At 42.7% G+C, this 72,089-nt stretch overlaps 1 protein-coding gene and 1 long non-coding RNA gene across 5 annotated transcripts in view; both read right to left on the reverse strand.

The window, feature by feature from the left end:
* LOC123329292 overlaps positions 1-10,175 on the reverse strand; it is a 15,769-nt gene extending 5,594 nt beyond the window's left edge. Inside the window, exon 1 of the long non-coding RNA XR_006544708.2 lies at positions 7,954-10,175. This is a non-coding gene — a long non-coding RNA (uncharacterized LOC123329292). The remainder of the gene's footprint in view (positions 1-7,953) is intronic.
* A 9,181-nt stretch (positions 10,176-19,356) lies between these two features.
* Positions 19,357-52,622, reverse strand: BTBD3 (BTB domain containing 3). 4 transcript variants are annotated; one of them, XM_044928295.2, is made up of 5 exons: positions 52,477-52,622; positions 27,539-28,471; positions 26,986-27,076; positions 26,319-26,437; positions 19,357-23,280 (listed from the first exon to the last, which is right to left on the reverse strand). In XM_044928295.2, the coding sequence occupies exons 2-5, from the start codon at positions 27,874-27,876 to the stop codon at positions 22,248-22,250; spliced, it is 1,581 nt and encodes a 526-aa protein (XP_044784230.1). In that variant the 5' UTR covers positions 27,877-28,471; positions 52,477-52,622; the 3' UTR covers positions 19,357-22,247. The 4 variants fall into 4 exon arrangements, with proteins under 4 accessions (XP_044784230.1, XP_044784231.1, XP_044784233.1 ...); XM_044928296.2 differs by having other exon boundaries at positions 27,539-27,951; positions 52,477-52,618; XM_044928298.2 differs by having other exon boundaries at positions 27,539-27,818; positions 52,477-52,616.
* Between the last annotated feature and the right edge of the window lie 19,467 nt (positions 52,623-72,089).

Below are 72,089 nucleotides of genomic sequence, written 5' to 3' on the forward strand. Positions count from 1 at the left end.
TGGAAAAAGATAAAAATTATGCTTAATATTTTTTAAAAAGGAAAAGAAAGCATATGCAATATAAGCATGCTAACCCAACAGGTATAAATGTTGCAAAAGAATCACCCAGGACAAAATCAGCAATGGCAGTTGAACTTCAAAGGGCCAAGAGCTACCATTAAGGAAGGAGGATGGTATTTCTTTCCAGTTGGGGAAAGAGATAATCATGGGGTTTCTGTGAGTCCACATCCCATGCACTGCATTTTCTCTCTTGAATCTCCCTTCTGCTTCTGGAAGAAAAAGACCTATTGCATGCATGTACTGGGAGAAGTGAGCGGCAGTCCTAAGAAAATGATTTAAAGGCATTTTAAAAATTGTATTTGTAAGCAGTCAGGCTTTTATTACTAGACAGCATATCAAAGCTTAGGGAAGGCCTCTGGCAACTGATGAAAGAAGGAATTTTGGTGTGAAAACTGGCCAAATGGACTGGAGTGGATTTAATGTTAAAAACCCTGTGGATATTTAAGGACTCACTCATTAAAACTTATGGAAAATTGGATTAGATTAAACAGCTATGGAAAACAGGGACATGTGAATAAAAGGCCTTTCATCTTTAAAATGTTCCTATAACTTGACATATTTAAAGCGACCTCAGTAGATTATTGTGGTGCATTAACCATACTGATAGCCTCGATTCATCACAATTGCCTGTATCCATGTCCTTCAGTATCAGCCTCCCTAAACCCTGCGCTTGGACATGTGATGCTCTTTGGCTATCGAAACCAGTAAACCTGACACATACAGACGCTTCAGAAGTGCTCGTGTGTTCTCTCTTTGTCTCTTCGATTCCTATCATTCTTGTGTTTACAAGCCCAGCCTTGCCTGCTGGAGTCAGTCCATGAAGCCCACAAAGTCACCTCAGTTTCATGGGGCTTGAACCCATGAAAACACTGCATCCAGAAAATCTGGGAGAAGATACAGTCATTAAATCTTTAAAGAATCTTTTGTCTGACCTCGCCTCTGCTGCCAAAACCTGTATTATTTATCACTTGAGACATAACAAATTGCCTTGAAATGTAGGTAATTAAAAAACAATAAATATTTATTATCCCATGGAGTTATTGTGGGTCAGAAATCTGGGTCCAGCTTAATGGGACTGGTCTGGCTTGGGGTTTCTAATGGAGTTGAAGCTAAGATGGGTGCAGGCAGCTGAAGACTTGACTGGGCCTGGAGCACCTGCTTTTGAGATGACTAACTTGCAAGACTGTTGTCAGGACACCTCAGTTCTGAGCCAGGTGGATCTCTCCCCAGCATGGCTTGAGGCTCCTCACAACATGGCTGCTGGCCTCCCCAGAGTGAACGGCCCGAAACGGCAGCTCAGAATTGATGGTGTCTTCCATGGCCTGGTTGTCAGAATCCCACACCATTGTTTGTGCGATATTCTACTGGTTTCTCAGATTAGTTCCATTCCATGTGTGTGGAACCTCACTGATTTGAATATGAGGACATCTCAGAGGCTGACTTCTGCATATGATTTTATAGATTTGATCTGCAAGCCAGTGCTCAAAGAACCGTATGTGTCCTTCCAGATTAGTCTCTTGTATTACCCAATGTTTGCTCACCTTACCAGCTTGCAGGATCCAGGAAATGCTACTTCAGTGGTTTACCCTGAAATCTGTAGACTCACTGGCTACCAGATGGCGAGATCTCAGTCTGTCCCTTTCCTGTGTCTCTCCAGCAGCCAGCAGTGTTGGCAGATGATAGTTGTATTTGTCTCATGTTTAATTCTTTCTAACCCCTGCTTCTGTCAACTGCAGTTGCTTCTCTTACACGACTGGTCCATATGGCCGTTTCTGCGTGGAGCTGTCCTCGGAGCCTGTTCTCTCTGATGCTACTGCTGTTGCTGCCTGAACTCCCATTCCCAGATGCCTCCAGATGCTCTGATGTTGAAGAAGATTCCAGTGGGTCACCAGCCACTTTCTGAGCTCTGGTGTTCACCTCTCTGGCTGAATGGAAGGAACCTTCTTTTTCATCATGTGTGCATGTGTATGTATGTGCTTGTGTGCAGATGTGCATGGAGGCTTTCCTGGCTGTCTAACAGTAAAGAATCCTCCTGCCAATGCAGGAGGTTCGATCCTTGGATTGGGAAGATCCCATATGCTGCAGAGCAAATAAGCCCACATGCCACGACTACTGAGCCTGCACTCTACAACAAGAAAAGCCACCATCGTCAGAAGCCCGCGTACTGCAACTCGAAAGTAACCCTTACTTGAGCAACTAGAGAAAGCCCAGGTGCAGCACCGAAGACCCAGCACAACCACAAATAAATAAATAAGTAATTTAACAAAAGAGGTGTGTGAAACACATTTCCCTACTTTAATCGGTCTACATTTCCCTCTTACTATGATGCAGAGGAAGGTGGAAGAGGAAATTTTGAGATGTCTGCTTAAAGATTCAAATGAAGTTGTAAGAAGGTAGCTATACATATGACCTGGAACTCAGGTCTCGGCTGGAGATATGAATTTAGAACTCAGTATATACATCCTGCCCCCAAATAGTGGAGCTAGCTCTTAAGCTTTGCCATGTGCCTGCCGTTTACACATTTTATCCTGTTCATAGACTCTGTGGGCCAGTACTGGAGGAGGCACAGTGAGCACAGGTCCTCTCTGCCCCTGATATCTGGGACCTCAGCTGGAAGTGATGAAATGGCTGGGGCCAGAACAGCAGGGCTACAGCACCTACTTCCAAGCTGGCTTCCCTCTCGCATCTCATGCCTGGGTGGAAGGGCAGACTCAGCTGGCAATGTCGACCAGAACGCCAACATGTAGACTCTCCAGCATGGTGGTCTCAGGATATTTCCAATGTGACCATGCAAGGCTCTAGGAGTAAGCATTTCCATTGAACGAGGTCATGTCCTTTGTTGACATAGCCTTTGAAGTCACACAGCATCACTTCTGCTGGACTCTAAGGACCACTGGAGTTCAAGCAAGTAGCCATTGACCCTATCTCACACTGAATGGAGTAACAGAGAATTTAAGGTTATGCTTAAAACTGCCACATCTTACTCATCATCTATCTCCTGGGTGGAAAGAAAGCTCTGTGATCCAGGGATTTTTGTCTCCTTTTTTAAACTACTGTATCCCCAGTACCTAGAAATAGGAATATTTGTTGAATGAATGAATAGGGATATAAAACCATGGAAACAGATGAGATCACTTAGGAAGAAAGTACCAGAAAGCACTAGAGGGTTACAGAGCTCAACACTGAGCCCCTGGGGACATGCTAACATCTGGGGTCTGACAGAGGAAGAGGAAGAGACAGAGCTCTTTCCTATGGATCCCCTTAAGCCCTGAAAATCAGTCAAGGGGACATGTTTTTCTAGAACATTTGCTTCAGTCTTTGGATCACGTAGTCTCTGGTTTTCTGGAATTCTCTGCCTCGTGGCCTCTAGCTCACCTCTTCATGAGGACAGGACAGGCAAGGACTTGTCCACCTCTAGGCCCCAGGGTTGGCCATGGGGTAACTGGGGTTGGACTGGGATGGACGGAGTTGAATGTATGGGCTAAGAAGACCATGCATGAGCAAGGAGGCCCCTGTTTTGTGCTGCGAGATAAAGACAGGGTTCCTCGAGAAAGGATGTGGGCTATGGCCAGGAGCCTAGGAGCCAGGGACCACCTTGCCTCAATCACCACGTTCCCTGGGGCAGGCCTCTCAGGGACCAAGCATTCAAAATTTGAGCCTGGCCTTACAGGCTGCTACAAAGTCATACTTGTCAAGGTAGAATACTAGAATATATTTTATTTAGCGATTTGTTAGCTGGACTTACAACTTTTAATATTTAAACACATAATATTCAGGTAGCCACTTGTACAACTGTCCTGGGCTGTATAACTCTTCAGGTTGGGCTTGGTTCAATGGAGGGTCTGGAGTAGAAGGGTTGGTGGTACTACTTCCAGAAGACAGAATATCTCAGACTCAACTCCAGTTCAGACAAACACTCACAGCACTTGCAATTAAAATTTGCTAAAATTAGATTAGGTTGCCACCCAGGGAACTGTAAGAATGCCCTAATGAAATCATGATCTAAATGTCCAGGCTTCTCCCAGATATGATTAACAAAGATCAAGAATGTAGAATGCTTTTCCCATTTAATTAAGAATTTTATGAAGTAGGAGTCTTCATTTAAGCAACTAAGCATACATGTCAATCCCTGCATTTGAGTGCATGTACATTTTGTTTTAAAATTCCAAAATCCAGCATTTATGAAAACCTTAGGCTGCATTATGTGATACGAGAAGTGGGCTGATCAGGGACCCCTTTGCCCACGTGTGTCTGAAAAAGCCAGGTTTACTTTCAAACATGCTTTCAGCTGTGACTGACTGAATGGGTCCTGTCAGCCTAGCTAATTAAATTTAGGGGGCAAATGGTCTCTGCCTAGGAACTACTGTGCCATGCATGACCTCTTTGACCCAATTCCTACCACAATTTAATATTTTATTATGGAAATTTTCAAGTATACACAAACACAGATTGTACAGTGAAACTCATGTGTGTATCTCTCACCCAGTTCAACAATTATCAACATTCTTTTCAATTTTTAGTTTGGTAGTAATTCTACACTTTCATAATTCTCAAACTGAATCCTCTCCTTGATTGAAGGCAATAAGTTTTTTCTCATTTTGGAATTGCTTTTACATTCAGTTCAGTTCAGTCGCTCAGTTGTGTCTTGACTCTTTGTGACCCCATGGACTGCAGCACGTCAAGCCTCCCTGTCCATCACCAACTCCTGGAGTTTATTCAAACTCAAGTCCATTGAGTCAGTGATGCCATCCAACCATCTCATCCTCTGTCATCCTCTTCTCCTCCCGCCTTCAATCTTTCCCAGCATCAGGGTCTTTTCCAATGAGTCAGTTCTTCACATCAGGTGGCCAAAGTATTGGAATTTCAGCTTTAGCACCAGTCCTCCAAATGAATATTCAGAACTGATTTCCTTTAGGATGGACTGGTTGGATCCCCTTGCTGCCCAAGGATTTTCTCAAGAATCTTCTCCAATACCACAGTTCAAAAGCATCAATTCTTCAGTGCTCAGCTTTCGTTTTAGTCCAACTCTCACATCCATACATGACTACTGGAAAAACCACACCTTTGACTAGATGGACCTTTGTTAGCAAAGTAATATCTCTGCTTTTTAATATGCTGTCTAGGTTGGTCATAACTTTTCTTCCAAGGAGCAAGAGTATTTTAATTTCATGGCTGCAGTCACAATCTGCAGTGATTTAGGAGCCCCCAAAATAAAGTCTGTCACTGTTTCCACTGTTTCCCCATTTATTTGCCATGAAGTGATGGGACCAGATGCCATGATTGATTTTCGTTTTCTGAATGTTGAGCTTTAAGCCAAAGTTTTCATTCTCCTCTTTCACTTTCACCAAGAGGCTCTTAAGTTCTTCTTCACTTTCTGCCAGAAGGGTGGTGTCATCTGCATATCTGCTGCTGCTGCTAAATCGCTTCAGTCATGTCCGACTCTGTGCGACCCCATAGATGGCAGCCCACCAGGCTCTGCCATCCCTGGGATTCTCCAGGCAAGAACACTGGAGTGGGTTGCCATTTCCTTCTCCAATGCATGAAAGCAAAAAGTGAAAGTGAAGTCGCTCAGTCATGTCCAACTCTTCGAGACCCCATGGACTGCAGCCTACCAGACTCCGCAATCCCTGGGATTTTCCAGGCAAGAGTACTGGAGTGGGTTGCCATTGCCTTCTCCGCTGCATATCTGAGGTTATTGATATTTCTCCCAGCATTCATGATTCCAGCTTGTGCTTCATCCAGCCCAGCGTTTCTCATGATATACTCTGCATATAAGTTAAATGAGCAGGGTGACAATATACAGCCTTGACATACTCCTTTTCCTATTTGGAACCAGTCTGTTGTTCCATGTCCAGTTGTAACTGTTGCTTCCTGACCTGCATACAGGTTTCTCAAGAGGCAGGTCAGATGGTCTGGTATTCCCATCTCTTTCAGAATTTTCTACAGTTTGTTGTGATCCACACAGTCAAAGGCTTTGGCATAGTCAATAAAGCAGATGTTTTTACTTTACTTCTTTATTTTTCTTTATCTTATCACCTGTATGATTCATCCTTCTTTGTAGCCCCAGAATGATGGGGCCTGGGACCAGGGCAGAAATGAATGCCTTCATTCCAGTTAGGGGTTTTCACAGAATTCCTGTTTGGCTACTAGTCTCTTCTGATTATTGTGCAAATGTTACCACTGTTAACCAGAAAGGAAAAATGCTTCCAGGAAGAAACTGGAATGATGACATCAATTTAACACTGCCTTTGGGGGTTAGCACAAAATGACAGGACAGCAGGAAGCAGTAGAAAGAGCTCCCCCTGACAAGAGAATCTACATGATTCTGAGAGTGGCTCCCAATCAGGCGTGGCACTGACAAGGCCCTGATAATGACCTGTGAAAGACCGCTTTCTGGTTGCACTTGGTAATTTGTTTCTCTAACCAGGGCGTCTTAGCGGGAGTTTAAGAAGACAGCACAGCTCCTTGTAAATGGCAGGCACATGGCAAAGCCTGAGAACTAGCTCCTTTTATTTTTTTAGGCTGCAAGAAGCCACATGTGCTGCCTCTCCTTGTCCACTGGCTGGTTGGAGATCAGGGGTCTGGCCGCAGTCGCCCAGGTTCCCACTTGCCCTCGTCATGGGACAGGGGGCCTGTGGCCTCTTCAGGGGGGTCTCTGCCCCTCCCTCTTCCCCAACTGTTGTGAAGTGCTCTTGTGTTGTGAGAGGCTAGGGTGGTTCTCACCCCACCACCTTTCCTGATGAATGTGGGCATGGGGTGGGGCAGGAATGGGATGGATTGCCTGAGCTCAAGGGTGAAAGCTGGAAGGCAGGGAGCAAGGGGGTGCTGCCATTGAGGAAAGACACAGAAAAGAGAGGGACATGCGCAAGCCAGAAGGGTCTCAGACTTCCCAGATGAGGCTGACTTCAGGAAACTCGACACCATCAGAGGCTCCAGGTATTCTGAGGCTACCCCGAGCCAGACTGGGTTCTTTCTTTCTTTTTAAATTTATTCTTATTGGAGTGTAGCTGCTTGACAGTGTTGTCTCCGTGTCCTCTGCACAACAAAGTGAATCCGCTCTACGTCTACGTATGTCTCCTCTTTTCTGGATCTCCTTTCCATTTAGGTCACTACAGAGCACCGAGCAGAGTTCCCTGTGCCTTACAGTAGGTTCTCATTAGCTATCTATTTTATGCATACTTTGTACAGACTCGGTTCTTTCTGGTGCAGGACACATCCTTTCAGCGCCTCCAGGGCCCGAGGGCAATGCTTGACAAAGATGAGTCAAGACAGGCCAGTTTCTTGTCTCCTCTCTCATCCTCAAATGGCTGCTGGGTCCGCCCTGCACTCTGGGCTCTGTTTGGAGGCCCCGAAGCTGAAGAGCCTCTGAGCAAAAGCCCTGGGGAGGCCATTCACGGAACTCTAATGGATGGCTTGGCAAGCCTCAAAGGCTCCTTGGGGAGCATGGGAGGCGGGCCAGGGAAGGTCCCAGAGCTTCCTGGCTTGTCATGATTCAGTAGCACTGCTTCCTTTCCTCCTCCTTCCAAAGACTTGGCCTCTAGAGGAAGCTCTACATCAGTCTCTCCCTCCCTCCCATTCCTTTCCTGACTAATCTTGCTGCACCTTCCTGTTTCTAGTCACTTTCCTGCTCATTTCTGAAGCCGTCAGGAGTTGGAGGCCAAGGTGACGTGTAGATGGAAGATCTGGTTTTCTCCATCTGATAACTGTCTGCCTGGAAAGGAGGGAGTTTCTCTGCCATTACAGGGAAGAGCTCCATTCATTTCCTTCCTGACTTCGGAACTTGGTCTGAATAAACACTGAAGAATGGCAATAAAACCCACCACAGACACCCGAAATCCACCCCAAGTTAAGAGTTCTCTGCACATTTGGTCAGTCTGGACACGGGAATCTTACCAGAAATGGCTGCAGTCCATTCATTGCTTTCTCGGGAGCTGTCTGTAGAGGGAAGCACATTGCTCCTGAGTGTGAGGAGGGGAGGAAAGGGGGATGGGAACCTTCCACCTTGCGTTGCTGGGCAGAAATTTGCCCAGGAGTGGCTCATGTTCAGCCAAGGCTTCTGATTGGTGGATGGCAGCCAATCTCTGGGAAGCCCCCAGGGCCTGAGGCACCCATTCACATTGGATGCTCCCTCCAAACCAAACTGGACTTACAGTCATGGGGCTTTTCCTAAGAGGAAGACTGATTTTTCTAGGGCATGAATTGCTTCTTTCTGAATTTTTGATAAACTCATGTGGCAAATAAATCTGACATTCGGGGAAGGCATGCAATTCTCCCCCAGATTTATAGCAACTCTTTTAGCAACTGAGGCTCTGGCTGGTAACTAACAGTAATCAAGCATAATTCCTCAGTGGGGAACACAGGATCTAGGATACTCCACCAGTGAAAACTTTCTGTACTGCAGGAGAGGAACAGAGAGAAAGCAGGAATGCTGGTGAGGGACGGCTTCCTCAGAGAGGAAAGGAATGGAAGCAGAATCAAGGGCATTGCCTTATTTCCCAAAAGACCAGAGAGGAAAGAGCAGACTGACAAATACACGTGTGAGGTGACAAAGCAGTGTTACAAAGGCCACACAGAACACTTGTTCACTAAGGCCACAAAAGACAGAGCAGATTAAGCAGGTTCTCGCCAAACAGACCTTAGGAAAGCAGGTGATACAGCCAGCCCATCAGCTGTTGAGCTCTTCCTAAACTTTTCCACCTGCTGAGATTCTCCTGGGTGGTCCCAGCTCAGGAAGTCTCTAGGAGACGTGGAAGTGAGCAGCTCCCAGGAGAGAAGTTACATGACGTTTCCTGCTCACCTGAGACCCCATCCTTCCTCTCTGCTCTTGCCACCCCCCTATTTATATCCCCCCAGGACTGGCTGAGCTGTGATATCCCAGTCCAACTCCCTCTTTCCTTCCTGAGCCTCTGAGGGCCAACACTGCCCATCTTCGTTCCTGGGCAAAGCTCTTGGACCAGCACAGGTTTCCTGGGGTGTTGCTGTTAATGATGATGAAGACATTCGAAAGGGGACTTCCTTGGCGGTCCAGTGGTTAACTTCACCTTCCACTGCAGCGGGTGCAAGATCGAGCTAAGATCCCACATTCCTCGTGGCCAAAAAACCAAAACATAAAACAGAAGTAATATTGTAACCTTCAATAAAGATCTTTTTTATTTTATTTTATTTTTAAACAAAGATCTTAAACATGGTCCACCCACATCCATATTTTTAAAAAAACCTTAAAAAAAAAAAAACAAAAAACAACCACACAGAAGGGAAAGGATCCTTACCACCCACCTCCACAGCCCTTTCTTGTTTTCCCAAGGCCTGGCTTTTGAGTACAACTGCACAGCAATGCCAAGGGCAGGTATACAAGAGCAGAACGGATGCTGTAAGTGACAAGACAAATCTGACACTGAGGTGTCTACTAGCTCCAGGTGAAGATTCCAGGGTGAGGAGCTGGAGCTAGCAGGTAAGCAGTGGTCTGGGGAGAAGACACAGTTGTGCCTGGGGGACTGGGCACCTCTTGGTAGAACAACCAACTAGTTACCTGGGGAGGAGACCTGCTAAGGGAATGTTTTGGCAGTTTAAGGACACGAAAGGGATTCCTTCTCCTCTCCCCTATGAAATAATCATGTTCACTGGTGCCTTTTGCTCAAGTGGAGTCTCTGTGGACAACTTCAGCAGGAACTGAGTCTGGGGCCAAGTTAGAAGGAGCACTGTGTTTACGTGTGGGCCCCTCCCACATTCCAGGGAAATGTGCTCACTGCCTGATGGCATAAATGGTCCCATTAAATGAAATTGGGTCATTTGTAGAGACACGGATGGACACAGAGTGTCCTGTCCTACAGAGTGAAGAAAGTTAGAAAAACAAACATCCTACACTAATCCATATATGTGGGATCTAGAAAAATGATATAGAAGACCTTACTGACAAAGCAGAAATACAGACACGGATGATAAACGTATGGACACCGAGCGGGGAAGGCAGGGGGTGCAATTTGGGTTGATACACACATACACTATCGATGCTATGCCGTGCTGTGCCCAACTGTGACTCTTTGCAACCCCACGGACTGTAGCCCACCAGGCTCCCCGGTCCACGGGATTTCCCAGGTGAGAATACTGGAGTGGGTTGCCATTTCTTCCTCCAGGGAATCTTCCCCACAGGCATCAAACTCTCGTCTCCTGCACTGGCAGGCGGATTCTTTACTGCCGCACCACCTGGGAATCCAAAGCAACTACACTCCAGTAAAACTTAATTTTAAAAATTTACTAAAAAATTTTTTAAAAGGAAATGTGAACATAAATAAATGGTCTGATTAGCCACCCCTACTTACTCACAGCCTCTGCCACGCACCTTTGCTGCACTTCTCAGTAAAGAGATGGAGCCTAAATCCCCCTACCCCCTGTATCGGGGGGTCTTCTGACCTATTCTGGCTGATAGGACACAAGTGATGATATGCAAATTCTGAACCCAAGCCTCAAGAGGGCCCCGTTTCCTCCTGATGCAGGTGACTTTCCTGGCCTCAGTCATCACCACGGGACCAAACCCGGGCTAGCTTGCTGGAGGACAGACAGAGCAAAGCCACCCAGCCGAAGGCAGCCAGCCCTCACACGTGAGGCCGTCAGTGTGCAGAGCTGCCCAGACTGTCCGCATAGCTCCAAAACTTGGGAGCACAGATGGATTTCTGTGGTATTTTAAGTATGCCATTCTCGGGGGTTGGGTCAGAGGCACGAAGAAATGAACAGAGAGCAACAGCTACAGGACAGGCCGGACAGGAGTTTCCACTAGGACCAGGGAGTGGATCTCCCAATCCACTGCGGCTGGAGTGGAGATCAGCCTGAGCCTGAAGGCTGGGAGAGGATATGTCAGCCCGAGTGGCCAGCACACTCCTGAAGGAGGTGGAATGTTCCAGAGAAAGGGCTGAGAACTGGAGTCCCAAACGAGGGCAGGCACTGACACCAGTTAATGGTGATCTGAACTTAAACAAGTGGCATGGTCCGTGAGCCAGACATTGATGAAAGAGCTGGGTCTCTAAAGTTTGGGGCACAGGTTAGAGGGCTGGGGTACAGGGAGATTGACACGAGTGAGCCCAACAGGCAGAGGTCAGGGTCAAGAGGTCACGGAATCAGAGACTGGGCCTTCTGAAAGCCCGCATTTATTTCATCCACTAACGCCGCCGACAGTGGTTTGGTTGCATTTGGGGTTCATTGCAGCACCCACGGTTTCAGAACATAAGCATCAGACCGATTTCAGGGCGTGTGTGATGCTGGAATCCCCAGCAGGGAACAGAGTGCAGAAGCTAGATGTGCACGCATGTAAAACTCTTAGCACAACTTGTCTACACCAGGGGTTCTCAACCTTTCATGGGCGTCAGTCACTCATTCATGCTGTCAGCTTTGCAAAGAAGTGACTGGCCCCTAAAAGAGAATCTCTGGGGGTGAGGCTCCTGAAGTAATATTTTGTAAAACAGAGAATACAGAAGAAAGGGATCAGAAATGAACTTCCGGGAAACCAGGGCCCAGCACTGATCCTGCAGATGGGTGCATCGTGGTGGGGGGGCGGTGGAGTGCCACCCTCGGGGGGACACGACTCAGCTGCCAGGACTCCTGACACACCTGTGTTTACCCGAGTAAAAACAATCAGCCATTGAAACAGTCCATGTAATAGTCACATCACTCATAATAAAGGTCAAACCTGCTCTCAACACACAGCAAATAATGTCAAAGCTAAAACCCATTTTAATTCCCAAATATTTGGAGAAGGGGTTATATCCAAAATTGTCTAAGACTCTTAGCCAAGAAAAGACCTTACTTTGACTCTAGCAGAACTAGGAAAGGGGCTATTCTTTTACCTGCAAAACAGACTCCTCCTGGAAAATGTCTTCAAAAGGTCTTTCAAAAACTCACCAAGTACTCTCACACCCAGCTTTTCCAGGGTACTTTTCTGAAGAATCCTAGATAATTTCCTAGCACAGAAGCCATTGATACACTAGAATGCATCTATCTCATTTGCCTCTCATAACCATCACAGAATTTAAATAATTATTAAAAATTCAGTTAAAATATGAGAATTTCACAACAACACAGCTCCTTGTAACTTTATATACTCCCTATTCACTGGATATTTTAAAGGATAGCAACAAAATGACTTTAATTTTCAGCATTGACGACTTCTTAAAAGTGTGTGCAAACTGGTTTTCATACAAGTGTACGTAAGAGGAAAATGCATGGGTTTCATTTGTGGCCTTTTATATTTGGTTTCACATAATACTATAATGATGCTTCCTGTTTGCCAGGTACTGTCACAAGCTCTTTAGAAATATTAATTTATTTAATCATCAACATAACTTTGTGAGGAAGCAGTTATTACTGCCTTAAGAGAACTGAGGCTCAGAGAGGTTAAGTAACTTGCCTGAAGCCACATGCAATTAGAGCTTCAAATCCAGGTAGTCTTCCTGCGGCCTGTTATGGACCAGCACTCTAAGTGGACTCTCTTGTTGTTCTTCTTCCTAAAAAGTCCTGAGTGTTCACTGGAAGGACTGATGTTGAAGCTGAAACTCCAATACTTTGGCCACCTGATGTGAAGAGCTGACTCATTGGAAAAGACCCTGATGCTGGGAAAGACTGAAGGCAGGAGAAGGGGACGACAGAGGATGAGACGGTTGGATGGCATCACCAACTCGATGGAAATGAGTGGGAATAAATTCCAGGAGTTGGTGATGGACAGGGAGGCCTGGCGTGCTGCAGTCCATGGGGTTGCAAAGAGTTGGACACGACTGAGCGACTGAACTGAACTGAAAAGAATCTTAGAATCAAGGATGGGTACTTATAAACCATCTATAGAGGATGATAGAATAAAAGCTGTTTTCTTTCCCTCTCCATAAAGGTAAATATAAGACAAGAGGCTTCACTCCAGTCTCACAAGCCCGCTTCTGCCTGGATGTTGCAGCCACTGGACCCTGACTGTCTCTCCTCTGTTCCTCTGGAATCCTCATCCTCCTCTCCATTCCCCAGCCTTCTTTGATCTTTGCGTGCATTACTCACAGGTCCACCCTCTCCTCCTGCCTCTAATCTGATCCAGGCTGGCCTTCCTTAAGTTCAAAAAAATGGTTTTAAAACAAGAAACTGCTGCCTTATCTATCCCAAATATCTTCAGTGTCACTGCTTTATTCTGCAGATAAAAGCCAGTAGTTCAGCCAAATGTATAAGAGGTCCCCGTGCCTGCCCAGTTCATTATCCTGTACCACAGCTGGCACACAGGAGGCACTCTTGTTCTCCCATAGGTACCCTTTACGTAAGCTGTATTAAGCTGTTTCCAATACTATCCCTCTGCTCTCTCTTCTGGAATTCCCTTCATCCCTATCTGTGTGTGTGTGCTAAGTCACTTCAGTTGTGTCCCACTCTGTGACCCTATGGATGGTAGCCCACCAGACTCTTCTGTCCATGGAATTCTCCAGGCAAGAATATTGGGTTGCCATTTCCTCCTCCAGGGGAATCTTCCCAACCCAGGATCAAACTCGCGTCTCTTATGTCTCTTGCATTAACAGGGTTCTTTACCATCAGTGCCACGTGGAAAGCCCCAATCCTTATTCCTTCCCTTCTAATTTGTGTAATGAGTCTTCACTAGATGATTCTAACACATCCTTCAAAGTCCAGCTCAGCATCGCTTTTTCTTCTACCAGAGGTAGGTGGGAGCTACTCAAAGTGTGATCTGCAGACAAGGCTGTCAGTCAGCATCGTGTGCATGCTCCCAGGAGAGGCGGTTTCTGAGGCTCCACTCCATAGCCACCGTATCAGCACTTCTGCGGGTGGAGGCCAGCCATGCACAAGGCTTGGCGCTAACAGGAGGGCAGCACTGCACTGGACCAGAAGCCACTGAAAGCACTTGTTTCCTAGCACCTTACTGCCTGGGATGAAGCCAAGGATCCATGAATGGTCAATGAATGAATGAACGTTGAGTTAACCCCCTGAATGATTCATTAAACCTATCTTTCCTGGGAAGCTGCTGCTGCTGCTGCTAAGTCACTTCAGTCGTGTCCGACCCTTTGCGACCCCATAGATGGCAGCCCACCAGGCTCCCCCGTCCCTGGGATTCTCCAGGCAAGAACACTGGAGTGGGTTGCCATTTCCTTCTCCAGTGCATGAAAGTGAAAAGTGAAAAGTGAAAGTGAAGTCACTCAGTCGAGTCCGACTCTTCACGAGACCGTGAACTGCAGCCTACCAGGTCCCTCTGTCCATGGAATTTTCCAGGCAAGAGTACTGGAATGGGGTGCCATCGCCTTCTCTGTCCTGGGAAGCTACAATACTAAAATTCCTTAGTCCACTAATGCCTCCAAATATTCTCAGAATTGAAATTTTTCTTGAGTTTTGAACTGGATAAGGCTCAGGTGTCCTGAGTGTTTCTGCACTATTGGACAAGGTGCAGAAAAAAATTTAAGTTTGGAGCTGGTTAAGGAAAGCACAAAAGTGAAAATTCTCTAAGATGTAAAGAATCTCAGAAGTGTAATTTTATGGATTCTACTATATAGCAGAAGGTGGTACTCTCCATTTCAAGCTTTGAAAGATTATTTGAAGCTTCCTTAAATAGTTATTATCTTCCTTTTGATTACTTTTTGAACATAATAGCTTAGGAAGGAAAATGCAAATTGTACAGACACAGTGAAGACTGCTACATATCAAAATATTATTTTGTACTTTTCTAGTTTCTCACAAAACAGTCTTTATGCTACATACTGGTCATGAAGATTTATTGCAGCACTTCTTGTTAAAATGAACAAGGCCTTCAATGAGGTAACGCCTCAAATCAGTCAGAATGGCCAATATGCTGGAGAGGGTGTGAAGAAAAGGGAACCCTGCTACACTGCTGAGGGCAACGTAAATTGGTACAGCCACTATGGAAAACAGTGTGGAATTTTCCATAAAAAACTAAAAATAGGGTTGCCATATGATTTAGCAATCTCACCCCTGAGTAAGTATCTGGACAAAACTGTAATACTAAAATATAAAAATAAGATAATTCAAAAATATACTATATTCATAGCAGCAGTATTTACAATAGCAAAGACAAGGAAGCAACCTAACTGTCCATCAACAGATGAGTGGATAGAGATGTGGTGTATACACAGTGAAATACTACTCAGTCATAAAAAAGAATGAAATAATGCCACTTGAAGCAACACAGATGGACCTAGAGATTATCATACTAAATCAAGTCTGAAAGAGAATACCATGTGATAAACCTTACATGTGGAATCTAAAATATAACATAAATGAACTTATCTCTGAAACAGAAATAGACTCACAGATAGAGCACAGACTTGTGGTTGCCAAGAGGAAGGGGGTGGGGGTAAGATGGATTGGGAACTTGAGATGATCAGATGCAAACTGCTATAGAGAACGAATAAATAACAAGGGCCTGCTGTATAGCACAGGGAATTGTATTCCCCAACACTCTATAATAAGCCATAATGAAAAAAGAATGTATATGTATGTGTTCAGCTCAGTCGCTCAGTTGTGTCCAACTCTTTGTGACCCCATGGACTGCAGCACGCCAGGCCTCCCCGTCCATCACCAACTCCCAGAGTTTAATCAAACTCATGTCCATTGAGTTGGTGATGCCATCCAACCATCTCATCCTCTGTCATCCCCTTCTCCTCCTGCCCTCAACCTTTCCCAACATCAGGGAACAGTAGCATCTGCTGGTACAACTGCTGTCCAATGGACATTTAAGCAAACAGGCAAATAGAAAACTACCATTATAAGGACATTTAAGATCTGCATAAAATATCAGGGTCTTTTCATATGAGTCAGCTCGTCACATCAGGTGGCCAAAGTATTGGAGTTTCAGCTTCAGCATCAGTCGTTCCAATGAATATTCAGGACTGATTTCCTTTAGGATGGACTGGTTGGATCTCCTTTCTGTCCAAGGGACTCTCAAGTCTTCTCCAACACCACAGTTCAAAAGCATCAATTCTTCAGTGCTCAGCTAGCTTTACAGTCCAACTGTCACATCCATACATGACTACTGGAAAAACCATCACTTTGACTAGACAGACCTTTATTGGCAAAGTAATGTCTTTGCTTTTTAATATGCTGTCTAGGTTGGTTCTAACTTTTCTTCCAAGGAGCATCTTTTAATTTCATGGCTGCAGTCACCATCTGCAGTGATTTTGGAGCCCCCCAAAATAAAGTCTGCCACTGTTTCCATTGTTTCCCCAACTATTTGCCATGAAGTGATGGGGCCAGATACCATGATCTTAAGTCTTCTGAATGTTGAGCTTTAAGCCAAATTTTCACTCTCTTCTTTCACTTTCATCAAGAGGCTTTTTAGTTTCTCTTCACTTTCTGCCATAAGGGTGGTGTCATCTGCATATCTGAGGTGATTGATATTTCTCCTGGCAATCTTGATTCCAGCTTGTGCTTCATCCAGTCCAGCATTTCTCATGATATACTCTGCATGTAAGTTAAATAAGCAGGGTGACAATATACAGCCTTGATGTACCCCTTTCCCGATTTGGAACCAGTCTATTGTTCCATGTCCAGTTCTAAATGTTGCTTCCTGACTTGCATACAGATTTCTCAGGAGGCAGGTCAGGTGGTCTGGTATTCCCATCTCTTTAAGTACTTTCCACTTTGTTGTGAACCACACAGTCAAAGGCTATGGCATAGTCAATAAAGGAGTAGATGTTTTTCTGGAATTCTGTTGCTTTATTGATGATTCAATGGATGTTGGCAATTTGATCTCTGGTTCCTCTGCCTTTTCTAAATCCAGCTTGAACATCTGGAAATTCATGGTTCACATACTGTTGAAGCCTGGCTTGGAGAATTTTGAGCAATACTTTGCTAGCATGTGAAATGAGTGCAATCATGCAGTAGTTTGAGCATTCTTTGGCATTTGTATATTTACATATATAGGCGATGGCACCCCACTCCAGTACTCTTGCCTGGAAAATCCCATGGACAGAGGAGCCTGGTGGGCTGCAGTCAGTGGGGTCGCTAAGAGTTGGACATGACTGAGCGACTTCACTTTTACTTTTCACTTTCATGCATTGGAGAAGGAAATGGCAACCCACTCCAGTGTTCTTGCCTGGAGAATCCCAGGGACAGGGAGCCCGGTGGGCTGCCGTCTATGGGGTTGCACAGAGTCGGACACGACTGAAGCGACTTAGCAGCAGCAGCAGCATATGTATATATATACACACACACATATGTGTGTGTGACTGTAGCTGTACAGCAAAAACTAATAACACTGTAGATCAACTATACTTCAATAAGATAAAAAGTACAAAATTAAATTAACAAGCCCACTAGTATGACTTTAAAAAATTTTCCAGGTATAGTTTCATTCTTCTAAAAATAAACTGATGTAAAAAAGATGGTCTATTGAATATAAACTGTTCATCAAAGTCATAAAAACAAAAAAAATACACCTCCATTTTGAAACAATTTCTGTACTGCTGCTGCATGAAGTGAAAAAATCATCCCTGCCATCTAAAGCACAGCCCCTCGTCTTACCACTCAGCTTGGTTACTACTGGAGTTAGTGGGAACAAACCAACGATTCAGGGGTAGCAGTTTAACAGGAAACGTTAACTATGTCCTATACAGAAAGTATGGATTTGACAAAGTAAATGGTGGGTTTTCTGTTTAACTATCTCTCTTGATATTTGGCTTTTCAGATGGCCAAGTATAAAACAGTAGCATCTGCTGGTACAACTGCTGTCCAATGGACATTTAAGTAAACAGGCAAATAGAAAACTACCATTATAAGGACATTTAAGATCTGCATAAATAGGAATGGTACCTTCCCCACCGCTCCTACTCAAAAAGGCTGAGACGAAACAACAGAGGGGGTGCCCACGTTAGGCAAACACACCCAGACTCTTCAATGACTCACCTACAGATGCTACCATCATATACTGCGTGGTGTGTGTGTGTGACCAAGGCAACCATTGTCTTCCTCACAAGTAATTTCTTTACACTTACCGAACTGTATCTTGGTTGAGAAACTTTTCTCATCAGTCCTTAGGGTAGTTATAGAAATAAACAAAGTGATTCTATTGTGGAAATTTCCCCCTGGTTTTAGTTTTGTCAGATGATCTTTTCTTAAAAAAAATGGAGGATAACGTGAAGTTTTGAGCAAAGAAAGTAGCTAACCAATAAATGTAAATGGCTTAGAAAATATGCTGAAACGTATTGATTAGAAATCAAAAAATACAGTCATCTTCTACTGCAGCACCTCAAAGGCACACAAAGCCCTCTCTAATCAAGATACTGCAGGCTGTCAGAGTCACTTGCTTGTTTTGGCCTCTAAGTTTCATGCTACTTACTTCCTCAGGAGTAATTTTTCTCCTTCCTGTTCTGTTTTTTTGTTTTTTCCTCCTCAACGTTAAGTCTACGGCTTTTGTAGGGAAGTCAGAGTCATTGGGAAGAAAGTGTAATTTCAGTGAAGTGTTGATCCTGAGTGCCAAAAATAAAGGAAGATCATTTCGAATTGTCTTGGGATATTGAAAACAAACCCATGTGGGTTAAGCTTAAAGAGCGCCAGAGAGGACATAAAGGCTAAGACTCTGCTGGATTAAAGACCTTTGCAATTCACGTTGTCATTAAGCTGATGAGAATGGGTATTTCCAGTTCTCTTATTCTATGGAATAATTCCAAAATTCCTTTGAGCAGGTATATTATAGAAACTGAACTAAGGGTAGATGAAGTAGTTAAGCAAATACACAGGGCTTTACAATAAACTCTAGTATATAAGTAACAAAGTTATACTGAAAAAAAATGCATGTATATAGTTATGTGTGTATATAAATGTACTTGATATAGGGAAATATAATGGAAACCCAGTTGAAGACATAAAATTATATTCATCACTGTCATGTCACACTGATCTTTATTCCTAGATGTAAGCTATTACAACAGCAGGATACACAGCAGTGGCCACGCTAACGCTAGATGTGATCTGCCATCAACAGCAGTGAGCTCAGGGAGCTCTACAGGCATGTGAGCAACTAAGCCATCAGAATACCAGCCAACTACAAAATTCCACAACTGGAACATAAACGCATCCACTCACTCTCTCGCATCGACTTAACACTCAGGTTTTCAACAATGCAACTGATTAACATATTCATTATTCTATTATTCTTTACCAGATTTTTACTTCTTTAGGGATCAATGATATGTGAGTAACTTAGCAAACAAATGTTCCTGAAAAAACCATCTCTGTAAACGGTTAAGTGGCACCAAAATGCCAGAATGCGTTTTTTTTACTACTTTAAGGAACCTACAAAAATGTTAAGGAAGACAAATATATGAACCGGTTTTATTTTATTTGCATTTAACATGATTATACACATTCATGTGTCTAACAAGATCTGCACTGTTACATTAAAAATACAGTACAATAACATTCAACATGAGGTACTTCATATTTATATATTTTTCCTTCATAAATAATGCGGTAAGCTCCTGAATTCAAGCACTCTGATGCACAACTGGCTAGTGTCTTGAATTAGCAAGCTTATTTAGACACCTTAAAAAAAAAAGACAGTTCAGTGCAATATTATGTAGAAATTAGACCATTTACTTAAATACTATATTAAGATATGCTTAAAGAATGTTACATTAGAACTGCTAGCCTAGTTCCCCTTATCCCCAGGATATAAACGACAACAAAGACTGCCAGATACGTGGGGAAAAGCATCTACAGGGCAGTGTTTAATAAAATCATGTTTATGCATTACAGTTGCCTGCCTTGTCAGAACAATGGTTTCTAGTTTTGAAAGCTACAAAATTTGAGATTACCAAAGAAAATAAAGCAAGCATATTAGCCTTAACTCCATGTCATTGAAAATGCAGAAGGGAGAATAGGATTTAAAAGATAACATTTTCTTATTTTAAATACAATCTTCAAATTTATACCACAGCTCTTGGCGCCAGCCAATCAGATGACGGATTTTTTTTTTTCTTCAAGTGACAGCAATTATAAAATTAAGTTCTTCCATAAGGTCTTCCGTATATAGGATCTCATGGGGCTCTCACCCAACAGGTTCCCAGCCTCTGGAGGGTAGCTACTAATAGGAGCACTGATCATGGGTGTTACTGAATGAACAAGGTTATCACACTCCCCTCCGAAACAATCTAGTATGATGAAATTAGTGCTAAAAAGTTTCTTCTCCTCTGGCTTATAAATAAGTGCCTTCCAATCAGGTAAATCTATAGTCTACCAATTGCAAGGTAGCTATGAGTTAGTTACCAAAATGTTTAACCATAATTTATAAACAAAACCCTTTGTAGAAATATTTTTAATTGAAAACCTACCTCCGTTTCATAGACGGTTTGCCACAACTACTACCTGTCATCTTGCTAATAAGAAATAACTGTTAGATAATTTTGGAAGCTTGTCCTGGGAGCACTCATCTGTTAATCACTGGTAACAGCTTCTGACCCTCCATGCTAACAGACATAGGTAAGGGCAAAGACGATTAAAGCATTTCTGTAATCCAGTGTTTTTCTCCATCGGGGAAGCCGGCCGAAGCAGCAGCCCACGTCTACGGGAGAGAAGCGGCCCGGAAGCACAGGCAGTCCCCTTCTGCGGGCCGCGTGGGCCCGGCAGGGGGCCCCTTCTGTCCCAGCCCCGCTGGCCGGGCAGCAGGAGACAGCTCCTGAGCCGGCGCGCACCGCATGCGCACGGGCACCCACGCACACACCCACCCCGGGACTAGCCCCCGCTCCAGAGCCAGCTTCGGGCTCAGAACAGGAGAAGGAGGTGGCCAGGGACCACACTCTGGGTGGCGGGGAAGCCATCTCAGGATCACACTGGGCAGAAAAGTTACCCAGAAACACGTGGATACTTCAGCTGGGAGCGACCGCAGTGTACACCACTAGGGTCACGGGCACTAAGCCAGCACAAGCCTTTGCTGAAGGAGAATGTTTTGACGAGCTTTTCCCTCTTTGTTTACACTATCCATGGGAAAAAAAACAAAAAAAGAGAGAACTGGATGTGATGTTGAGGCAGTGAACATTAAGGTATCATCGAGTTTATTACTCCAGACTACTTTTTAAAAACCCTGCAGGCATATATTGGCTCGTTCAGATGGTCACAGGCCAGATTCTAGCAGTCCAGGAATGGGACAGAATCATAATTAACGAAGAAGAGACAGTGTGGTCAAAGCAGATTAAGTAAAATATATTTCAGATTAAAAATAAAAAATCAATGCATAAAGTATCTTATTACATTAACATGTGGCACTACAAAACTAACCGTTATTCTATTCATCTGAGGAAATCGTTTGGTCCTCTCTTCATGGGAATGGGGGAATAGGAATTCTATACAGTACAACTTTTGAAAACCAGCAAGTGGCAGGGATCAGAAGCTAAGCAGGGAGAAAAGAGCTTGACTTTTTCAAACTCTGGATTATAATGTGCCATCAATTAAACTATTTGTCATGTGGGACTTTTTCAGGCTTCCTTTTAAGACTATTTTAGTGTCAGTAAACAGACCTGCAATTTTTCTCTAGTTGACAATAAAGTTTTGCAATTTTGTTACTTCTAAAGGAAGCCTCTGTACTGGAATTGCCTGTCTTCTAAACTGAAAGAACACAAATCTGCTTGTTTCTTACTTGTTTTACCTTCCGTTGACCGCTGCAGTTTAAAAATTTAACAAACTTATGAATTTAGGATTTAAGAAAAAGCAATGTCCAAAGCAAATGCCCAAAATATTTAAAAGGAAATAAAGGTAAAGATGACTACTGTCTACTTTCTAAATTATTACTTATTATCAAGCAAAATGTCTTTCAAAATTGTACACTGAGGTTTATCTGTTTGGGGAGAGGGAGGATTTCCGTTTAAAAATAATTGCTACTGTTACTTTAGAGTATTTCTTTCTCTTTGTCAAAATAAAGCCCAAAAGGAAATCTGAGGTGATCCAAAAATCTTCTTAAACTGAGAGGTCAGTGGGGCAGTCGGAAAAGAATGCAAAATCTCCCCGGGTAGGATAGGTGCAACTCTTAAGAACCACAAGCCTTGCTAAGAATTTGGCTTTCCGACATACAGTTAAAAGCTGAGTGCTGCATTTTTGCCTGTACATAACGAAAAAGGTTGAAAGAAATCAGAACCGGCGCATAGCTCTGTTCCTTACGAACAGCCCGCGCAGATGGCTGGCTGCAGCCGAGCTGAGCGTGAAGTGGGGAGCCGGCGCGCTCAGGCATAGAAGATGAGCTCGGGGATCTGGCCGCCCTGCACGCCCGTGCCGTTGGTGCTGTCCGACGAGCACTGGAACTGCACGGTGACCTTGCCGCACTGCACCTCCGTCATGCCCTCCTGCCCGAAGTAGCTGAGCTCATTGCCGTCCAGGATGACGCTAGCCGTGTAGAAGGTGTCCGGCTCGATCTGCACCGGGTACTCGAACCACACAGGGAACGTGCTGCTCGAGCCGTCCGAGAAGTACTTGCTGAGGTTCTGCCCCAGGACCACGCCCTGCCGCTTGAGCTCGATCTTGGCGCTGTACTCGGCCGAGCCGCAGCTGGAGCCGTACAGCCCGAAGCCCGCGATGAAGACCCTCTTGTCCACGGCGAACTGGATGCTGTCGCAGCGGCCCCGGTAGCGCCACTGGTTGCTCCGGTAGGCGCAGGACTGGAAGCGGTGGCAGCGCTGTGGCACCAGCCCCTTGCGGGCCTTGCTCACGAACTGCAGCTCGGGCTTCTTGGCCGCCGTGTACCAAAGGAAGATGTCGTTGGTCTCGTTCAGAGTCAAGACGCCAGACTGTGCAGCACCGTTGGCGAAATCGTCCAGGGCCATGGTCGGGATGCGGATCAAGTACAGCGCCTTGCCCAGCACCTTGCGCTTGTTCTCAATGCTCAAAGCCAGATCCTGTCGCTGGCATTCCACCTCAGCCCAGTTGAGCGCGGCCTCGAAGACCACAATTTCTTTGGCATTCAGAGTTTCCCTGCGGAGGATGCTTTCCAGGGTCTGGAAGTCGATGTCGCAGAACCCCTCGGACTTGAGCGCCAGCTCGGCCTGGGCGTCGATCACCTCCCAGCAGCGCTGGGTGAGGTCCGGCTCCTCGAACAAACAGCTCTGGGACAGGAGCACACAGGCGTTCTTGGCGCTCAGGCTGGTCTCCAGGAAATTGACGCAGGCCCTGGCGAGGTGAGGGACGATGTACTTTTTGGCAGCATAAAGAGTGGCCAAGACCGTGTCAGCAGCCAAGTCAATTTCATCACAATAGATGTATCTGCAAGAAAGAGTCCGGCGTGTAAATGGAATTTTCACCAAATGACCGTGTCCAGCAAGAAAAGATGCAGCTACTTTCAAGTTAGTTCCAAGAAAATCATCTTAAGTGACAGTTATTACAAAAATGATTAGACATTACAGCAACATCTGAAATACATTCATAAATCATCAACACTTCAATTTAGTAGAAAGTGTGTATAATTAAAGACATTAACTTCATGCAACCATTCTAGCCTCTATTTTACAGCTATGTTCCCTGTCCTCTCAAAGGGGGGAGAAAAAATTGAGGATTTGAGAACTGTTTGAGAAAGGACTTAGATCAAGGACAGTTAATATTAGGGAAAAAATAGCAAAATTATATATTTTATATATATATACTGTATTATATTAGAAATAATCCCCATGTTTTAGGAGAAATATATGTATATAGTTTTACTTAAAAGTGTTTCTGTGCATTCAGATGGAAACAAATATCTTTAATACTATAATGTTAGCAATGATTGCATCTTGATGCTTTTAATTAAGAATGACTTGGATTTTCCTGAAGCACAAAATAAAATCTGATCTTAAAAAGGTATTTTTCAAGTAGTCCCAAGTTCAATGGATTTTTTAAGTATGGGCTTCGATGCTTGATGCTATCTCACAGTTAACTTTATGTAGAATCCAATGCAGGCTTTGTATCTGCTTTTTTTTTAAACTCTAAATTCTTTCCTCTCCTCCACACATTCCTTCCACTTTCAGAATTAAAGAATACATTATTTCTAGATATATTTAATTAAAAGACAAATAAAAATGTCTAAATATGCACTATTTGTGTGCTTCTCTGAAGTGTCTGTATTTCAGGAGACACTTCTTACTGTTTTGGGGGACAGTGGCAATCTCCCAGGATGGTATGTCAAGGTAGAAATCATCTGCTTCTTTCATATTCTATTGTTGATCAAGAGATAAGTCAGTGAGAACTGCACACAGGTGAAAAATACATACTAATAAACATAATTTTTAAAAAATTTCTAGCTAAGGTGTTTAGCAACTTGCTATTAAGTTTTCCTTAGTGAAACAAGAAATTAGAGGGCTTCTGGAAGAAAATACAAAAAATATAAGGATGGCAATGAGAAAAAGGACCGCAATCACAAATGGAAGCTGCATTTTTGCGCCGAGGAAGCCCTTCCTTGTCTCTGAGACTAAGACAGCTACTGGCAAGATGGCAAGACTGCTGGACAAAATACCCGCAGCAGTGATGCTCTGACCGGAGCATGGGGACCGTAGGAGGACTCTGCAGCAGGGTCAGCACTTTGCAGCTCTCACCCTGGAACGGGCAAGTGAGCAGTCTTCTCCTCCTTCCTGACAACGCCCTTTCCAGGAGTACTGGTGCTTCACCCACAAGGCAGGGGTGAAGCAAGCCTGGCCTCCGCTCGCCCAGGTGATCATGCAGTGCTGATCCAGCATGGCACGGCAGTAAACGGCACCTGCTATCCTTCTGATTCTCGCCGCTTTATGTGGACTGCACGTATAATTTTAAAAGCTGTGTCAAGATATATTCTAGGCAACACATTTATAAGAAAAGATGCTTGTCAAATGATGAATCAAACGGCTTTGGTGAAATGGAACTTTGTGACTAATACTCGGGCTTTCTAATTATGTACATATTTCTGCAGCAACAGAACACTCTACTTGACTACAGTGACGCCGAAATACCGGACTAGTGTCAGCATTCTCCTCTGCACAGAAACAATGTCAAATATACACAGCTAGCGTCACGGGGAAAACAGCACACAAAAATTCCTACAGGTAAGACAGGTTTCTGCAAGTAGGTCTTTAAGACATTACAAAAGTCATAAAGTCTCTGTTGGCTGAAAGTGGTAGATTAGTTTATGTTTTGGTACTTTACATGCTCATTTGCCTCTAATTTTCCAACCTCTCCCACTGTGAAAGTTAAGAGTAGCAGATGGATTTCAAAACTAGACTATAAATAAAGAATTACAACACTTTAAAGTTCAGGAATTAACTATAATACTTATTTTTCAGTAGGCAGAAAACAATATATATTAACATTTTAACTGTTTGTGGCATTACTGTCCAACTTGACCCAATGAATAATTTTTTTTCAACATACATTGTAATGCACTCCAATGACTCAACATCCCCACAACAGCATATAACCTTGAACTCTGATACACTTTGGTCTGCTAGAATAAGGCTCAACAAAAATCACCTAAACATCACTTAGAATAATCACTGGACTCTAATCACACACTGTAGACTATAACACTCTCCAGCATCAACCCATGTCACAGAAGAAGATTCTATTTATCTGGTTAACATGTACTGGATTTTGAAAAAGACTCATGAGATAGAAAACTATTTTTTAAAAAAATGTATATCTTATAACTGTATTTCTGAATGACCAATTAAAGTTTTTCTGAACAAATCCGTATAAAACTATAGAAAATTAATCAAATCTTTCAAAAATTTCTCCTTTACTACAAAATGCAAATGCTTCTTACTTCTTACCCTTGAGAAATGGTATGTGACTTTATGTGAGAGCATGTGTATGTACGTGTGCATCAAGATCAGATAATTAATTTTATATTTGCTGATAGGAGACAATAACTCCTATAAAACTCAAAAACCTCCTAACTGGTAGGATTTAAATAATGCATACAATTTCTGGAACTGTGACACCAAAATATAATTTATGTGTTCTTAAAGACTTCACACACAGAGAGAACATACTCTATTAGATAATCCCTAACCAGAAAGTTATTTTTAATTATAAGTCATTAAAGATGAAATCACTGTATGCCTCTTGCTCCCAGATCCCACGCCAAGGTGTGCTTAGAAACGCCTGCTTCATTCCACATGCTTTCCATGGAAAGATGCACAGGAGTTTTCTTTGAAAACATTTATTAGGTAAAGCAGCACCCTCTTTCTTTATCGGCCTCTCTTTTGTATTATCTGGAAGTTACACTTAACTGTGAAGCCAGCAGAGCACAAACACAACAGAAACAAACTCTTTGAAAACATACGCGTGATGCTTACTTCAGCATGGCGAGAAAAGCAGCAGGGTCGACATCTGGTATTCGGATCTCATCTTTGTCCTCGGCAAGTTCTCCGTAAAACATTGCATGGAACACAGAGCTCCCAACAGCTAAAACGTACTGTGAAGAAGGGGAAATCTTATTTCATGCACCAAATTGAAAACATTTTCAGCAAATCATTCCAGAAAAACAACTCTAAAGTGATCAGAGTACCTAACACCTGCTCTACAGACAAAGCCAAGGTCCAGAGGATCTGGCTGTGAAAGCAAAAGACAGAAGTTCATGCAAACCAGTCTCTGTGCTGCTAATTATCAAGGCTTTCACAGATTAATACACAAGGTCCCTCATTATAAAATAAATAAAAGCATATCTAACTGATTTCTAGGAGAAGGGTCAGCATATGACTTTCCAAACCTATCACAACAACTTCCCATGACTGGGGAGTGAAGAGGGCATGTTTTTGTGGGGGATATAAAGCAGGGTAGAAGGAAACAAAGAAAAAAAAAAAAATTAAGCGTGGCCAAGGGCCCTCTGGAGAGGTTGTGCCTGCTCTGTGATGGGGGGAAACCAAGCACTGCCTGCGAGCTGCCCAGCCCCGTTCCGGGATCAGGGAGAGGGTCCCTCTGTGGAGAGCTCAGGGCGAAACTGGTAATGCAGCTGTTGCTTACTTTGTGTCCTGGCAACCGCTGAGTCCCACCTGGTGGCCCAACCACAAAATGTACATCTGCCATCAGATCATTATTGAACATCACCGCATTTCTATAAACAGAGGCAATTCATTAATTCACAGCATTGTAACACCCCCTCCCTAACATAAAAAACCCAGGAAAGAGTAACTTCGGGGTAAAACTACAAATAAAGGTTCCAACTATACAACTGCATTTGTAATCACTGCAAACACATGGAAGTAACTAAAGTTTAAAAAAAAAAAAGTTATCCAAACTTTTTTTTAGACTTAAGGACAAATAAGAGGTTTCTATCTCCTATAACCCAAAGACACAACCCTGTCACTTAAATGTTACAGCTTACAAAAATATTTTTATCTAAGAGGAAAACAGCTGTACTGCTCTGGAAAAGATACAAGGCAGTTTTCCATTACCAATAAAGCTGCTGGGAAAAGAGGAAACACAGATTTATGTTAAAATACATTACAGGTTGTGTAAAAGCAGAGACTTCAACACAGGAAAACTTTTCAAGTAAATATGCTGGCCCGGCACTTACCTCTCCCTAATGGTGGGATAGAGCCCCTGCCAATTGGGGGCAGGAATAAGGTTGTTGTTACTGAGATTCTGCTGGTGGTACTGCTGGACAGTGCTGCTGCTGGAGCTGGCTGGTTTTTTGCGGGGGAATATATCAGCAGCCATCTTCTTCTTCTTTTTAGTCTTCAAGGTAATTATTTCATAACAAACTGGAGGCAACTTGCTGCTGCTGTTGCTACTGCTGCTGCTGCTGCTGGGATTTGTTTTCTTCGAGCTTTTCTTGGACCTGTTCTTTACCGTCTCTGGAAGCATCAAGAAGAAGGTGAGACATTTCATGTTCCTTTCCTTGTCATCTACCATGAGTACAGTAGGTCTCTCTTTATAGCCAGATATCCCAAGTCGGTGCGAGCATCAGGGAAAAGAGGCTAGCACGAGCTGAGATGAAAACAGAAACCAACAAGCTGATATTTTGCTTCTTTTCTCAGGCAGGCAAGGTGACCTTTTTACTATGTTGAATGAGACACTGGTTTTAAGTTTTATCCAGTACTGGGTCTGTTAAATACATCCCCATCATGATTCCTGTTTCTCTTATTTGCTCATAAAAATAACCCAGTTTCCTAGATCACCTGAAAATGCTACACTGAAAGGAGACGACAGGCAGAGAGAGCCGTAGTGCTTGTTTTCTGAATTAGGTTAGCAAGATGTGCTGGAGCTGCGGGAGTCTGTTCAGCCGGCTGAAGTTGTGTGGTGAATGGACCGGAGGAGAGTAGGTATTACAGCCCTGCAGATGGAGTCAGACAGCCAGTGCTCAGAGCCAATAGCTGAAGTCACCAACCATGATTGGACCAAGCCAAACAGTGACACCTATTGTAGCGTGCATGGTTCTGACGTTAAAGGAACAGCAGTTGCATTCTCTTGGCTACTATAAGTCTGTACGTTTAAATAAGATAAACACCTACGAAACATATTTGAAAACAGGAAGAGTTTAAGTCCACAGACTTCTCTTCAGCAGACGTGCATTTTTATTTCCCTGGTTAAACAAGCAGGATCAATTAACAAAGCTTAGGGACTGATATCTACTCTATGTTTCTAGTAAAATCCTTCTCCTGGCAGCATTTAGTTTCTAGTACTTCAAACAAAGCCCTCCATTTTACCAGCTAAGAGGGATTACACATAGAGAAGTCATATTAAACACATTTATTAACGCTTAATGTAATAAAAGAATGAAAATTTTCTTTCTCCATTTTTAGTCTCTTTTAATGCAAGTTAGAGTCTAGTGCAAAACAGGAGATGAGGTCATGTGTTCATTTTACCTCCCAGGGTTTTCTAGTTCTTACGATGAACTTTGTTTGATAGGAGTCCCAGATCACAAAATACTGTTAATTAGACTAAAATGATACCAGCAGGTTTAGCTGCACTGAAACATAAAACTCATTCTAGATGTAAAAATAAGATTCAAATGAGACCAATCTGGTAATCAGCATTTAAAGGTTACAACTCACTAAAAATATGTGAAATGGGGTCCTGTTCAGAACTTCGAAAAATCCAAACTAAACGGTATGGTTACATTTAGCTTCATCACAATTTTAAAGAGTATAATCCTCAAATTCTAACACACATTAACAAGGCTATCCAAAATGATGTATGTTCTGATGCTGTGTAGTTGAGATGCAAACAGGTTCCCTCTGCTTTGAATCAGAATAATACCAACTCCTGTGTGGTTTCCACAGACGTGAACCCTCCAACAGTTTCTAGCTTTGCTGAGTAAGGACAGGCCCCACACACGCACAGGTACCTTCAGGGGCTGATGAGCCAAGCTCTGCACTCTGGCTGCTCCCAGGGGCGGCCCCATCTGCCGCCCCTGCAGGACCACAGCCCAGCACTGCACCGCTGCTGTCCGAACAGCCAGTGCCTGACAGCCGGGGTCCACCGAACGGGCCCTTCGGTCGCAGTTATAACCAACCATCTACTACACAGAGCACACTGGAAACCAGACTTTAAATCCCTGGGACTCTGAATCACTAAAGTCAATCGAGGAATGCCCTCTTTACTGTCATCCTTTTATTCTCAGACCTGTTTACAAAGCCTCTGCAGGACAGACTGTGAGCAGAGAACCATGGTCTTTAGCGCAGGTTCTTCACCCCTGGTTCGTCCAGACCCTGAAGCGCCGCTTTTGTGCTACGTGTACCGCCTTCTCAGTCACAGGGTGAACACACACGTGAACGTGCACGCACGCACACACACTTCCAATTGCCTGCAAACACACTTCACCACAGAGTGTGTGTGTGAGCGAGAACGACAGAGAGGGAGGGAGCAAACCTCATGGAGAAGGGCACGGAGAAGGAGCGAGTGTGTTCCTTCAGAGCTGCCTTCTCAGAATACAACTATAGCCAGAGGGTCTTGCGCAGGCTCCGCGCTACTGAGCTTCCTGACCACCACCCTCCCAGGACAGGCTCCACGCCAGGCAGCTCCTTTTGACTGGGGATAATTCCCTGCGTATTTCTAACAAATCTAGTAGCTGGCTTTTTAGGTCAGAAGTAATCAATTAGAATGGAAGGGAAATGAAGGCTTTTGAGACAGACTTACCAGCAGCTGGAAAGACAAAATAGAAAAAGTATAATAGGCAGACACAAGCATGTAGTTTTGTGGGTTTTATTCATTTTTTGCATATAGTTCAACAGCCTTCACCTGTGCCTACAAAAAAACACTGCTCTTATGTGGCTAGAATAAAGGAGAACGTGCACGTAATAATTTAAGAAAGAAAATTATACAATATTTTAGAAAATGCTCTTTATTTAGAAAGTTAGGTTTTGCGGAGAAGCTTGGAAAAGTGTGTTAAACTGGAATCACCTAGAGTAGTGCTGCCAAGAGGGGCCTTGCCCTTCCTCTCGGCTGTGGGGACTGAGGAGTGTGGCTGTTTTAAAGATGTGTCTTTCACTACAAAAACTAATCCAGTTTTTAAAAAACAAGAAAGACATTTTAATTTTTGTAGCCAATTTGGAAAGGCATGAAAATGCTAATAAAACCATGACAAAAGCTTGCCGAGAGCTCCCTCTTACCATTAATGAGGCAGTCAGCACATGGCACTTGCGCCTGCACATGTGGGCCAGGGCGCAGCAGCAGCATCTCCTGGGGCTGCTGCTAGAAACCACGGGCTCGGCCAGCTTCTGCATCAGAATCTGCGTTTTCAACAAAACCCTCCAAGTCATTTCTATGACATTCAAGTCTGAGAAAACCTCATACAGATGAGGTTTGTATAAGGGAAAAAGGGAATGTTGTAAGGTCTTCTCAAGGATAGGTATCAACATCTGGGTCCACATATCACATTCAGTTCTCAAATGAATGGACAAATAATTCAAAATAACTTCATTTTGAACCTTCATGTCTTGTTCTGAAATTCTGATTAGCCCCTAAGAGTCAGATTCTATGATTCAGATGTGCAGACTAAAAGGACCAATGGGGAGGCCCCCAAATACTTTTCAATACTCAGGAAAAGAAGCTCAAGCCCAAAGTATTTTAAAGGGTGATGAAAGAGACAATTAGTGGGAAAAATGAAGGATTAAAAAAAATGCCAAGTGTGGAACAGATGAATAACTTAATTTTTAAAATAATCTACCTCACAGTTATATTTCAAAAAATTAGCACTGTGGTGCAGCACAATTAGCAATCAAATAGTCTGGTTCAGTCCTGGTTAGCCACTACAAATTAGAGCTCTGTGTGTGTTTATGTGTGCATGCGTGCTGGCAGGGACAGTGTCTGAACAAATCATTTAGCCTTTAAAGCGCCTACACAGTGAAGAGGTTCATCCAGAACTGATGAGTGTTTCTCAAACTTTATCCTCAATCCACAATAAGAAATCTATTTTTGTCTTCAGACCTAGTACTGACACACATAAACACACAGATCTATACACAAATGAAAACACAGGTTACAAAACTAAACTTATGCTTGGCATGTTATGAAATACTATGATATTTTCTGTTTTATTCTTTTCTTTTAAATATTGGTTTTGATACAGTCACTTGACTTAAAGACCACAGCTGAAGTAACACTGGTCTAGATTATTTCTAAGGACTTCTAAGGCTTAATGTCCAGGGTTTTTCCTACCGGGAATTTGGATTAAGAGCCACCAGATAAGGAAAAAGACAAGGCTGCATCAACCTAATGGAGCCCATGAAACCCCTCAAACTGCACGCAAAATTGGGAGTTTGCATTTATTTTTTTGAAAAGAGAAGCCATATCTGTCTTTTAGAATAATTTATGATGCAGAACACCATAAAATGTTATGGAAATCTCAGGTTAATTTGAATAGTCAAAATATTCATCATATCACTTTTATTTTCTGCTTTTATTTCTATAGTTTATTTATTAAACACAAATAATGGCTTCTTTCCTTCCCTTGAAATTAACTTCAAATAGTTAAAACCCCCTGTATTCAATCTGTAACCCAGAAACACTGGGTTACAAGAATAAAGAATATTGAATACCCACTGGGTTGAAGAATAAGGAATACCAGCCCAGTATCTACCATCAAATTTCACCCCTAAAATTTCTTTCTGTCTAGCATATCACTTGTTCCTACATGTCCTGAATTTTCAAAGCTGTTATGAGACATGGTTAATTTGCCCTAATAAAGTAAATAAACAGGTCAAGTCAAGAAGCCCATCAATTTTTTATGAAAGTATTCTCAAAATACAACATGCTGATCATGCAGTATATTAGGTGTCGGGCATGCAAGGGTGACCAAGATTAGAAGCCAAGCTTAAAAGGTTAGCTAACAGCAGTGGATTTCAGATAATTTTATAACTGCCAGAAAGTTCAATCACTTTTATCTCTTTCCATCCAATTCCCAGTAATAATAAAACTATGAACAGGATTTAAACTCACTTAGTTCATCTTCCTTACCACTGGAAGGTTTGCCAGACACTCTACCTTCATATCCCTTGGACTGAAAGGAGTCCCTTGGACTGCAAGGAGCTCAAACCAGTCAATCCTAAAGGAAATCAGTTCTGAATATTCACTGGAAGGACTGATGCTGAAGCTGAAACTTTAAAACTTTGGTCACCTGACGCAAAGAACTCACTCACTGGAAAAGATCCTGATGCTGGGAAAGACTGAAGGCAGGAGGAGACGGGGACAACAGAGGATGAGATGGCTGGATGGCATCACTGACTCGATGGACATGAGTTTGAGCAAGCTCCAGGAACTGGTGATGGACAGGGAGGCCTGGTGCACTGCAGTCCATGGGGTCGCAAGGAGTCGGAGGCAACTGAGCGACTAAACTGAACTACCTTTATATAGGAGAATCTAGTTTATTCAGTTGGGGGACTTGAGAAAGGTTTGGAACTAAAAATATGAGAGCAATGATTTAATGCAAGGGGTCCAGAAGATGAAGGGATTTGAGAAAACTCCACAGTTAGGTTGTGGGCAATGTCTGGACTAAGGTGCAGATTCCCTGACTGCTTTTTCAACTGTGTCTGTTCTAGTCACTCTAATTTTCGCCCACAGTAATCACCCCACATCCTTATGTAATGCTTTATCTTTGTATTTCCAATCTATTTTAAAAGAAAACTACAGATCCAAATTTACAGCTATGAAAACCATGAACATACACATACTGTCTGCCCTGCAGGAAGAAACTGCTAGACAAATGTGAAGCCCCTTTCTGGAAAGAAATGCAGAGGACCTGTAACAGGAAGGAACCCAGGAGCACAGCAGTAATGAGGAAGCAGTAACAGAACAGGCTCTCCAACAAAATGAAAATTAGAAAACCAGCCATTCACGGTTAGCACCAACAAATCCTATGTCAACAACTAACAGCACTAGCAAGTCTTGTTTAACTTGCTCTAACCCTGCACTCCTGCCTGGACTTGTATTTGGTTTACAGCTACAGCAGGGAAGGTGACTGAAGTTTAAAGAAGGTAGGCTGGACATTTCCAGAACCTAACAGAGAAGACTAATGATACATTACGATGGAACAGTGTTTTGGTTTTGCTTATTTTTCTCTTCAATACTGAGCAAAAGTTATGCCTGTGATTTTGGAGGGAAAAAAGTACATATATAAGTGACAAAATGTTGACAGTTCCTAAAGATAGCAGCAGCTGCTGGAAAACAAGACTATATGTGTGCTAAATTTGGAAATAAATATTGAGTCAAGCATTGGCAACGTAGTATAGTGAAAAAAGTAAGTGCCAATAATACATGACCTTAGGGTTAGTTACTCAGAATCTGTGAGCCTCCTTCTCCTAGTCTGTGAAATGGGGTGATTCCACTCAGCTCACTCCTTTCAGGATGATCCTGAAAGGCAAGATTACAGGTCTGTGAAAGCACTTTGATAAAAGCTGAAAACACTCTGCAAAGGTAAATTTCCACTATTAGCAACAATGGTACCCAAAGCAGGGAACATTTGTGATACAATCTTTCAAAACACAAACACCCAAAGATTAATCTGGCTCCCTGCCCTCCTCATCTTCCTGCTTTACAGCATGGACATTTCATCCATCCGCAGGCTCGTTTGGCTCCACCACGCTGGCCCTGGGCTGCTGCACCTCTCCTTCCGAAGCTGCAGGTGAGGCTCAATCAGGAGGTCTGGGGTGCACTGTGACCAGGTCCCACCCAACGCTCAACTGTGGCCCTGGAAGACACACTCCAGGCTGAGTGTCCCTGGACTTCAAGACCACCTACTGGCAGATGCCCAGCTGTGCCCTCCTCCTGAGAGAGCCCAAAGCAGCAGGCAGTCCAGAGCCACTAGCAATGTCCACAGTAGCAACTCAGTTTGGCCTCTCAACAATGACCCGATGTGAATTCTAGCATGAAGTATGATGAAGCTAAGACAAACCCTCGGGCAAGGCATGCCTTCATGTGGCTGGAGGGAGGAAGCTCATGGGCTGTTTTCGCTGCATTTCCTTTGTGTCATTTCCTCCTCACCAAGTCCCATTCAACCTTAAACTGTACGTTACATTTGGGTAAACTGTCCAAAGGCAGAATGTGACAATTCTGTGAAGGCAAGAACAATGATTCTTTTAAAATTTCAACACGATATTTGATGATTATAGCTGTATCTGGGTGTACTTTGTTTGCACTATTAACTCATCTAAATGCCAAATCATTCTCTATCATATGTTAAATGAGGTGATCCTGAAAAAGACCATGTAAAATATATCATACAAGATACTCTAATGATAGATATTTAAAAGACTACTACTATGATCTCTTTTGTAAAGTTTAAGATACTTTAGTACACCAGGTAATCAATTGCTAATTTACATGTACTCTGGATGATCTCATATTAAGTCTCCTCATGTGTAAACTTGCTGACTACATAATCTCTTATCTAGATTTCTAGAATTAAAGAATCTGTATAATGTTTGGCAGAAATAATGATTTGTTTGATATAGTCTTCATTATATTTTAACATTATGATTATGATCAAAACCCACCTAAAACTCTATGTATTATATAGACATGTATTACAATTTACTAATTGTAAGATTCCTTTTTCTCTCACCGCCCCCCCCAACATTTTAACATCCCTGAAATTGGGTTGAATCTTATAATTGATGGCATTCTATAACTTTAAGCTCCTCCACGTTCTTGTTGGTACATAAAGGCATACCTTACAACTGATGGCTCCTTACAGTCAGTGAAATAAAGTAAAAGATACATAATTCAAAAGGAAAAAAAAAGGGCTCTCTTCTTTAGCTTGGCTAATTATCCTGCTAACCAGGTAAGATGACGACAGCTCAGTATTCTGGCTGAACTACATCAGAATAATCGCGCTTTCATCACGTAGTCATTTGATAAAGTATTCATATATAACCGAAATTCTTATCTGACATTACTACTGTTGACAACGGATGACACGGTAAAGCTTATTTTGGATAAACTAAAGCCAGGCCTCAGGAGATCTCTTCTGAGAAGGCCCAAGGCGGGGGCTGCTCTGACCCCAAAGGGGACGTTAATCCCATCGGAGACGCCAAAGGGAAGGCCCTGCCCACCACGGCTGCAGCTTTCTCCAGGTTTGCTGTTGGCTTGAGTTGACAGAAGAGGAAAACAATGTTTTAGTCAAAAGAAAAACAATTTTTCCTAAGTTTTTTTTTTTTTTTAACTTTAGCTAGTATATATGTATTTTTTTCTGATATTTGGAAGATAATAACCAAAAATATCTCCATAATCAGATCATTAAAATTCAAAGGCCTCTTCACTTATGCACTTAACTAAGGAATGTGTGGCTTTATCAGATGAAGTCACCCTTTCCCGAAGGGCACATGGAACAGGAAGAAGAAATCCCAACAGCCTTCAAACCAGGTGTTCTGTATCAGTTCTGGTTGTTAGCAGGGTGAGTGCATGCATGCTCAGTCATGCTCTTTGTGACCCTATGGATTGTAGCCCGCCAGGGTCCTCTGGCCATGGGATCTCCCAGGCAAGAATACTGGTGTGAGTTGACATTTCCTTCTCCAGAGGGTCTTCCCGAGCCAGGGATCACCCCTGAATCTCTTACCTCTCCTGCGTTGGCAGGCGGGTTCTTTATTACTGGTGCCACCTGGGAAGGCCTAGCAACAGGGTAGGTGTTGCAAACCAACTTCCCCAACCTCCACAAGGTAGTGAAAATGCTCTTCAAGATAAAATAAGATTCCCAAATACTAGTCACATCACTATGTGTGTTTGCCCTAAGTCACTCAATGACACTTAGAAATAAGCACTGCTCTGGTGGCTGAGACGGCAAAGCACCTGCCTGCAATGCGGGAGACCCAGATTCAACCCCTGGGTGGGGAAGATCTCCTGCAGAAGGAAATGGCAACCCACTCCAGTATTCTTGCCTGGAGAATCCCACAGACAGAGGAGCCTGGTGGGCTACAGTCCATGGGGTCACAAAGAGTCAGACACGACAGAGCGACTTCACTTCACTTCTCCTCTCCCCCAGAGCTTCCCTGGTGGCTCAGCGGTAAAGAATCCGCCTGCCAATGCAGGAGATGTGGGTTCAATCCTTGGGTCAGGAAGATCCCCTGGGGAAGGAAAGAGCAACTCGGACCAGTATTCCTGCCTGGGAAATCCCGTGGCCAGAGGAGCCTGCAGAGCTCCAGTTCATGGGGTCGCAAAAGAGCTGGGCACGACTTAGCGACTAAGCAGCAGCAGCAGCAGCAGCAACACAGCTCTGCTCCCTCAACGCACTACACCGCCCATGGCACCTGAAGGAAGGGTTATGTGTTACCCTAAATACTTTTACCACTGTAAAAGCAGGAGGAGACTCAAAGGCAAGGCCAGAGTAAAAGAAAAAATTTCATTTCCTATTGTAGCAAAGCCACACAGAAAAGACGAGTTATCAGTTTTGTGTTTTGACCATCACCACACATGTCCACAAGGGCCTCAATTAATTACTATTTAATGAAATGCCTTCCTTCATTTTATACTGTATGTGACGAGAATGAAATAGTTATTTTAGGCAAACAATACAAGATCTAAAAATAAGAGATGTGCTACACAGAGAGAAACCGTGTTACAGGAAAACACAAACACATCTGAAATCACCAGGGACCTTCAGGCCAACTTTTACCCTATCTTTCTGGAGTGGAGACCACCAAATGAAAATGAAAAACGCACATGCATTTCTATACTGAGCCACAAAAATATCTTCTAACAAATAATCCAAATAGAATTAGAAGCCTGTGACAGAGGGTTATTATAGAAACCAGCTTCTGGCAAAAACTCAAAGTAAAATCTGTTTCTGCTTTAAGTCCAAATAAAAAAAGTATGTTTTATGCTACTTTTAATTAGCTTTAAAGTCTACAATTCCCCCATGATGCTTTGAAGGACACAATACAAAGGCACACTGACTGTAAATGTTGGCATAACCTTAACTGTATCAACACCAAGTAACATTCAGAGACCGCCACCATTTGCTGCAGGAGTAATTATTTGGCACCACTGAAGAACCCCTTGTTGCTTCCATCTCTCACGCTGTTCTAATCAGAATTAAAGTTGAGGGGTTTCTATACTTAGTTTCGGAGAAGGCAATGGCACCCCACTCCAGCACTCTTGCCTGGAAAGTCCCATGAATGGAGGAGCCTGGTGGGCTGCAGTCCATGGGGTCGCAAACAGTCAGACATGACTGAGCGACGTCCCTTTCACTCTTCACTTTCATGCAACAGAGTCGGACACGACTGAAGCGACTTAGCAGAATACTTAGTTTCATTGCCTGTGTCAGAACTAAGAAAGTAAGGTGTTTCAAACAAAAATTCCATTCTAATAATATATTCACCAAGTTTTTTTTTTAATTAAAAGCTACTCTTTAAGTAGGTCAATACTTGAACTGCCCAGAGATATAGAATAAAACAACTGCTTGTAAAACAATGCTCAAGTAAGCCTCACTTAGAAAATCAAGACTATTCAGGAAAACATGTACTCAAATTTGGGTCTCCCCAAACTCCACACCACATACAAATAGGCAAAGTGTTTACATGTGCATCTTAACTACAATGAGCAAATTAAAAGCATTCAAGTCAAAATACATCTTCAAAAAGTAGCAACTTAACTGTTAGTACCTCAAATTTTTGGTTTGGGATTTTTGTTTTAGTTAACACTCGGAGAGGCAACCATTTCATCACAGTCAAGAACTGCATGGACTCATACAAGAGCCACTGTTATGATGATGACTGGAACCAAACCACGGCAGAGCTGACAGTCTCTGAAAAGGATGATCAAATTTACAAGAGCCAGGCCTCCGCATAAGCACTCCACTAGCCAGCTGTAGGGACGCCGCGATCCACTGAGCATTCAGTACAGGAGACCTGGCCGAGGTCAGTATTTCTTTAATGCAGCACTGTTCCAAAGAATTTAAAATACGGCATAAAAAGGAAATGAAAAGTGATATCTAAGTGGCATGTGGCCAGGTCTTAACCAACTGCTCTGTGCTGCTCTACCTAAAGAGGTCATCACGGGAAGAAGGGAGGCCCGTCCTCGCATCAGCATGCTAGAAGTCCGCACCAAGCACCTATCCACAAAAAAAATAAATAAAAGAAATCTTGCCTCACCTTTCTCGGTGAGGGGAAGCCACAGTTTGCAGTGCATTCTGGATCTCCACGACCTGCCTCCAAGGCCTGTGACCTGTCCTCTTCATTGACTCCCTTTACAAACAAGACTGTTCTCGAACTGAAATGAGCCTGCTGCTTCCTGCTATCCTCACTGTTAGAAGCCGACCGTCCTTCACAATGCAGTCCTGAGACAACTTGACAGGGAGGGTTTCCGGGCCTCCACAAGACACATTGCCTCACGTTTCAACTGCCTTAGGTGGTCTGATGAGGTGAGTTCTCCGAGGGCCTCCCAGCAAGATCCAACAGCACCACTCCCACAGCTGCCTTCCAGCTGCTTTACAGCAGGAAAGAGCGAGTGCAGCACTTCTCAATCCACCTGGAGCCCTAGACTGCCTCAGGGAGTGCAACTGGCCCTGGGCTGAAGCGGAGGGCGGTGAAGCCACAAGAGACATCAGTCAAGAACTGAGACATCTGGGCAACAGTGTCCTGAGGCTCCCTGAACATGTCTGAGCACAAACACAGCTTTATAACCCTGCATCCACCGAGCATCTAGTTCAACTGAAAATATTAAAGCTCGACTTAAAGCAAGTCCCCACATGCACTCAGACCAAGGCTTCGCTTCATTACCATCTAAAACTTACTGGAAGACAGATCTTCACACACTTAGCGAGAAGTGTGGGCTAATGAGGAGCAAGACTCCATTACCAGGACAAAGCTGCCTTTATCAACTGGTCTCAGCTCATGGTCTAGCATATTTATTCATAGCACCAGTAGAGAATTTTAGTGATTTAATGTACTAGGAAGGATAATAAATTCTCAGCAACTCACATGAAAGGAGGAAAGCAGTCATATGAATAATCTTAAAAAATGGGTAATTAAAAAGACGTTTACATGTGGCTTTGAAATGTGTTTCGTTTGTACGTAACAGTGAATGGGTGAATTTCCACTACATTAGACACACCCAATCTTCCAACAAAGTAATAAAACAGGCTTGTGTGTTTAGGGCTGAGTATATGAATAGTCTGGAAACTCACCCCCATCCTGCAAACAAGCCACACAGCTAGGGACAGGCAATGTCACACTTCAGATTACTGCACAGCATAGGCACAAACAGAAAAACTCACTTCTTAACATGTGCGTGCCTCCATGAAAACACTCTACTGTAAAGAACTGGAGTGTTAAGTAATCACGTGTTTGTTTTTTTTCCCCAAAAATAAAGAATTCTCAACTTCAGTTTACATACTATCTGACATTACTGGAGTAAGCATTAACGGAAATGATCCCATCAACAGTGGAGGAGCTGAACAGCCTAGCCATGGCTGCAGTCTCTTGCTGGTGTGTTTATTCCAGTCTTACCACCGGCAGCGATTTTTAAAAGCATTAGTAGGATTAAACTGCTAAGAAGTAATGGCTTGAATTGTGTACTGGCAAAAAACATAGCTTGAATTTCTAAATAACAAGTTCAACTGGCTGGAGGAACACATTTTTTTTGAAGGTGGGATGAAGTAAACACATTGTTTTGCATCTGTTGGTTCAAGTGTGTGTGTGTTAACATATTAAGTATTTTAAGCAGGTCTGAACTGCACTGGTTCAGAAGGTAACTGACACAGGTACTGAAGCCCTCTGAAACCGCCCTGTGATACTGGCGTGGTGACGCATCCCTAGAAGCCCTGCCTTCTGCCCCAAACGGAAAAGGGGGCTTCAAACACATAAGCCCGGGTCTACCACCAGGCTCGGGGGCTCTTCTTCCCTTTCAAGCTGAAGTTGCTGGTTCCTAAACCTGGATGGTCACTCCAGTGGACCCTCAGCAGCCAGAGTGAACATCACCGAAAGGCATGTCAAGTGGTCTTGACTTCCCATGCCTCCCCAACTCATACTTGGGGGACTTAGGAACCGTGATGAAACAGCTTGTGTGAAGGCAGATTAGCCACTGTGTGTTCTTTTGCCATATTCAATGGACCATCTCACGGGGAATCTCTGGGAGATGCAGCAGTAAAAACTTTTGATTTTATTAAATCTCAATCCTTGAGTATACATTTTCTTAACATTTTATGTGATGAAGTGGAAAGTATGCTTAAAGCACTTCTGGTGAAACTGAAACAGAATGGTTGGCATGGGAAAAAAAAAAATTGTGTGAGAACTGAACCAGCCACTTAGTTCATGGAACACCAATGCACTTGAGAAAATATGCAAAATATGCTTATTCACACTTAGGTATTTAGAATACATTTCTTAAAAATGAATGCAATGAGCTGACTATTTATTGCAAACGAAAAAATGCAAACCTTCGAGCAAAAGCTGGAATTTTGGAATTCTTGATTGTGCCACTATGTAGAGCTTGATAGCCTCCCAAGACTGTCACCAACTTCTTAAAGACCGTTTCTGATTAACGGTTGGTGACATTAGTTTTTTAACACTGTATAAAGAAACATGTCAACATTTTAAAGATTCGTATAACTCAGTGAACCAATATTTTCTAATAGTACTGCAATTACATTAAAGAATCATGCATGTTGGTAAAAGGTTCATTCAAAGTATACAGCAAACCAGTGGATTTTAGTATAAGAGTAATACAGAAAGTTCACTGATGGTTTCATCAGTTGATTTCCACACAGCAATCAACTTTTAAGAAATTGTCATTCAAGTTTCAATGAGGTATCACAGAATATCCACAATTATCTCAAAAGACTATTAAAATGCTCAGCTGCTATCTGTGTGAGGCCATATTTTCTTCATAAGCTTCAATCAAAACATTTCTTTTTAAACAAATATTTAAATTTTTTCTTTGTTTTCATTTCTATTTCAGTAAATATTACATAAACAAAAGCTCTCTGGGTTTCTTGAAATATTCAAAAGTATAAGAATCCTGAAGTCAAAAAGTATAAGAACCATTGATGCCCACTTGACATAAGGAGTTTGGATTTCTAAGTGTAATTGTGGTAAGCTATTAGCAGTTTTAGTGAAGATTCCTAAAAAAAAGAAAAAAAAAAACTTTAAGTGATCAGGGCCAGGGTTTTACACATACCTGTTTTTTGGTTCTACTCTTCCAGAAAATAATAATTCCCAGAGCATAATTCTCAACTATTAGGTAGACAGAATGGAAGACAGAATGGAAGACATGAGAAAATGACAATCTCTGTCACAAAAAATTAACAGCAGTCAAGGAGCTAAAATTCCATGTTTTATTACATTGGTTGGCACCTTAACTTTGTCCCGTCCTCAGAAAATTCAAATGCAAGCTGCAAGATATAGACATCTTCTTCAAAGATCTTAAGAAAAAAATTTAAATGAGCTTTGAGTAGACTATTGTCTCCAGTAGCATCACATAAACGAGCAAGAAAGAAGCAAGTTTCTGATAGTTTGCTCTCTGTTACGGGAAAATGAGAAGTAGTAACATGGTTGCCAACATTTAGGAGAATTTGTTCACATTTGCCTTCATTTAAAGATACATTAGACAGAAACTGCCTCCACTTCCAACACACCATTTTAATTGTGGTTTATGTAGTATCAAAATATTCCTCTATATTAAATAATTGAAAACAGTGCGATGGAAATAAAGTTTAGGTTAGGACTCTGCAGAAGTCCAAACAAAGGGAATATATCTACCAGCTGTGACTTTTCATTTAAAATCTGCCTTTCCTTAAAGAGCTGGTGTTCACTTTCTCAAAAGATTTTAGAGGTTGTGTCAGTAGGTTTGTGATTCTCCTACCTACCTTACATTCAGTAATTAATTATTATTAAAGAAAGACTAGAAAATCAAAATACAGATTGATCTGATCTCGAGAATCTGATTTTCCTATAGCCCAATCCAAACACCATTAGGTTTTGACATCTCTAATCGACACCCTCCTGGTCGAGTACATGGCGATCTAGTGAGGATTTTGAGATGTGTCGGGAGCTGTGTGCTGTCCTGGAGTCCAGGCCCAACTCTGGCATTTTGAGGCATCCTTCCTGGCACAGACAGGGGAAAGCAGCTAACAACATAGCTCAGAGTCTCACGTACACATGGGCTGATCCCATAGTTCCAAAGAAAGACTTGTTCAATAGTGTTACATTAACTAGAAAATCTACTCATTCCCATAAAGGCATTCTCCAGCGTTTACTAGTATGTGCTGAAATCCTCCAGAGGAGGGAGGGGTGGGGAGTCGGCCGCCAGAGACCCACTCCTGCAGTCAGGCCAGCTTCTAGCTCTTCAGCTTATCTCCTGAGGCTGCAGGAGGAGTGAGGGAAGAGACCAGGGGAGAGGGGGGCGGGGAACCTGGGGTGCACAAAGTGGGTGTATTACACGGGGCTGGAGATGGGCAAGGGCTGTGCCAGAGAGGAAGCAACAGCCAGAACAGCTATTGGGTATCTGAACCTGCAAGGGGAGCAGCTTCTCACACTTTTAATGTGGACGTTAACATTATTTTAAGAAGAGAGGCTTACTGTAACCCTAGTCAAGAATTTTATTATTTTCTCAACTTTCTAGGAATATAGGTCATTTCCCAGGAACAGGTCTAGATGGAGTTTGACTACTACACTTGACTTGCCACTACACATCCCATGAACACAGGTATGAAAGTAGGTGATGGTCTAGGTGTAAGCCCTTGTCTTTGCAGAGGCTCACAGTATAACGGCTGATGGCCAAAACCAGCCCCTTGCTACAGAGTAGGTGTGTTTGCTGGTGCCGGACAGGCAAAATCACCACTTCTAAAAAACTGGCGGATACAAGAAAAGGTGGCAATTAAAAAGAAAATCTTCACAAAGAAAACAAACATTGTACTTGCCCAGGTCCTCAGCCCAGGTGTGTAACTGTAAAAAGCAAGGTGTGCTTTCCAAGTGGGCTATCCATTAACAGCCTAAACTAAGGGGTATTTTGTAATTCAACAGCAGAAAAGCAGTGCTTTCCATTCAACCTTGGCCCACAGCACTGACTGTTTTAAGAGTTCAAAATAAAATAAACTGTAACAATGATAACTCTTAAAGAATGAATCTTTGTTCTAACGAAACACAATGATCGGAACTTCAAAGACAACACAAATTCATCAAGTGATGCATTCAGAACAGTGGTGCTTATGACATTTTATTTCTAATATGTATGGTAATCATGGCTAAAATGTTTACACCTTCTAAATATGGGGACCTACCCTGCTCACATTACTATTACTGAAAAATTAAGATTAAAAAAAAAATAAGGAACTAGATATGTTTTGTAGGAAACAATTTAGAAATTGAAGCAAATGTTCATATTTGTGTTTACCTCACTGGTACTGGGTTTATGCATTTCTAGAGATGACACACATCATGGTTTTGGTTTATTGTCTGTTCTTTGGCTGCCGACATGATCCCTAAAATCATCTTCTTCTGGTACATGACACCACTTAATTGCACAGCAATTCCAACAGTATAAAACACACGAACATTTCGTGCCCTATAGAAAGAGAGCGAGTCTGACGTTTCTGAGATGCACTGATATTTGAAGCACAGCAAAGAGACTAAGAGACTGTACGCAGAACTGTAAATGACTGCTCTGCTGCAGGGATGGCCACAACGCACGCTCGTCGGGGAAACTGAGGGCCAAGGCCTGACTGCCTTTGATTTTGTGGATTTAATACCATGTTCAACTACGTGCTTCTCTGTGGCTCTGAAGGACTTCAAAACCATCTTATATAAGAACTTATTTCAGCTAGAACATTGGAGGAAAAAGGACTTAAAGATGGGGAGAGAGATGGGCTTAGAGATGGGGAGATGTCTGAACAGCAAGAAAACACAGAAAAGAGAAAACAAGGGCTGCATCCCATTCTGAGATGGGTTAGAGAGTAAACAAACCGTAGATCGCTGATACTCACCAGGGATAGCAGGCCCCTTTATTCTGAAATGTTCCTCACCCCATTGGTTAAAAACTGAAAGCCAAAGACAGCAGATTCTAGAATTTAATTCACATCATTCAGCTGTGAATTAATGCAATTGGCTAAGGCTTTCTGACAGTTAAGTGGCCTGTTCCTACACTCTGGCAGGGTTCAGCACTTTACAGACAGTACCCTATTTAATCCTCATAACCACTCTCTGTATTATTATCTTCATTATGAATTATACATGTTCTGCAACTTCTGTTTTGCTGGGGGGATGCTAAATCACCAGTGTTGGATCCAAAGATGCTATACAACTACCCTGCTTTATAAGAAAGACACTGGAAAAAAATAAAGTAGACTATATTCATTTATTCAGAAAAATTTTACTGACTACATTCTGTGTATCAGACACTTGAGACACATTAATGAACAGACATAAAAATACTTGGCCACATGGAACTTATTGCCTAGCAAGGACAGGGAGATTCACCAAAAATAATAAATAAGTCATATAGTAATTTAGATGCTACAAAAAAAAGGAAACATAATGCATTCCACGAAGGACACAAGGCGTAGTTTGCAGCTGTAAACAGCAGGGACATCACTGCTGAGACTGTAGTTTAGTGAAGACCTGAAAGTGCAGAGGGACACAGGCAGAGTGAACACCCTGCACAAAGATCTCAAGGGGGAATGTGCCTGCAGGGTTCCAGGGTCAGTCAGGAGGGAAGGCTGGCTGGATGGAGAGCATTCCATTCCAGGGAAAGGACTGGAGGGGAGGTCACAGTGGGGGAAAGAGAATGCACTGGGCTTTGTGAACCATCATGAGACTCTGACTTTTACTCTGAGGGACATGGAAACCAGGTGAAGAATCTGAAGCATATCAGACCTATGTATTAAAAAGATCACTCCAGCTGTTAGGCTGATAACATACTAAAGGGAAGTCAGGACAGTGAAAGGAGAGGCCACTGAAACCACCCAGGCAGGAGGTGCTAGAGACCTGCAGGAAGGCGCTTGCAGTACAGGTGGGAAAATGGGCTGAGCTCCTGGGTTTATTCTGAGGACAGGATTGTGGAAACATCTGGAAGATAAACCAGCAGGATCTGCTAACAGCCTGGATGTAGAGTGGGAGAGAAAGAGAAGAGTCAGGATGATTTCAAGGTTTCTGACTTAAATAACCTGAAAAATGGAACTACCCCAACACAGAAACTGGGACAGGCTACAGGAAGGACAGGTTTGCAGAGGAAGATCAGAAATTCTGCTTTAGTCTTTAAAAGTGAAGTATCTTTTACATATTCAAGTCAAGAAAGTAGATGGATAACACACGTCAGGAGTTTAAGAGTGCCACCCCAGCTGGAAGTATACACTGAGAGTCTTAAGAAGCTGCATGGTATTTTATTAAAATCTTACAATTGTTTGTGATAGAATTCCTACAAAAACTGAGCCCTAAGCACTCCAAATTAACAGGCTCTGTGGGGGGGAAAAAAGCACACATTAAAATTTAAAAATGACTGAAAAGTCAGTGCTACAAAAGGAAAAGCAGGAGACGGTGGTGTCCTCAAAATCAAATGAAGAACGTCAAATGAAAACGGGAATGACCAATTATATCAAATGCTGCCAAGAGATAAAGATGAGAGATGACTGTTGCAATTTGCAATATTTTCTTTTGAAAAATCCCTGGAAAAATCCCACTCAGCCCCCATCCTAGAAGACATGAGTATTGTATTAAATACGTTATCTTTTTTAAAGATTTTTAAAATAATGTATTATTTTATAATAATTACATAATTATAATTATGTATTTGTTTTTACTTTGGTCTCTGCTGCTGCTCGGGCTTTCTCCAGCTGCAGCGAACGAAGGATCCTCCCGCGCGGCCGCGCACGGGCTTCTCTGGTTGAGGAGCACAGGGTTCAGGGCGCGCGGGCTTCAGGAGTTGCGACACAAAGGCTTAGCGGCTCAGCAGCATTTGGAAACCTTCCGGGACCAGGAATCGAACCCGCCCCTCTCCTGCGCTGGCAGCCGGATTCTTTACCACCAAGACACCGCGAAGCCCCAAATATGACGTTACGTTTTAGTTTCGTCACGAACAGAATTTATTTTTCTAAAGAACTATTCAAAAGGGAAGGATTTACTCCAGTTTAATATTTGGGACTCAAGTCAGTAGATTTGTTAAGAAATACTAGAGATAACTGTAGCTGCTAACAGTAATCTGCTAATATTCCATTCCTCAGTTCAGTTCAGTCGCTCAGTCCTGTCCAACTATCCGTGACCCCATGGACTGCAGCACGCCAGGCCTCCCTGTCCATCACCAACTCCCGGAGTTTACTCAGACTCATGCCCACTGAGTCGGTGATGCCATCCAACCATCTCATCCTCGTCCCCTTCTCCTCCTGAGCTCAATCTTTCCCAGCATCAGGGTCTTTTCAAATGAGTCCTATCTCTTTAAAAAAAAAAAAACCTCTAGGTAAATTGGAAATAAAAGGATAGATTTTCTCTGTCCTGATGAGAAATTATGATAAACAAAAGCCAATACTGTACTACTTTTTTTCCTATTAAAGAACAAAAGTTTGCACATTATTGCCATTACTATTTGATAATGTTCCAGAAGTATTTTATAATATTACAGAAGGCTAACACTAGAGCAGTCTGCCATAAAACCAAAATAAAAGGTATAATTATTAGAAAGAAGTAGATACAAGTGTCACTATATACAACTGATTATATAACTAGGAACCCCCAAAAAATAAACTGGAAAGCTCTTAGAATAAGAGCCAGGTATAATACAAAGAACAAAATCAACAACCATCTTATACCAACAATAGCCAACTTGATGAACCTTTCACAACAGCAACAAAAACATAAATACCTAAGAGAACCCTAACAAGAAACGTTAGGACTTAATAAAGATTAAGCAAGCAAACAAAACACCTCCGCTAACAGACAGGTCTGTGTAACTTTTCACATCCCTTCAGGAAAACAGACTACTCTATGTATACAAGATGGTCCTTGTCAAAGAACCAAAATCACTGGATACTTCTCAGTTCTAAGGATTCATCTGCAGGGGCTTCCAGGTTAAGATGGCATGTTTAACAAAACACCAAGCATTCAAACATCCTCTTTCTACATGCCACATGGATGTCAGTAAAGAGATCTTTCCAGAAGACACGCATCAAGCATATAAAGATGTGTAGTGAAAATGACAACAAAATCACGAAAGTGGAAAGCAGACAAACAGCAACTCAGCAGACCTGCGAGTGAGATGCCCCACTGCCCGTGAGGAGAGCTGAGCAGCACTCCAGTTGGCTCCAAGACTGGAGGAGAAAGGGTCAAGGTGGGGTAAACTAAGCCCGACTTCCTGGACGCCCTTCCCACCTTCGCACTGTGGAGTTCTGGCCCACAGTCCCAGACCCTAACAGACTGGACCTGATTAAGTCTTCAGACTGCGAGAGCACCAGAACCTTTCCCAAAGTGAAGAGGATGCTAAGACTCCAGCCAGAGGACTCAGGATCACTGGCAGCTGGACCCTCTCCCCAGCACAGGGTGTCACCGGAGGACCAGCTTCTGACTAGCCCAAGAGGAAGAGATCGTACTTGTGGCCCCAGTGAAAAACTCAAAAAACCCATCAAGAGCCTAAAGGCTGCCACTGAGGAGCCTGAGGGGATGGAGAGATGGCCACTTATTTTAAGTATTTCAGTACTCTTAGATTTAATTACATGCATGTACTACTATCAAGATAATAAGATCATCTTTATCTGAAAGGACAGATGTCTGTAAGTAGGATTTTTAAAAGAATAATGTGACTTCCTCTAGCAGATATTTCCATATACTCTAAATGTACAATTAAAAAGATTTAGCATTGATTAAGATTAGAGATCAATCACTGATGAGTAAGACCTAAAACAGAATCAGACGCAAAAGTTAGTCAAGATCTTAAAATATAAAATGGAAGACCACAACCCAGTGAAGAAAGGGTGGACTGTCTAACAGATCTGCTGGTAGACAGGGCTGACTCAGGAGGAGAGAGTGCTGGAAGACAGTTCACACCCGTGTGCTAACAGAAAATTAAATGTGCAAACCTGTACTGTGCTAAGTCACTTAGCCGTGTCCGACTGTGATCCCATGGACTGTAGCCTGCCAGATTCCTCTGTCCATGGGGATTCTCCAGGTAAGAATACTAGAATGGGTTGCCATGCGCTCCTCAAAGGGATCTTCCCAACCCAGGGAAGATCTCCCTCGTTGCAGGCAGATTCTTTACCAACTGAGACACCAGGGAAGCCATTGTACAAATCTAATATATATTAAACAGACGTTTTAAAATCATTTTTTAAATGATTTTATTAAATGATTTTAATCAATTAAGAATAAAATGGGCAAAGTACCTGAACAGACAACTCTCAAAAGGCAAATGAACGAATAAAAAGCAAATTATTAATTTCACTAGCTACCAAAATAATATGAATTAAAATAAGGCCACGTTTTTCCTGCAAATTAGGAAAGATTAAACACTGGAGTGCTGACACTACAGGAAGGCCATCCGGCATGTAAGGGAATCAATGTGTCCTGGTATAAGCAATTTGGCAACAGGCCTCAAGAGTTATAAAGGAGTCACCTTTGCCCCAGGAGTTCTGCTATAAATCTAGCCTGAGGCGTCACAGACTTGAGGCTTTCAGACAAGTGCCTTTACCCCAGCTCGACCTGTGTGTCTATTACTTTCTACCTACCTCCTCTCCCAGACTCTGCTGAAGACCTTGCTCTATTTGGTTCATTCCATTGCTCCAAAACTCTATGTTGCAGGCACAATTATTACCCCCATTCTATGCATAAAGGAAGCACAATCAAATAATTAGGTATTTAAGGTCACTTAATTGGAAAAGGCCAAGATTTGCAACTAGAGTTTAATATCATATTCCCAAACACTAAAAATGGAATATGTCAAACAAGAGAAACCTAGTTAAACAAACTTTGACATATCCATCATTTAAAATTTTACTTTTGAGGACGATTTAAGGGCACAAGAAATGTCTGTGATATATTAGCAAAGGGGCAATATTTAAAACTACAAATGAAATTAAACTACCAATTTTGCTTAAAAGTGTATCTATGCAGACAAATAAAATGGGACAAATGGAAGCATATCATGCCATGTACAGCTGTTTATTTCTGGATGATATTGCTGTGATTTTTATGTCCTTAAGATTAGGTGAAGAAAGCTGAGCGCCGAAGAATTGATGCTTTTGAACTGTGGTGCTGGAGAAGATTCTTGAGAGTCCCTTGGACTGCAAGGAGATCCAACCAGTCCACCCTAAAGGAGATCAGTCTTGGGTGTTCACTGGAAGGACTGATGCTGAAGCTGAAACTCCAATTCTTTGGCCACCTCATGCAAAGAGTTGACTCATTGGAAAAGACCCTGATTCTGGGAAAGATTGAAGGCAGGAGGAGAAAGATGGATGGGGAGACAGAGGATGAGATGGCTGGATGGCATCACCAATTCGATGGACATGAGTTTGAGTGAACTCCGGGAGTTGGTGATGGACAGGGAGGCCTGGCATGCTGTGATTCATGGGGTCGCAAAGAGTCGGACATGACTGAGCGACAGAACTGAACTGAACATTAGGTGAGAAGTTACCGCCTTAGCTGCACAGCATTACTGCTGAACTACAAGGTCTATCAAATCAAAGGGTTTTCCACTATTTTTCTTTGCTGAGAGTAAAATGGGGAAAATCAGTCTTACAGAATTTGCTTGATAGTCCAAAAGTTAACTAGCACATAACACCAGAGTAGAGAAAACTTCTTCAATCCCTAATACATGCTGGAAATCTCTGTACTACCATAAGTATTTTGGATTGACTGATCAAATTCTGATCATCTACACAGCAAAATTTAAAGATTTCAAAACACAAACAAGCCTGAAGACACGTCTAAACTACTTTACATGAACAATTTTAAGAGTTCCTTGCAAAATAAACTGGAATGAGTTGGGGAGGGAATAACTGTTTTGTGCATAAAAGAACGAACATTAAAAAAAAAACAAACAAACCTGTCTTTGGATATGTGTGTGTTGGGGAAGGGAAGGACTGGGTGAATCTGTAGAACTGTGCCTTTCCTTCGTTATTTTAAAGTATAACATTACAAGTGGTCTAACTTTTTGCAAAGAATCATGGCAAAGAACTTTCTAGGAATTAAACAATTTACAAGCTGACAATGCTATCTGGTCACAAACTAGCAAAGGTTTTGGCAAGGATGTAGGGTTATATTTCACTTTTAAAACTTCTTAAGTATGTCTTCAGACTTTAGAAAAATGACGCTTACCCTTCGAAGATGCGTGTGCCCCAAAGGAAAATCAAGGTGTTTTTTTTTTTTTTTTTAAAGGTGCTTTTCATCTCTTTTAGAACTTTGTTACACAAGTTCTTAGTGCAGAGATTGGTGAAGAGAATCTCTTCAGGGGAGAACAGCAGAGCTGCTCGTATTGTCACTCCCTACAACAGCATTGATAAATAATTCTGTAATCACTTAAAAAGAAAAACTGGGACTGTGTGAACACACCTTTACCTGAGCCAAGGCCAAGAAAAGGGAAATTCAAAGTCTTTAGAAAAGGAAGAGTCCTATTCAGCAAACCAAAGGTAGACCCGCCCACTTCCCCTGGAAGACCCGTTGCTATGGTAACCCGCATCTCACCCCCCCCCCCCCAGAGAGTCAGAACTTATTGGGGGAGGGGATCCTCCCAGAGGTTGTGAGATGGATGGCTAAAAAGGGGGAGCTGGGGAAGGGTGGGGAGGGAGGCTGAGAGCGAGTTGGAAGCAGCCAAGGCAGCGGTCAGAGAGGGTGGCCTTACTACTAAGAAATTCAACGCAGTAGTTAGAACAATGCCTGGACGCCGGAGTCGTGTTTAGCCAAAGTTTGAACCTTTAGAGACGCTTCCCTCCGTCCCCTGGCGGGGAACAAGCTACTCTTTGTGAGTTCCTGCCTATGGAGAACGAAGCTAGCGTTTCATCTCAGCGGTATCAAACTGCTACTTCGCAAAACTCAAAACTTGACTTTCTTATATTAAACCGGTGTTTCCCAAACTCTGCTGCACTGCTGGAATCACTGAGGGAACTTTACATACTGCGTTTTAATTGGTCTGCAGTTTTGAGCCTAGAGTTTTAAAACTCCCCGGTGACGCTTTCGTGCAGCCAGTTTTGGTAACTACAGTATTCCAAGATGTGGCCAAGAGTATTTAAATCAAAGGATGAAAGAGAGAGAGCGAAGGGGGGAAAGAAAGCACAATCATCGCTCTTTGTCTTTTCACGGCTAATAATAGAAATTAACTGGCTTTCTTCAAGCGCACACAGGACAATAGGTTTCTTGATAAATAGGAGTCCCCGGCATGCCCTAACAATACTTTCTTTGAGATAACAAGACCAGGCAATATAAGTCTCTTTTTCCCAAGAGAGCAAATACCCTTCTTACCAAAACACCAAACCTGCACATCTATCTCAAGAGCGAATGGGCCGTGAACACCGCTCAGAACTTGGAGGACGAGCTGCAGGACCACAAGGAAACCGAACTCGGAGAAGCCCAGCAGCGTACGCCTGGGCCCCGCAGCCCCCGGGGAGGCCGAAGGCGGGTGTCGGCCCCCTGGACCCCCGGCGCCCGGGGACAGTCACTCCGGGGAAGTTTGCTCGCGCTCAGCCCTCGACTCCCAGGCTGGGGGCGCGGCCACCACCTGCCCGACGGCCCGGCGGCCCCTCCCGGACCGCGGCCGCCTCCCGGGGTCGCGCTCGCGAAGGGCGCCCGAGCGCCCGGCAGGACCCTGGGGGGCTCGCCTCGGCCCTCCCCGGGATCCCGGGCTGCAGCGGGCCCTGCCCCGGGCCGGACGCCGGGACCAGCAAGGGACAGGCGCCGTCCCGGGGAGCCCGTCCGGAAGCCGCCTCCGCGGCCCGCGCCCCCAGAGCCGGTGCCCCCCACAACGCCAGCCGCAGCCCCCACGCCCCGCCCGCAGCCCGGCCCCGACCCACCGCGCTCGGCCCCTGCGGCCCGCGGTCGGGCGCGCGCCCCAGCTCGGCGGCCCGGCGCTGCGCACGCGCGGAGGCGCCCGCCCGCCCGCGGCGCCCTCACTCACCGCGCGCCGGTCCCGTCTCCGCAGGCGGCGCCGCCGTGCGCACCGCACTCCGCTCGCCGCCCGGGCCCGGGGCCGCTGCTCAGGCCCCGACCAGGGCTCTCGGGGATGCGGCGCCCGGCGGGCTCGGCGGGGACCCGCACGCAGGGTACGCTCCGCGGGACCGCGCGCGCGCCCGAGCGCGGGGGGCGGGACCGAGGAGTGCGCGCGCCCGAGCTCCGGGGGCGGGGCCGAGCGGTCTGCGCGCTCCGAGGCGCCCCTGGACACCGGGCATGCGCACTGCCCTGCCTGCCCCTGCCCTGGTGGCGGCGGGCGCTGACCCAGGACCAGTGAAACCTAGGCCGGTGGACGAACGCCGAAAGGCACCCTTCACGGAGAGGCAAGCTCGCCCTTATCCCACAGGCTGCAGACTTTTACTCGGTGTCATTTGTCAATTAAGGTGTTAAATATTTATTGAGCACCTACATTGGTAGAGCCTTCGTGCAGAACGTGGGACATACTCAGGTCATGGGGAGCCTATTGCATTTGGCTTTGGGATTCCTTTTCGGACACTGGTTCCAGCCCTCTCTTTGACCAGATGAGAAAAGCGCATAAATAGAGATTAAGTTCAGTTCACTCACTCAGTCGTGTCCAACTCTTTGCGACCCCATGAACCGCAGCACGCCAGGCCTCCCTGTCCATCACCAACTCCGGAGTCCACCCAAACTCATGTCCATTGAGTCAGTGATGCCATCCAACCATCTCATCCTCTGTCGTCCCCTTCTCCTCCTGCCCTCAGTCTTTCCCAGCATCAGGGTCTTTTCAAATGAGTCAGTTCTTCGCCTCAGGTGGCCAGAGTATTACCCAGTACCTGAACCTGCAAACCTTAACGACACTTAAGCAATTTGGGGAATGAGAATTGCCACTGGCTGGGGTCTTGAGAAAACTTTGAGAAGCCTAGAGGGGAAAGAGATGGAGTCAGAAGATAAGATTACCTGGGTCAATGCAAAGGCAGAAATCACACACACACATACACACAAAATCAAATAATACATGAACTTTTCTTGGGGCCAAAATTGAACTTGAATGTCTTGTTCATAGTGAAGGGCAAAAACGGTGGCTAGAAAGGCAATTAATGCTCCTTTGGAAAAGACTGTTGATGCTTCACTTCAAATTTTCAGCTTTTTTCTGTAGACAATTGATAACTACTAGAGATGTCGGGGAGAAGGGTCCGGTAGTGTGGGGGTCTGATTAATGCCGAATTTTGGAACATAAACTGAAAACCAGACATGAAATGCTATTGAAATAGTAGGGTCCTGAATGCAAGTGTTGGCCTCAGGGAATGCATGGACAAGTTTTCAGAGATTGTGAAAGAGAGAATTCCCTAGTTTTTGTCACTGCTTGTTCTGTCACTGCCTAGTTTTTGTCACTGCTTGTTTGAGAAATAGCTCTCTATTTCTCATGACAATACCTACTTCATTAGACTTGATCATCAACCTTGGTAGATATTTATTAGTGGATAAATTAGACCTCTAAAATATACAGCTGCTGCTGCTGCTAAGTCGCTTCAGTCGTGTCCGACTCTGTGCGACCCCATAGACGGCAGCCCACCAGGCTACCCTGTCCCTGGGATTCTCCAGACAAGAACACTGGAGTGCGTTGCCATTTCCTTCTCCAATGCATGAAAGTGAAAAGTGAAAGGGAAGTCACACAGTCGTGTCTGACTCTTAGCAACCCCATGGACTGCAGCCCACCAGACTCCTCTGTCCATGGGATTTTCCAGGCAAGAGTACTGGAGTAGGGTGCCATTGCCTTCTCCAAACTATACAGCTACAAACCCTAAATATTGGGTTGGCCAAAAAGTTCATTTGGGTTTTTCGTAAGATGTGATAAAAAATCCCGAACAAAATTTTTGGCCAACCCGATACTTCTTTTAAAATGTATTTGGCCCTGGGAGAATATACTTCTTAATTGAAAAACAACAACATTAATTTGGGAGATAGTATACAAAATGAAAAATAAATGGATTTTGGAAAACAAAAAGTTCTTTTATAAACTCCAGATCCTCAATAGCACACTGTTGGATGTTATGCAATTGTTCAGTGCTTACTGTATTCGTTTGTAATGTCAGAGAGGAAGAAATTTCACTCTACCCTTCTTCTGGCTGGTCTAAGAATTAGGTTGAGACAGAGTAACAGGAGAAAATCAAAACAAAAGTTTAATAATGTATTCATGGGAGAAAGCCAAAAAAACTGAGTAACTCACCAAAATGCTTCAAACCCCACCTTAAATATCTTCAGTGTAAAGACAAAAGGTGTTACCAATTGTGACTGGGACTTCAGAGGGGAAGAAGATAATTCTTATGAAGGTGCAAAAGCAAATGATTGGTAAATAAATGTTTTCTAGGCCCCGCAGAGACAAGAAGACACTGAGTAGACTCTGATCTGTAAGCTCTATTCCCCTACCACCCTTGGCACATTTTTTTTTTTTTTTTTTTTTTTTTTTTTGGCTGGTGTCTCTGGTAATAGCGCTATTCCTGGAATATGCCTTTTATCTGAAATAATTAAAAAAAAAATTTTTTTTGACTGCGTTGCCCATCATGTGGGACCTTAGTTCCCCAACCAGGTATCTAATCCAAACCCCTTGCATTGGAAATGTGGAGTCCTAACCACTGGATCACCAGGAAAGTGCCTAACTAAAATTTGTTGCAGTTATGGGGAAGGTCAAAGTTTCTTCCTGAGTCTTTTGGGTTTGGTTGTTTTCAGTTTGAAAAAAATCTGCATACCAAAGAGACATTTGGGATGGCAAATTTTGTTCCCCTGCAGTAGCATGGCATCATAATATTTACCTTGTATGATGGTTAATTTTATGTGTCTCTTTGGCTAGGCCACCACCATACGCAGATATTTGGTCAAACATTGTCTGCATTTTTTTGTGAAGTTGTTTTTTTCAGGTGAGATTGACATTTAAGTCAGTGAACTTTGAGTCAAGCAGATTGCATTCCATAATGTGGGTGGGCCTTATACAACAGAAAAAGACTGAACTCCCTTAAAAAAAAAAAAAAAAGAATTCTGGACTTGAACTGCAACTCTTCCCTGGGCCTCCAGCATGCCCGCTCACCCTGAAGATTTTGGACTTGTCAGCCTCCACAATCACATGAGTCAATTCCTTATAAGTCTCTCTCTTTTTCTCTCTCTCTAGTTGGTTCTGTTCCTCTAAAGAACCCTAACTAATATACCTTGTGTGGTTATGAATATAATGTAAGTTAATTATCATCTGAATCTAAAAAGTGGATATTATAATCTTTAATTTATACTGTTGTGAAAAGTTAAATAAAAATGAGTAAAGCACCCAGCAGATGTTAGGGTCTGAATAAATGGCAACTACTATTACTTTTGAATGAATACCAAAGGTAAAAACCAAAAGAGGAGAGAAGGTGGCTATTGAGCCTGTGAGATTTTTCTCAGTTCCCTGGGTAATATTATTAAATTTTAAAAATTGATTTAAGAGATAACAAAATTTTGGTCTCCCTAGCTGTGATATACCAAAAAAGGTGATACACCTAAAAGGTGATAACATATGAAGATTTTAATTATTTGCAAGTAAATGCCTAATGAGTCATTAGCTAAAGATCACTGTACCAGATATGCAAAGCAAAGACATGAATTCACATCTGAGCATTTTATTTCAATTCAAGTGCCAGTTCAATTAACTCTACTGGCTACTAGGAAGGAGAAACCTTAAAAGTGTTTACACTGGAAATACTTCCCAATCTCAGAGTAGGTACGTGATATAGCACTCAATCAGTGTGTTTATTGAATCCCTTTTGGGACAAGCCTATAGCTACTAGGAGCATGCAAAAATGGATAAGATATACCATTTAATCTACAAATATTGCCATTTATTACATACTAGGCAACATTCCTGACCTCGGGGAACTGATCAAATAGCCTGTGAGTAACCATAGCTGTAATTTAAGGCAGAATGTGGCAAGAGCCTCAGGAGGAACATAGATGATTGAGCTATTTGTCACCTCGTTCAGGAGGCTGATGCTGGGGGCTCCCTTTCTTCATCCTGCCTCCATTGTGAGCCCCAGTTTTGCACAATTTGGTTTGATGCAAACCAGTGGAACAGAGGAGTATCTTTTAAAAACGTTTTGAGCAAAGTGATGAATATTAAATAAAATAACCTTCTCATTCCCCTGACTCACTCACTCCGGAGCTTACAGGGTATAATAAGAAAGGGTGCGGCAGGCCTCTTCAAGCCATTCAGAGGTGAAAGCTCCTCTTTTCCTCATTGTCTTTCTTTTCATGTCAAAGCTGTTGTTTTGTTTAAAGGGGAATTTAATTTAGAGTTAAAAACAGAAAACAAAAACAAACCTAAGGTAAATTCCCCTGACCTCCTGAAGATTTATGAGGAAAATACATAAAAAACGAATATGACAATAGCAAATGGTGGGGATTGGTGTTCCTAAAAGGACAGGGAATAATTGAGTTGGAAACTATGAACCAGGTGGCCAGACATGGCCATCGTGTTTACCTGTAGCTGCTGCCATGATGTGACCTCCTTTTTCCTTTTGGCTGAGAATAAAAGATTCCACCATGGATGAGAATAAGCCAACTGTAGGACTGACAAAAGCAAGTGATTTTGGGGAAAATACACAGCAATTTTAGTCATTTTTAAATAATCAGGATGTTAAATTTTATCATAAGAATTTGTGAATATATTCATTTCAGGGGCTTTACCACAGTGAATGGGAAATAAATTAATCTGGGATTAAAGGAAACTCTATACTAGAAGAGGAAGAGTTTTAATAAAATCACAAGGAATGGCCTCCAGCCATGGATGTTAATTATCATCTGATGAATAATAATGATAATAATAGGAGATGTGAAATAAGTTAAAAAATACATGCTGAGTCAAATTTTTTAATTTTTAAAAAAAATTACCAACCCTGGAATGGTGCATTGCAAATTTAAGCAATGTGCTGGCATTAAATGGTTTAAAATTAGCTGAAAACACAATTAGCTCTACACTACAGTTTCATACACAGCGTCTTTTTTCTGTGATTTTTAAAAATTATTATTTTAAAAATATTCAACTTGATTAATATCCTGAGTGTTGCCTACTCAATAAAGAGAATTGCAGCATACTTATTTCTTGTTGTCGATGTTGTTTAGTCACTAACAGTCATGTCCAATTCTTTTGCGACCCCATGGATTGTACCCCACCAGGCTTCTCTGTCCATGGGATTTCCCAGGCAAGAATACTAGAGTGAATTGCCATTTCCTTCTCCAGGGGATCTTCCCAACCCAAGGATGGAACCCAAGTCTGCTGCATTGGTAGGCAGCTTCTTTGCCACTGAGCCACCTGTGACCTTATTTCTTACTATAAGAGTATTTGATTATCAAAAATCAAAATTTATTAGAATGCCCAGCAGGCACATTTGCTGTTATTTTTTCAGATCCTACCTTCCTCTTCCCTTTTAATATTTTATCCCACTGACAAATGTCATTGATTGACACATAGCTTCTCAATATGATGAGTTTGCACATTTTAATTATACTTGTAATTTTAAATCCTAAGTAAACTTTCCATCAGGGCTCCTGTGATGGCTCAGTGGCAAAGAATCTGCCTGCCAGTGCAGAAGACGCAGGAGATGCAGGTTCAATACTTGGGTCAGGAAGATCCCTTAGAGGAGGAAATGGCAACTCACTCAGTATTCTTGCCTAGGAAGTCCCTTGGACAGAGGAGTCTGGTGGGCTATGGCCAATGGGGTAACAAAGAGTTGGACATGACTTAGCAGCTGCTGCTGCTGCTGCTGCTGCTGCTAAGTCGCTTCAGTCGTGTCCGACTCTGTGCGACCCCATAGACGGCAGCTCACCAGGCTCCCCGGTCCCTGGGATTCTCCATGCAAGAACACTGGAGTGGGTTGCCATTTCCTTCTCCAGACTTAGCAACTAAACAACAACAAATTATTTTGTATAAGCAATGATAAAAACCGTGTGGCAAACCCAGGACTGGGTTACAGAGGGTTATTTCTTTAAAAATGAACTGCCTACAGAATATTATATCTAGTTTGCAATGTAAACACATACTTCATTAAGCAACAGTTTGTAAAGTCACATGAATATTAAAATTATTTATATTCTAGTTTAGTGGGAGAGTCGAGGTGAGCGCTGTCTAATGGAAAGACGTGGTAGCCACAAATTCGAGCTACAAATGAAAATTAAAATTTTCCAGTAGCATTTTAAAGAGTAAGACTAGGTGAATTAACTTTAATAATGTCTTTTATTTAATCCAGATATTCAAAATATTATCATTTAATCATGTAATAAATGTAGAAAATTTATTAATGGCCTATTTTACATTTGTTTTCATACTGCATCTTCAAAATCTGGTTCATATTTTCCTCTTATAGCTCATCCTAATACAGACAACAGTTTCAAATAGTCCTTGATAGTAGCTGCCTGTGACTAGGTGCCATAGAACTGGACAGCAAAGATCTAGGACTTGGTCATTGGTTCTGAAACGTGGCTGCACAGTGGAATCACCTGAGAAAAGATGAAAAGATGTTGATACGTGTGTCATGGTCCCATGATTCTAGTGTGTTTGCTCTGGGGTGTCAGCTGGGCATTGGGAATTCAAAAACAAATTCAGGTGATTCTAACATGCAACAAAGGCAATGGCACCCCACTCCAGTACTTTTGCCTAGAAAATCCCATGGACGGAGAAACCTGGTAGGCTGCAGTCCATGGGGTTGCTAGAGTCGGACACAACTGAGCGACTTCACTTTCACTTTTCACTTTCATGCATTGGAGAAGGAAATGGCAACCCACTCCAGTGTTCTTGCCTGGAGAATCCCAGGGACGGGGGAGCCTGGTGGGCTGCCGTCTATGGGGTCGCACAGAGTCGGACAGGACTGAAGCGACTTAGCAGCAGCAGCAGAAGTTTTATTTAAGGCATTATCAAAACTTTAATGTTATGAAAGCAGTGTCAATTGTCCTTGAAACCAATAGGATTTAAATATCATGCTGAAACATACTAGTGATATGCCATATATGGCACATGTACACCACTAGTATTTTTTTAAATTTTATTTATTTTTGGCTGCACTGGATCTTTGTTGCTTCTTTCAGGCTTTCTCTGCTTTCGGACAGCAGAGAAAGGGTCTGCTCTCTGGTTGCTGTGTGGGCTTCTCTTTGTGATGGCTTCTCTTGTTGCAGAGCATGGGCTCCAGGGCGTGCAGGCTTCAGTAGTTGCAATGCCTGGGTTTAGCTGCTCTTTGGCACATGGGATCTTCCCCGATTAGAGATCAATCTCATGTCCCCTGCATCGGCAGGTGGATTCTTATCCACTGTACCAGCAGGGAAGTCCACTGCTGCTGCTGCTGCTAAGTCGCTTCAGTCCTGTCCGACTCTGTGCGACCCCATAGACGGCAGCCCACCAGGCTCCCCCGTCCCTGGGATTCTCCAGGCAAGAACACTGGAGTGGGTTGCCATTTCCTTCTCCAATGCATGAAAATGGAAAGTGAAGTCGCTCAGTCGTGTCTGACTCTTAGCGACCCCATGGATTGCAGCCTACCAGGCTCCTCCATCCATGGGATTTTCCACGCAAGAGTACTGGAGTGGGGTGCCATTGCCTTCTCTGAGGGAAGTCCACTAGTATTTCTTAATAAAATTAATGGTTGCTAATAAGATTTCAAGTTTTGGTTATCTGGACATGAACTCAGCTGTAACATGGACAATTCCAGTCAAGATTTAACTTCAGTTCTTAATGAGAACTGTGAAGTATGACATTTCTATATTTGTTCCCTGGAATTTTTAACTTTATGTTTGTTTAGCAAATCTCTTAATAGAGAAATCACCTCTGACAATGGAATCACAAAATTTTTCTATGATATCTGCATTTATTTAATATGTTTAACTCTTGTGTCCAACTTCCTACTGAAAATATAAGAGCTAACCAACATTCATGACAAATATTTCCCCTCCTGGTTTCTACTCCGTGATTGTTGATTATCTGTACTTCATATATCAGATATATTCTAATACTGCTTAGTAACAAACCACTTTAAGAGTTAGTGAATTTAAAACAACAACCTTTATTATCAATACTTCCATCAAGCCTCTGAGTCTGCTCTGCAATTCTGCTCTGGGCCAGGCTTGCCTAATCTTGCCTGAACAATCTCAAGCATCCTGATTTAGCTGGTAGGGTGGGTGTCTGGAGGCTAGTTGGTCTAGATTGGACAATTGGAATAACCCAGCACTGTTCCTCGTGGTCTCTGATCTTCCAGCAGGCTAGCCCAGTGTGTTCTCAGAGCAGTGGTGGCCTTCCAAAAACTAAAAGTATGAAGGCACATTTTAAAGCATCTGACTGCATGAAGTTGACACTGTTTCATTGGTCAAAGTAGGCCACTGGCAAGCCCAGAGGGGATACAGGCAGATTCATTCAATCTGCCATGCCTTGGTCCTATTTGATTAGTCTTATCACACTTGATTCTGTGTATTTCCAGTTGCTCTTACTCTGCAGGGTATGTTGTTGTTGTTTGTTTTTTATAAATCTGCTCTGGGTATTGCAATGTTGAATAGCTCTTCCTATTGTAGATAGGATTTCTCTTTCTCTGAGTGTTGCTAGTATCCTTCTGTCTTATAGAACTTTTCTTTGAGGTTCAGTCATGTTTATACTTTTAAAACCTCTTTTTAAAATTGATTCTATAGATGAATAGCAAAAACAAATACAATCTTTGATCAGCCCAACAATCAGTAAACTGATATAATATGTTCAAAAGACTGTGCATTGTATTGAGTTCCAAAAATATTTCAAATGCTTTATATTTCATCAATATTCTTAACCTGATTTCAAAATCATTAAGTGAACCAATGCTTATGTACATACAGTGTTGATAAATACTCCCTACTTGTCTGTTATCCATTTAACATTTGTAATTCACATGTGTGTTTTCCAATGTATTTATTTGTACTTAATGGCTCAATTCATCATATAAAATCATTTCTGATTGAATTTTCAGGAAAACATGCTAAAGAGTAATATAGAGAGATTTTCTTAAAACCAGACTTTAAAGTAAAAGGCATTGGATTTTATCACTTGGTTATATGACTGAGCTGTGTTTTTAAGAAATATAAGCAAGTACATTTCCTTCTCTGGGTTTACTTACTTGGCTTCTTTGGAGGTTCAGAGTCCTATAGAAAACTTTATCCTTTTTCTCTTTAAACAGGCATTGTAAGTTGTTTGTTACTAGACTATAACCTTACAAGAGTAAATTACAGTTCATGGAGCTGTGAATTACCATGCAACATTCTAAGCCTACATGAGTAATGACAAAAAATAGATGAAGAAAACACCACCTACTTATATTGCTCTGTTTGCCATTCTCAAAAGGGTTATTACTGAGCAGCTCCCCATAAAGCTGGAAAAGGTATTATTGCTGATCAAATAACTTGGAATAGAAGAAGCCCTGAGGAGTCTAATTCTTCCAAGGTTAGCTTTGTAAGTTGGGAATATTCTGGAATGTGATAGCAAGAAGTTGTATCCTATTGGACAGTCTTGGGTTGATTTTCCTCAGCAACCAAGCCCTCCAAACAGAATTTAAGTGCAAGTAGTGTCGTTAGAGGTGGTCCAAGGAAACACTGATGGTGACGTGAAACATGGGGAAGCGAAACACTGAACGGGAGCTCGGTGCTGTGGGTGGGGGAACTGGAATCATTATGCACTGATTCTCCTCTAGACCATAAGGAATGAGGTTCTGCTCTCAGTTCAATTCAGTTCAGTCATTCAGTCGTGTCTGACTCTTTGCAATCCCATGAATTGCAGACCACCAGACTTCCCTGTCCATCATCAACTCCCGGAGCTTGCTCAAACTCATGTCCATCGAGTCAGTGATGCCATCCAGCCATCTCATCCTCTGTCATCCTCTTCTCCTCCTGCCCCCAGTCCCTCCCAGCATCAGGGTCTGTGCATGAGGTGGCCAAAGTATTGGAGTTTCAGATTCAGCATCAGTCCTTCCAATGAAAATCCAGCACTGATTTCCTTTGAGATTGACTGGTTGATCTCCTTGCAATCCAAGGAACTCTGAAGAGTCTTCTCCAACACCACAGTTCAAAAGCATCAATTCTGGAAAAACTGGCTTTGACTAGACAGCCCTTTGTTGGCAAAGTACTGTCTCTACTTTTTAATATGCTGTCTAGGTTTTTCACAGCTTTCCTTCCAAGGAGCAAGCATCTTTTAATTTCATGGCTGCAGTCACCATCTGCAGTGATTTTGGAGCCCAAGAAAATAAAATCTGACACTGTTTCTGTTATTTCCCCATCTATTTGCCATGAAGTGATGGGACTGGGTGTCATAATCTTCATTTTTTGAGTGTGGAGTTTTAAGCCAGCTTTTTCCCTCTTCTCCTTCACTTTCATCAAGAGGTTCTTCAGTTCCTCTTTGCTTTCTGCCGTAAAAGTGGTGTCATCTACTTGTCTGAGGTTATTGATATCTCTCCCAGCAATCTTGACTCCAGCTTGTGCTTCATCCAGCCCAACATTTCTCATGATGTACTCTGCATATAAGTTAAATAAGCAGGGTGACAATATACAGCCTTAATGTACTCCTTTTCCTATTTGGAACCAGTCTGTTGTTCCATGTCCAGTTCTGTTGCTTCCTGATCTGCATACAGGTTTCTCAAGAGGCAGGTCAGGTGGCCATTGCTGAGTTTTCCAAATTTGCTGGCATATTGAATGAAGCACTTTCACAGCATCATCTTTTAGGACTTGAAATAGCTCAACTGGAATTCCATCACCTCTGCTAGCTTTATTTGTCATGATGCTTCCTAAGGCCCACTTGACTTCATATTCCAGGATGTGTGGCTCTAGGTGAGTGATCACACCATCATGGTTATCTGGATCATGAAGATCTTTTTTTTTGTTTTAATACTTCTTCTGTGTATTTTTGCCTCCTCTTAATATCTTCTGCTTATTGGGTCCATACTGTTTCTGTCCTTTATTGGGCCCATCTTCGCATGAAATGTTCCCTTGGTTTCTCTAATTTTCTTGAAGAGATCTCTAGTCTTTACCATTCTGTTGTTTTCCTGTATTTTTTGCATTGATCACTGAGGAAGGCTTTCTTATCACTCCTTCCTGTTCTTTGAAACTCTGCATTCAGATGGGTATATCTTTCCTTTTATCCTTTGCCTTTAGCTTCTCTTCTTTACTTGGCTATTTGTAAGGCCTCCCCAAGCAAGCATTTTGCCTTTTTGCATTTCTTTTTCTTGTGGATGGTCTTGATCATCACCTCCTGTACAATGTCACGAACCTCTGTCCCTAGTTCTTCAGGCACTCTGTCAGATCTAATCCCTTGAATCTATTTGTCACTTCCACTGTATAATCATAAGGGATTTGATTTAGGTCATATCTGAATGGGCTAGTGGTTTTCCCTATTTTCTTCAATATCAGTCTGAATTTGGCAATGAGGAGTTCATGATCTGAGCTCCCAGGAAAACTGATTTCTCTGCACTTCCATTCAACTCTTGTTCGTGAGTTAAAGGTGGTTTAGATCAGATCAGATCAGATCAGTCGCTCTGTCGTGTCCGACTCTTTGCGACCCCATGAATCGCAGCATGCCAGGTCTCCCTGTCCATCACCAACTCCCGGAGTTCACCCAGACTCACGTCCATCGAGTCAGTGATACCATCCAGCCATCTCATCCTCTGTCGTCCCCTTCTCCTCCTGCCCCCAATCTCTCCCAGCATCAGAGTCTTTTCCAGTGAGTCAACTCTTCGCATGAGGTGGCCAAAGTACTGGAGTTTCAGCTTTAGCATCATTCCTTCCAAAGAAATCCCAGGGCTGATCTCCTTCAGAATGGACTGGTTGGATCTCCTTGCAGTCCAAGGGACTCTCAAGAGTCTTCTCCAACACCACAGTTCAAAAGCATCAATTCTTTGGCGCTCAGCCTTCTTCACAGTCCAACTCTCACATCCATACATGACCACAGGAAAAACCATAGCCTTGACTAGACGAACCTTTGTTGGCAAAGTAATGTCTTTGCTTTTCAATATGCTATCTAGGTTGGTCATAACTTTACTTTCAAGGAGTAAGCGTCTTTTAATTTCATGGCTGCAGTCAACATCTGCAGTGATTTTGGAGCCCAAAAAAATAAAGTCTGACACTGTTTCCACTGTTTCCCCATCTATTTCCCATGAAGTGATGGGACTGGATGCCATGATCTTCGTTTTCTGAATGTTGAGCTTTAAGCCAACTTTTTCACTCTCCACTTTCACTTTCATCAAGAGGCTTTTTAGTTCCTCTTCACTTTCTGCCATAAGGGTGGTGTCATCTGCATATCTGAGGTTATTGATATTTCTCCCGGCAATCTTGATTCCAGCTTGTGTTTCTTCCAGCCCAGCGTTTCTCATGATGTACTCTGCATAGAAGTTAAATAAACAGGGTGACAATATACAGGCTTGACGTACTCCTTTTCCTATTTGGAACCAGTCTGTTGTTCCATGTCCAGTTCTAACTGTTGCTTCCTGACCTGCATACAAATTTCTCAAGAGGCAGGTCAGGTGGTCTGGTATTCCCATCTCTTTCAGAATTGTCCACAGTCTATTGTGATCCACACAGTCAAAGGCTTTGGCATAGTCAATAAAGCAGAAATAGATGTTTTTCTGGAACTCTCTTGCTTTTTCCATGATCCAGCGGATGTTGGCAATTTGATCTCTGGTTTTTCTGCCTTTTCTAAAACCAGCTTGAACATCAGGAACTTCATGGTTCACGTATTGCTGAAGCCTGGCTTGGAGAATTATGGAATGAGGTTCATGACATTGTACATGAGACAGGGATCAAGACCATCCCCATGGAAAAGAAATGCAGAAAAGCAAAATGGCTGTCTGGGGAGGCCTTACAAATAGCTGTGAAAAGAAGAGAAGCGAAAAGCAAAGGAGAAAAGAAAGATATAAACATCTGAATGCAGAGTTCCAAAGAATAGCAAGAAGAGATAAGAAAGCCTTCTTCAGCGATCAATGCAAAGAAATAGAGGAAAACAACAGAATGGGAAAGACTAGAGATCTCTTCAAGAAAATCAGAGATACCAAGGGAACATTTCATGCAAAGATGGGTACAATAAAGGACAGAAATGGTATGGACCTAACAGAAGCAGAAGACATTAAGAAGAGATGGCAAGAATACACAGAAGAACTGTACAGAAAAGATCTTCATGACCCAGATAATCATGATGGTGTGATCACTGACCTAGAGCCAGACATCCTGGAATGTGAAGTCAAGTGGGCCTTAGGAAGCATCACTACGAACACAGCTAGTGGAGGTGATAGAATTCCAGTTGAGCTATTCCAAATCCTGAAAGATGATGCTCTGAAAGTGCTGCACTCAATATGCCAGCAAATTTGGAAAACTCAGCAGTGGCCACAGGACTGGAAAAGGTCAGTTTTCATTCCAATCCCAAAGAAAGGCAATGCCAAAGAAAAGGTGGTTCAGTGACCAGAAAAAAAGGCAAAGAATCTCAATTGCTGGCAATTGGAGGCCAGGTATCTTGCACCAGTAAGTGTGAGGGGATGTGAGCAGGGTAGCTCCATGTGCGTCAGGTATACATGGACACAGAGGGGCATCATCAGGCTGGTCCCAGGGGCCTGGGAGGCTAAATATTGTTTTAATTTCCCTCAATGATAGTCTCTTGTCCCTTGAGTTCTTCTCTGATCCTCTCTGATCTCCTCAACCTCTCAGTAGAGGTATGCTCTAAAGATATGCATAGCAGATAGTGTCCCCACTATTCCCTGGTTGCTCAAATGGTAAAGAATTGTCTGCAATGTGGGAGACCTGGGTTTGAACCCTGGGTGGGACCATCCCCTGGAGAAGAGAATGGCTACTCAGTCCAGTATTCTTGCCTGGAGAATTCTATAGACAGAGGAGCCTGGCAGGCTCACATGGGGTCACAAAGAGTCGAACATGATTGAGCGACTGACACTTCATGCCCAGGACAACATGGGTTTGCCAAATGACCCGGTTACTTGCACACCTGAGCAGGGCACCTTATATCCAAATTGTTTCCAGAAAGTTTGGGAAAATTGTACCAAGGTATCAACAACTTGGAGATGATCTGAAGAAAGGGCATTAGGCAATTTCCATCCAGGGCAGTTGTTCTCACCTGGAGGAAATTTTAACCCTATCTTCCTTCCTGGAGATGTTTGGCACTGGCTGGAGACCTCTTTGCTTGTCTCATCATGGGGGGAGGATGGTTAGAAGTCAAGGCTGCTGCTGAACATCTTACAGTGCATGGGATAGCAGTTCCCATGCCACAAAGAATTAGCCACCCGAAACGTTCAGTTGTGGTAGCCTTCAGGGACTCTGATCTAGAGAAGAAACATCAGTGGGAAAGGAAGAAGCTACAGGTCATTCATTCCAATTTTGTCTCCTAATCTTTACTCCCAATTTTTGCTTTAACAAAGTTTCCATTGATTTCTAAAGGTGTTTCTAAGCATGTTGAGAGGCTCATTGTTTGTGAAACTTGAGTAAATGAATAAAGGAATAGCATTCTGACCTTTTAAAATGTTTTCAGATGCTGGGCACTGAATTGAAATGTTAAATCCAAAGAACCAACTAATGCCGATTAGTAGTGATATGGCAAAAAGGGCAGTTTTATTTTGACAAACCAAGTCACGAAGGACAGAAAGAGACTGACACTCAGTGATTAATTTCTGGAAATGTGGCTGAACGAATCAAATTATGGATCATTTGATGCCATTAAATTTGAGTTCCTGCATTATATGTGGACCTTTTGCTTTTCAGGCATTCTCAGTGTGTGAAATTGAATGTGCCATTTACAAGCTATCATGTAATTTTCTGTTTTCTGAAACAAAAGCAACAATCTGGGTACATTAAAGACCATTATATAATTGACAAACCTGCTTTTTAAAACTTGATCTAAAACACAATTACTGTCATATGCCAAAGAGAGTTATCCTTAACAGTGAAAAATCATTTAAAAATTAAAATTAAAACCCTCTTTGCTTTATTACAACAAGAATGTCTTCCTTGTATATGCATTTTCACAGTTTACAGAGTTTCTTTTTTTCATACCTGTTAACTCACTTGATTTTCAAATTAACTCTGTGAATAGAGTAGATATCATTTTTCCCATTTTTAAAATTAGGAAGCTAAAATTCAGAGAACATAGTTTACTGAAATAAAAATTTGGTTGTCAGGAATTCACTGGCAGTCCAGAGGTTAGGACTCTACTTTCAGTGCCGAGTGTGCAGGTTCAATCCCTTACCTGGGAAATAAGATCCTATATCCTGCAAGTCGAGCAGCCACCAAAATGAAAAAAAAAAAAAAAAATTGGTTGTCTTACAAATAGCAAACACTAAGTGCTTCCCTGCTGGCTCAGATGGTAAAGACTTCCCCTGCAATGCAGAAGATGTGGGTTTGATCCCTGGGTTGAGAAGATCCCCTGGTGAGGGGAATGACTACCCACTCCAATATTCTTGCCTGGAGAGTTTCATGGTTAGAGGAACCTGGTGGGCTACAGTTCATGGTGTCACAAGGAGTCAGACACAACTGAGCAACTAACACTTTCTCTTTTATCAAAACCATATGGTGTTGCTATTTGTAAGACAAGCAAATTTTTATCATATCATATCACATCATATTTCTTTGACTGTGTTTAATATCAAATTTTTAAAATGTTATCAAAGTATAACATACATGTGGAAAAGTATGCAGATCATAATTGTGCAAATCAATTAATTTTCTCAGCCTAGAAGCATCCATGTAACTAGCACTCAGACCAAGACGCAGAGCATGACCATCATCCCAAAAGCGCACCTCATACCCATTTTGAACACCACTGCACAATTTCCCAGGGTAACACCTTACTTGTTTCTGACAGTATTGGTTTATTTTGCCTATTTTTAGATTTTCTATAAATGTAATCATACACTGTATATCTTTTCTGTCTTTCTTTGCTCAGTATTAAGTTTCTGAACTCCATTCAGATTTTGGGTTTGGTTGTAGGTCATTCAGATTATTCATCCCATGTGTGACTATTTCAAAATTTCATCATCCAGTGTGACCATTGATGACCATGGTGGCTGTTTTCCAGCCACAGTGGTGTACATGTACATGTCCTTGGTGAACACAGGGACATATTTCCATTGGACTTAAACCTAGAAGGGCAACCCACTCCAGTATTCTTGCTTGGAGAATCCCGTGGGGAGAGGATCCTGGCCAGCTACAGTCCATGGGTTTGCAAAGACTCGAACACAACTGAGCAACTAACACATATATACCTAGAAAGAGGATTGCAGAGTCAGAGGATTTTTGTGTGTAAGACAGCTTACTAGACATCACTCAACAAATTTGTCATACAGATTTACAATTCCAACAGTCATTGTGTGAGAGTTGTTTCTTATCCTTGCCAACGCTTCATCTTATCTGTTTTTCATCTTATTCCTTCTGTTAGGTGTGGTATCACATCATAAAGATACTGCATTTTGTTTTAATTTAGTCTAATTTTTTAAAAGCAGAATGTCTTTTATTTGCATACTCTGTTGGTACAGAGCGTGCAGAGGATAAAGACTTTAAGAAAAAAATACCACTGGCAGCAATACAATTAAAATGGAAAAAAAACATAATTTCAAATATAACACAAATGACAGATACATTAGCATTCTCTGAAGCCCACTTAGGGTGGGCCATCATCTGATAAGTTGTAGTTTAATTTAAACACACTTAAGACATGAATATTTGGAACTGTCAAAAAAAAAATACCACAATTATGAAAGATGACCCAGCAAATCAAAGAGTGTATCATGATTAATTAAATATCTTTATTGGAACCAGCATGTGAAAATTAGAAAACAGTGAAACCATTTGCCTAATAAAACACCTCAAACAAGGTTTCTTTTATGACATGAAGGTGAAGGTGAGTCGCTCAGTCGTGTCTGACTCTTTGCTATACATTCCATGGAATTCTCCAGGCGAGAATATTGGAGTGGGTAGCCTTTCCCCTCTCCAGGGTATCTTCCCAACCCAGGGATCAAACCCAGGTCTCCTGCATTGCAGGTAGATCCTTTACCAGCTAAGCCACAAGGGAAGCCCAAGAATTCCGGAGTGGGTAGCCTATCCCTTCTTCAGCAGATCTTCCCAAACTGGAATCAAACTGGGGTCTCCTGCATTGCAGGTGGATACTTTACCAACTGAGGTATCAGTTTGTACCATAAATAAGACTGTGTTGGACATTCCATGTTGAAATTTATCTTTCCAATACAAAGAATAGGCTCTGCCTATTATAGCAGGATGACACAAATTTAGTTTTCAGTTTCTCCAGATTCCCAGAGTGAAACAAGAGCAGCAATGAAACAAGTCTCAGGATCATCTGAGACTTCAGCCAGCAACCAGCACAGCTGGTGTGATTTTCTCAGATCTCCTTAAACGTCATGCCCATTACAGTGGCCAAGAACAAGGCTGTTAAAGTGATAGTTTACCGTCTCACTTTTCATTGGAGACACAGTAAGCTCCATTGTTATTGTTTGGTTCCTCTGTCATGTCCCACTCACTCTTTGTGACCCCATGGACTGCAGCACGCCAGGCTCCCCCGTCTTTCATCATCTCCTGGAGTTTGCTCAAACTCATGTGCATTGAGTCAGTGATGCCATCCAACCATCTCATCCTCTGTAGCCAACTTTTCCTCCTGTATTCAGTCTTTCCCAGCATCAGGGTTTTTTCTAATGAGTCGGCTCTTCACAACAGGTGGCCAGAGTATTGGAGCTTCAGCTTCAGCATCGGTCCTTCCAATGAATATTCATAATTGTTTTCCTTTAGGATTAACTGGTTTGATCTCCTTACTGTCCAAAGGACTCTCGAGAGTCTTCTCCAGCATGACAGTTGGAAAACATCAATTCTTCAGCACTCAGCTTTCTTTATGGTCCAACTCTCACATCCATGCATGACTATTGGAAAAACCATGGCTTTAACTAGATGGACATTTGTCAGCAAAATAATGCCTCTACTTTTTACTACAGTGTCTAGGTTGGTCATAGCTTTTCTTCCAAGGAGCAAGCGTCTTTTAATTTTCATGGTTGCAATCACCATCTGCAGTGATTTTGGAGCCCCCCAAAATAAAGTCTGACACTGTTTCCACTGTTTCCCCATCTGTTTGCCATGAAGTGATGGGACCAGATGCCATGATCTTAGTTTTCTGAATGTTGAGTTCTAAGCCAGCTTTTTCACTCTCCTCTTTCATTTTCATCAAGAGACTCTTTTGTTCCTCTTCACTTTCTGCCATAAGGGTGGTGTCATCTGTGGATCTGAGGTTATTGATATTTCTCCTGGCAATCTTGATTCCAGCTTGTGTTTCTTCTAGTCCAGCGTTTCTCATGATGTACTCTGCATAGAAGTTAAATAAGCAGGGTGACAATATGCAGCCTTGACGTACTCCTTTTCCTATTTGGAACCAGTCTGTTGTTCCATGTCCAGTTCTAACTGTTGCTTCCTGACCTGCATACAGATTTCTCAAGAGGCAGGTCAGGTGGTCTGGTATTCCCATCTCTTTCAGAATTGTCCACAGTTTATTGTGATCCACACAGTCAAAGGCTTTGGCATAGTCAATAAAGCAGAAATATATGTTTTTCTGGAACTCTCTTGCTTTTTCCATGATCCAGCAGATGTTGGCAATTTGATCTCTGGTTCCTCTGCCTTTTCTAAAACCAGCTTGAACATCAGGAAGTTCGCAATTCACATATTGCTGAAGCCTGGCTTGGAGAATTTTGAGCATTACTTTGCTAGCATGTGAGATGAGTGCAATTGTGCGGTAGTTTGAGCATTCTTTGTCATTGCCTTTCTTTGGGATTGGAATGAAAACTGATGTTTTCCAGTCCTGTGGCCACTGCTGAGTTTTCCAAATTTGCCTATTGAGTGCAGCACTTTCAGAGCATCATCTTTCAGGATTTGGAATTGCTCAACTGGAATGCCATCACTTCCACTAGCTTTGTTCATGGTGATGCTTTCTAAGGCCCACATGACTTCACATTCCAGGATGTCTGGCTCTAGATGAGTGATCACACCATCATGATTATCTGGGTCGTGAAGATATTTTTTGTACAGTTCTTCTGTGTATTCTTGCCACCTCTTCTTAATATCTTCTGCTTCTGTTAGCAAGACATATAGTAATCAAAAATTATGAAAATTAAAGCCAAAGGTAAAATATTAAAAACAACAAGGGAATAATGACAAATAATGTACAAGGAAACTCTCATCAGGCTATCAGCTGATTTTTCAATAGAAACTCTACAAGCCAGAAGGGAATAGCATGACATATTCTAAGTGATGAAAGGGAAGAACCTACAAGCAAAAATACTCTACCCATCATGGCTCTCCTTCAAATTTGATAGAGAAATCAAAAGCTTTCCTGACATAGACTGGCTGGGTGGATAAGAAAATGTGCATGTATGCACTTCCACTTGGCAGATCACTCTACTTAACTCCCCAAATTATGTGTAATTATTTCATATTTTTAGGTTAATCATGTTTACAGTATGGCTTGCAATTATAATTATCTTTTGTTTTTTTGTCTGTCTATTGATTGTGAAAACTGATAAACATCTTTTAATTTGTGATTATGTAACT

The sequence above is a fragment of the Bubalus bubalis genome, chromosome 14, assembly GCF_019923935.1.
Source record: "Bubalus bubalis isolate 160015118507 breed Murrah chromosome 14, NDDB_SH_1, whole genome shotgun sequence".
NCBI classification, from domain to species: Eukaryota; Metazoa; Chordata; class Mammalia; order Artiodactyla; family Bovidae; genus Bubalus; species Bubalus bubalis.

What these genes read in the sequence shown, in the direction of transcription:
- BTBD3 (XM_044928295.2), bottom strand. Translation starts at nt 27,876, where the DNA reads ATGGTAGATGACAAGGAAAGGAACATGAAATGTCTCACCTTCTTCTTG. An exon ending in TATCCCACCATTAGGGAGAG is followed by an intron (nt 27,077 to 27,538) that starts GTAAGTGCCGGG and finishes CTCTGTTTATAG; the next exon opens with AAATGCGGTGATGTTCAATA. An exon ending in GCTTTTCTCGCCATGCTGAA is followed by an intron (nt 23,281 to 26,318) that starts GTAAGCATCACG and finishes TCTTTCTTGCAG; the next exon opens with ATACATCTATTGTGATGAAA.